The sequence below is a fragment of the Magnolia sinica genome, chromosome 12, assembly GCF_029962835.1.
Source record: "Magnolia sinica isolate HGM2019 chromosome 12, MsV1, whole genome shotgun sequence".
NCBI classification, from domain to species: Eukaryota; Viridiplantae; Streptophyta; class Magnoliopsida; order Magnoliales; family Magnoliaceae; genus Magnolia; species Magnolia sinica.
This window is the reverse complement of record NC_080584.1, coordinates 39,363,738-39,435,826: the sequence shown is the minus strand read 5'-3', so window position 1 is coordinate 39,435,826 and position 72,089 is coordinate 39,363,738. Positions and strand designations below refer to the sequence as shown.

The window sequence follows — 72,089 nt, the reverse complement described above, 5'->3', positions numbered from 1 at the left end:
TGGTTGTCATATTATGTGTCACCCCCAAACCCAGAAATCGAGTTCACAAAATTCCCGATGGCCGAATCCAGTGCTGACAGCCTCCGTAGTACCCCATTATCGCATGCACATTTAACTCGTAATAAGCATAACCACAAGTTTATCCAAATCACAAAGGCAACGTCATCATCACGTATCCACTAATATAAACATTTGAATACAATGCTGAAAGGGAAGTACATATGTCAAAATCAAAGCTCCAGGAGGCGCTGCGTGCTCTAAGCTCCACTCTGCTGCAACTTAACGCCACCTACGCACATCTATCGTGCATAAGATTATAAAAAGCTCAGAAGGTGGTGAAAGTGTGTACACAAGATAAGTGCCAAGCACACAAATACAACGCCATAATCATACATTATTGGGAATACTGACAAGATCATGAATCATAACATATCAGAGAAGTATGCAATACCATGTCATAAATCATACAATATCAAAAAAAGTAGAAATACTAACAAGATCATGAATTATTGAGTAAGCAGAAATACTGATAAGATCATGAATCATACAATATCAGAGTAAGCAGAAATATACTGATAAGATCATGAGTGTCATCAGCCGTACTAAGGCTATGCAATGCAAGGGATGAATCCTAACAGCCATATCAATGCAGAAACATGACAACCCAAAATGCTAAATGCTACGGATGCAATGCAATATGCAGTGCGAATAAAATGACCAAGCTAGAGTGAAGTCAGGATGATAAAACGTACTATCACAGGCTATGAGGTCCATCACAAGAGACTTTTATCCAAACCAGTCCCATACCTAAATTTGGATAGCCAGACTCATGTAGTAGACTCCTGATCTCAGGTTAGTCGCACGCCCCAACTGAAATCCTAGTCATTACAAATTAAAACTTAACAGCGGAATTTAAACAATTAAATAAAGATAGCACTTAAAACAATCTCACAATGCTGAATTTAAATACAACCTCAAATGTACGAGTATGTACAGATGTTGTTCTAAGGACAACCTTACACCAAAAACCAAAGGTTTATGGTAGGACAACCTGATTCTTAGAAAGGTCTGTGTATTAAAAACTCAAACTGATACAGAGGAATAAATGGCAAGGAAAGAAATCTAAGTTATTACAACATTCCCACACTTGCATAAAAGAAATTACAACATTCTCCATAAATACAAAAAGGAAAATTACAAACAACCACAAAAAGAAATAAACAATCAATCCACAAGACCAGAAATTATAGTGGTTCACTTGCGTGTACACCAACTGTTTAGAAAAACAGCCACACAACTACTCCACTCCTAATATTCTCACACAGTGGATATTAGCATTCACTATGAAATTAGGTTTTTCAAGGTTCACCTAAAACCCTCACAATTGTATCTTTCAAGTGGGCTTACACAATTCAAAAAACCTCACACTCTGAGTTTTCTGGATCACCTCAGACAAACCAAAACAGAGAGATTTTTCTGGCACAATCTTAATGAAACCAAAAGATAGAAATTTACAATAATATAAAATACCTGGATATTCTTCTTTAAATGTAGCCCGGAAGAACCAAATCGGAGTAGAAGTTCACCGTAGAAGTTTAATGTCCACACTCACTTATGAAATAGTTCTAAGGTCTAGATAGATTTTAGATTTAAAGCACCATGGGCTAGCTTGATTTGATTTTGATTCCAAGAAATGAGAATACTTCAATCCCTCTTTCAAGTATAATTGGAATGTAGAATGCAAAATTAAATACAAAGAAAGCTAATTAAAGAGAATAGAAATGAGCACTAAATAGCTTAAGAATATCACTAACTTATCTTTCAGAGTGGCGTATTGATTTAGCTTGAATTGAATATAAAACTCTGAAATTTGTGCTCTATTTATAATTGTAGAAATCGCATTCTTGACTGGTCCTAAGGTCGGCACGACTAGTCCTAGGACCAACAGATTTTTAAAATTTTGAGCGCGATAGGATAAAGCCGTTCCACGACTAGTTGTAGGCTCGACCGATCGTGTGGCCTCCACGACTGGTCGAGACCTGTCCACAACTAGTCATGTGGAACCATATTTAGTTGCTGGACTTTGAGTCGAGGCTACAGGACTAGTCGAGTATTGTTCACACGACCGGTCGAGCAGTCTCCATGATTGGTCGAGGCTATAACAAAAAATTTTAAAAATCAGTAACAAACTTAGGACTGGTCGAGCCAGTGCTAGGACTAGTCGAACATAGTCCAAGACTAGTCGAGAAACAACCAATGCACTTATAAAGTGACTCAATTTAAATTATGTATTCAAAATGTGAAATGGCCAAGCTTATATGTCCGAGAGGGGGGAGGGGGGTGAATAGGACTATGCTAAATTTAAAATAAATACAGCGGAAATAAAGAAAGTGAGATAGCCAAATAAATCAATACACAATGCTAAATGCAATCTCAAAATATTGATTGTTCTAAGGACAACCATGCACCATAAAAATGGCAGGGCAACCTTACTAGAACAATTAGAGAAATTGAAGCTCAAACTAATAAAGAGATAGTAAGAAATAAATTGCAGAAATATAAATCTAAACTATTACAACATTCCCCACTGAGCTTTGAAATAAAATGATTACAATCATTCACATTCACATATACATCCCACAAATGAATAATTAAAGATATGAAATATAAATCACACAACAACAAAACACAAGGGACTAAAGTGGTTCGCCTGTATGTACACCAATTGTTAATAAACAACCACACAGCACTACTCCACTCCTAATATCCTCACACAGGGGATATCAGCATTCACTATCAAAGATAGGTTTTCTAGGTTCACCCAAAACTTTCACAATTGTGTCTTTCTCTGTGGGCTTACATAATTAAAAAACCCCTCTTCTGAGTTTTCCTAGCTCTCCTCAGATAACTAATACAATGAGATTTTTCTGGCAAATCCCAAAAGAAAATCAAATGACAGTAAATTGCATAAACGTAAAATACCTGAATTTCTCCTTCGATGTAGCAGCCCAGAAAACCAAGTCGGAGTAAAGATTTGAATGTCAAAGTTCAATGTCCAATCTCACTTTATAATGGTTCTAGGTTCTAATAGATTTTAAATTAAACCAAATGGGGCATAGCTCTATTTGATTTTGATTCCAAGAAGACGGAATACAGCAATTCCTCTTTTCAAATAAGATTGGAATATAGGAACAAAATCAAATAAGAAAAGCTAAAGAAAGAGAATATTAAATATGCACACTTAGCTTAAAATGGAGCACAGATTTATCTCTCAGAAGGCCGAATTAAAGTAGCTTGAATTTCCTTATTTAATTTTGAGATTCGTGCTCTATTTATAGGTGAGCAAATCATGTCTTTGACTGGTCTAAAGAACTCTACAATTGGTCATAGAACCAACAGATATTTGAAAATTCGAGGGCGATAAGATCTAGCGGTTTCACGACTGGTCGTAGGTAGTCTACGACTGGTCGTAGGTCTCCTTCGACTGGTCGTAGGTTGCTCACGGCTAGTCGAAGATAGCCGAATTTCAATACTATACTTTGAGTCGTAGGTCTATGACTGGTCGAAGCAACAGTCGACACTGTTCATACGACTAGTCGAACAGACCCTAAGACTAGTCGAAGACTAACAGAAAATTTTTAAATTTTGCAACAAACTTACGATTAATCTAGGAAATTCTTAGACAGGTCAAAGCAGTGCTAGGACTAGTCGAACAAAGTCCAGGACTAGTCTTAGAACAACCTAAACTCACTTATATAAAACATATGAATTATGTATTCAGAATGGCCTACTCTAAAGGTCAACCTAAGGTCATTCATACCTCAATAGTGAAGTAAGGACATTGAAAATAAGAGACAAGAGACCTTTGAAAGTAGTGAAGCTTGAAGTCTTGATGTAGTTCAAACTTGAAAGATTCTTGAGATTTTGACTTATGAACAATGCTTGTTAATCAAAGCTGATCTTGAGTAGAGCTTTGTTCTTCACATGTGCAAGCTTCATAAAAGTGTCTTTAGTACTTAAAATTTGACAACAAAAAGGGGTTATCAACTATAGAACTTATAATCTCCCCCTTTGTCAAATTAGTGACAAAACACACTTCCAAGATATGTTACATAACACAGAATATCTTATTAAAGAATCATGCACCAGTTGTTATCAACTAGCATACTAACATGATCCTTCAAACCTGTAACATGATCTTGCAAACCTGTAAATCAATATTCAACATAACATACAGTCCACCTCTCTGCACATAATCTCCCTGAGTAACATACATCAAACTCCCCTAAACGCAATGCAATGCTACTCCCTCCTCATAACATAATCATTAGACACATACATCCATATCATTCTCTCCATTTTTGTCACAAGATGACAAAGGAAGCACAGAACAGATGATTGAGGAGATAGAAGTAAAGAGATATATGAGAGGTAACAAGATAAGATATGAGTAACCAACATAAACAACCCACATAATTCATAAATGAGCTAAGTCAAAGATAGCTACAATCTCAAAACCAGTTAAGCTAGTGCAAGAGTAATAAAGTTATAACATACTAGCAAACTTAAAAGAACTAATCTGAACCAGATGAAGGAGCAGGGATGGAAGGATCAAGTTGATGCATGCCCTTGTTCAAGTGCCTAAGATATTTGTGCATATACTTGAATTGTAAATCATAGGCAACAGACATGTTTTCCATCTAACATTCATATTCTCAACCTTATCTTCCAATGCACGCAGACGTGCATCAAACTCAGAAGGCTCATAATCTAGATCAGTTGCAGAGTCAGATTCAAGTTCGTCAAAAATATCATCCATGTTGATATCATCAGGAGGAAGATCACTAGCTTCTTTCTCATGTTCAGCTTCAACATTGCCAACACCAGCACCTTGACCAGGAAGGAAATCAAGCTTCATCTTATTGATATTGGAATTGTTAAATATCAGATGATGGATAGGGGCCTCTCCAACCGGCATATCGACTAACATACGCATAGCCAACACAATCATCAAATAACGAAAAGAAATGTCACTGTGACCTGGATAGAGTCGAAACTGAATAATGGAGTGACAAATCAAGGATGGTAGACAAACATGAGCACCGCTAGCAATAGCATAAAGAACACGGACCATGAACGAAGTCAATTCAGATTTATTACCCGATCGAGGATACAAGTTAGACACAAAGATTTTGTAAAGAACTCTGTATTTGGGTAACAGATACTTTGAGGGAAGCGCATTCCCTTTATGTGTCCATTGAACATCCAAATTGCATAAATCTTTAGTGAGCATACGTTTTGCAGATACTGAGAGTTTTTCAGATAAGGAATGGATAGGAATGCCCTCATCATTCACAGGAATTTCCATAAGAGCTGAAATTAAATGATGATCAATGTCAAATGGTCCTTCTCTTGTGGCTATCTTTTAAAAAAATTCAATGAAAAATCACATATGCATGCGAACATGGACTGGGCAATGGACCGGTATGCTGGCCCACCCCAATGTAATAAGTTATCCCAACCTACAGCTTGGAGCATAGGAAGGATATCAAAAGGAGCAACATGATTAGTATCAATAGGATGTTCAACAATAACGTTACGCAATCTGATGTCCCAAACATAAGATGGATCGTCCTCGGGAGTTCGAAGATGACGCTTAGTGATAGGGGCTATTCTGGAGGAAGAAGATGGACCACGGGATGTTGTCTTTCTCCCTCTAGATGCCATTTGCAACAAGGATTTCAAGGAAATAAAAAGTTACAAAGGATTAAGAAGAGGGTTTTCTCAAATCAGATTTTACAAAAGAAAAACCCCAAATCTCAACAAAATTTGAAATAGATAACTTCAAGAGAAAAATAGAAGAAATCTAGACTCAAATCTACAAGAAAAATGTAAATGGAGCACTACCTTGAAGATTTTGAAGGAAGGGTTCAACTAGTTGTGTGTCGGCCCGTTGGAGAGTGAAGAGGAAATGAAGAAGATGAAGTATTTACCCCAATTTGAAGTGATTCACGCGATTCACGACTGGTCGTGGATGTACATGACCGGTCGTAGCACGACTGGTCATGTATACTCACGACTGGTCGAGTATCGGCCAAAAAAATCTGATTTCCAGCAATATATACAAAATTTGAAATCTAATTAAGCAAATATATACAATATGATACAAATAGGCAAAATACTCATTTTAAAATGCACATGCCAAGATCAAATTTCATTTTGTTAAACCTGCTTTTGTTGAGCGGTTTAGTGAAAATGTTAGCACATTGATTCTCGGTAGGGATATATTCCAAAGATATAACCTTTTCTTCTACTAATTCTCGAATATAATGAAATCCAATGTTAATGTGCTTAGTATGAGAATGCTGAATTGGATTTTTTGAAATATTTATGGCACTGGAATTATCACAATATAATAACATAGAATCCGGTTTAATTCCATAATCACTTAGCATACGTTTCATCCAAACAAGTTGTGTACACGCATTACCAGCTGCGATATATTCAGCTTCAACTATTGAAAGTGATATAGAACTTTGTTTCTTGCTAAACCAATAAACTAAATAATTTCTAATATAAAAGCAACCACCACTGGTTGATTTTCTATCATCAAGATTACCAGCCCAGTCAGCATCCGAGTACTTAGCTAATTGAACATTAGTCTCATGTGGATACCAGAGACCGAGATTAACAGTACTTGCGACATATCGTATGATCCGCTTGACAGCAGTCAAGTGCGACTCTTTAGGATCAGACTGATATCTAGCACAAATACCAACACTTAGAGCGATATCAGGTCTACTAGCAGTTAAATATAGTAAACTACCAATCATACTCCGATATAATTTCGGATCCACATTTTTTACTTTTAGAATCTTTTGAGAATTTTAAAGTTGTACTCATAGGAGTATCAAAGTTCTTACCATTCTCAAATCCAAATCTCTTAATCAAATTCAAAGCATATTAAGATTGAGAAATGAACATTCCATCAGGTTTTTGCTTAACTTGCAACCCAAGAAAATAATTCAATTCCCCAACCTTGCTCATTTCAAACTGAGATTTCATTAAATCTGTAAACTCAATAATCATGTTAGTACAGGTAGATCCATAAATGATATCATCAACATAAATCTGTACTATTAGAATGTGATCATTATGTTTTTTAATAAACAGAGTCTTATCAACACATCCCATTTGAAAATTACGGCTTAATAGAAACTTTGTTAGTTTCTCGTACCATGTCCTAGGAGCTTGTTTTAAACCGTAAAGTGCCTTTTTAAGGCGATACACATGATCAATATTTTTGGGGTCTTCAAAACCTATTGGTTGTTCAACATAAACTTCTTCATGCAGATCGTCATTTAAAAATGCACTTTTCACATCCATTTGGTAAATCTTAAACTTTCTAAAACACGTAATGGACATAAAGAGTCTAATTGATTCAAAACGTGCTAATGGTGTGAAGGTTTCATCAAAATCAATACCTTCAATTTGAGTGTAACCTTGTACCACGAGCCTAGTCTTATTTTGAATTATTTTGCTAAGCTCGTCAGTCTTATTTTTGAAAATCTATTTGGTCCCAATGATGTGTTTATCTTTATGTCTAGGTACGAGATACCAAACATCATTTCTCACAAATTGGTTAAGTTCTTCTTGCATCGCAACAATCCAATTTTCATCAGCAAGAGCTTCTTTTACGTTAGATGGTTCTATCTGGGATGTAAAACATACGTAATTACATATATCCTTAAGTTGTCTACAGGTACGGACACCAGTGAGAGGGTTTCCAAGAATCTGTGTGGTTGGATGATCTTTAACAGTCCTCAGTTCAGAATCAGTCTGATTAGATGAAGTATCAGATTTATCAATTACTAGAACTTTATCATTATCTGAACTTGAGACAGGTGTGTTTAAGTGATCATCAATGACTACATTGATAGACTCTTGAATCACACCGGTCCTTTTGTTCAGAACCCTATAAGCTCGACTGTTTAAAGAGTATCCTAAAAAGATCCCTTTATCACTCTTCGTATCAAACTTTTTCAGATTTTCATGATCTCGTAAAATATAGCACTTGCTGCCAAAAACTCGAAAGTATTTGACAGTAGGCTTTTTATCGAACCACATTTCATAAGCCGTTTTATTATTACCTTTACTAGTGTAAACCCGGTTAATGATATAGCAAGCTGTATTGACTGCTTCAGCCCAAAGATTCTTAGAGAGCTTCATACGATTCAACATGACATTAGCCATTTCTTGAAGCACTCTATTTTTCCTTTCAACTATACCATTTTGTTGTAGAGTTTTGGGCGCTGAGAATTCATGTAATATTCCCTGGTCGCTACAGAACTTCTCAAAACCGCTATTCTCAAATTCAGATCCATGATCACTACGAATCCTACTGACTTGAGAATCTTTTTCAGTTTGAATCCTTTTGAGAACCTTTTTTACTTCTTCAAGGGTTTCTGATTTGTCCCTTAAGAAGACAACCCATGTGTATCTGATAAAATCATCTACTATTACCAAGATATATCTTTTGCCACCTCGACTTTCCGTCCTGGTAGGTCCTACAAGATCCATATGGAGAAGCTCGAGTGGTCTTAATGTGGTATCAGAATTCACCTTTTTATGTGAGTTCCTCGTTTATTTACCAATCTGGCATTCACCACATATTTTATCTAATTTTTGTAGTTTGGGTAGACCTCTTATAAGTTCTCGTTTGCTCAATCTATATAGATTTTAATAGTGTACATGTCCAAGATGTTTGTGCCACAAATCAGTCTCGTCTGTATAGACCATGTAACATGATTGATTAGATGAGCTGGATTCGCTAACAATATAACAGTTTTCAGACGTTCTACGTCCAGTTAGTATTACTGAACCCTTGTTGTTTAGAATCTCACAGCTTTGATTAGAAAACCGTACACTATGGTTATTATCAAAATTTTGAGATATGCTTAGAAGATTATGTTTCAGAACTTCAACATACAAAACATTTTTAAACAAAGGAAGGTTATAGAGTTGAATCGTACCTTGGCCCATAATCTTACAGTTGCTTCCATCACCAAAAGTAACTGACCCATCAGTCATATCTTTAAGATCGGTGAATAAAGCCTTGTCACCTGTCATATGTCTAGAGCATCCACTATCTAGGTACCACTTTGAATGGCTTGTAGCTTTGAAAGCGGTGTGGGCAACTAAGCAGGCAACCTTAGGAACCCATTTCAGAACTGTTTTGGGTTTGGAAATATAGTTGGTCTTCTTCTGTCTATTATTATAAGAATAACCTACTGAGTTAGATTTTAAGAGCTCCTTGAGTAAATCAACTATCTTTTCAGCTAGTGGGTTTCTGTTCTGATTTTTGAAGTTGACATAGTTGCTTTTTGGTTTTTGAAAAGCTTTTATATTTTAAAAAAAACCTTGACTAGTATTTTTCCCTTTTGAGTTAGAGTACTCTCCTTTCACAAACTTAGGAGTATACTTTTGTTTTGGAGGAACATTTTTATCGTAGCCTAACCCAGATCTGTCGCCACATTTTCTAGATCCGGATAAAAGTTTTTCTAACTTTGGATCTCTTTGGGCATACCTCCATGTATCCTTTAAACTCAGAAGAGAAGATACTTCATTTTTAAGTTTCTCATTTTCAGATTTTAGATTTTCAATCAGGGAGGTTTTGAATTCTATATCGCATTTTGATTTTTCAGATCAATCTGAAATTTGTGATTTTCCTAAAATAAGAGATACAAAACATTCTTTGAGTTTAAAAAACTTTTCTTTTTGAAGTTTAAGTTTGACAGCAATTTTACAACTTTCCTTGTATAAGGCATTGTAAGCGTCTTAAAGATCATCTTCATTTTCATAATCACTATTCATATTTTCTTTGCTAGTTGAATCATCATGATCTGAAAAAGTGAATTTGGTTAGAGTCATAAGGGCTTTAACTTCACTGCCCGACTAGGTTTCAGAATCTTCTGATTCAGAAGAAGCTTCAGAATCAGACGATTCATCCCAAGTAGCTAACATACCCTTCTTTTTGGGTTTATCCTTTTTAGAACACTTGTTTGCTAAATGCCCATATTCTTGACAGTTGTAACATTGACTATCTTTTAAAGACTTCCAAGTTTTAGATTTAGGTTTTGATCTTTTCTTATCATTTAATTTTTCAAAATCAACCCTCTTTTTACTCTTAAAAATCTTGTAAAACTTTTTTGTTAAAAGAGCTATATCATTTTCGGAATCAGAGTTGTCTTTAGAAGATTTAAGAGCAATAGATTTACTTTTAGGAGCTTTAAAATTTAACTCATAGGTTTGTAAAGAACCAACTAGTTCTTCTACCCTCATATTATCCGTATCACGAAGTTCTTGGATCACGGTTACCTTAGAGTTGAACCGTTCAGAAAGTGAGCGTAGTATCTTTGCACACACTTTACTTTATGGGATTTTATCGCCAAGACCCCACATTGAGTTTACAATGTCATTTAATCTAGTGTAAAAGTTCATAAACATTTCATTTTCCTCCATATGAATTTCTTCAAATTTGGTTGTGAGGAGTTGGACTTTAGATTTTTTGACAATTGTAGTACCCTCGTGTGTCATTTCTAATTATCTCAGGCTTGCTTTATAGTATCACAGGATTTGATTCTTTTGAACTCATCTGGTGATAGTGCGCAAGTGATTGCATTTAGTGCTTTTGCATTGGCACTACTCTCATTTTTCTGAAGGGTGGTCCAAGAGAAATAAGGAGTTACTCTCATTGATTTTGAACCATCGATACCAGTCACTTCAGTGGTAGGTGGGTTCCATTCAGTCACTGTGGCTTGCCACACACTCTCATCCATTGATTTAAGGAAGATCCTCATCCTGGCTTTCCAATAGGCATAATTGGAGCCATCAAAGGATGGAGGCCTAGTGACTGAAAGGCTATCAAAATTTGACATCTTATATAAAGCTTAGATCGTTAGCTCAGGAATTAAATCCAAATAAAAAGTAATAAGAGAGAGCTATTAAGCTCTGATACCACTTGAAATGGCTAAGCTTATATGTCCTAGAGGGGGGAGGGGGGGGGGTGAATAGGACTATGCCAAATTTAAAATAAATACAGCAGAAATAAAGAAAGTGAGATAGCCAAATAAATTAATACACAATATTAAATGCAATCTCAAAATATTGATTGTTCTAAGGACAACCATGCACCATAAAAATGATAAGGCAACCTTACTAGAACAATTAGAGAAACTGAAGCTCAAACTAATAAAGAGATAGCAAGGAATAAATTACAGAAATATAAATCTAAACTATTACAACATTCCCCACTGAGCTTTGAAATAAAATGATTACAATCATTCACATTCACATATACATCCCACAAATGAATAATTAAAGATATGAAATATAAATCACACAACCACAAAACACAAGGGATTATCGTGGTTCGCCTGTGTGTACACCAACTGTTAATAAACAGTCACATAGCACTACTCCACTCCTAATATCCTCACACAGAGGATATCAGCGTTCACTATCAAAGATAGGTTTTCTAGGTTCACCCAAAAATTTCACAATTGTGTCTTTCTTTATGGGCTTACACAATTAAAAAACCCCTCTTCTGAGTTTTCCTAGCTCTCCTCAGATAACCAATACAAGGAGATTTTTCTGGCAAATCCCAAAAGAAAACCAAATGACAGTAAATTACATAAACGTAAAATACCTAAATTTCTCCTTTGATGTAGCAGCCCAGAAGAACCAAGTCGGAGTAGAGATTTGAATGTCAAAGTTCAATGTCCAATCTCACTTTATAATGGTTTTACGTTCTAATAGATTTTAAATTAAACCAAATGGGTCGTAGCTCTATTTGATTTTGATTCCAAGAAGATGGAATATAGCAATTCCTCTTTTCAAATAAGATTGGAATATAGGAACAAAATCAAATAAGAAAAGCTAAAGAAAGATAATATTAAATATGCACACTTAGCTTAAAATGGAGCACAGACTTATCTCTCAGAAGGTTGAATTAAAGTAGCTTGAATTTCCTTATTTAATTCTTAGATTCGTGCTCTATTTATAGGTGAGCAAATCACGTCTTCGACTGGTCTAAAGAACTCTACGATTGGTCGTAGAACCAACAGATATTTGAAAATTCGGACGCGATAAGATCTGACGGTTTCACAACTGGTCGTAGGTCTCCTTCGACTGGTCGAAGGTCTCCTTCAACTAGTCGTAGGTTGCTTACGACTAGTCAAAGATAGCCGAATTTCAATACTGTACTTTGAGTTGTAGGTCTACGACTGGTCGAAGCAACAGTCGACACTGTTCATACGACTAGTCGAATAGACCCTAAGACTAGTCGAAGCCTAATAGAAAATTTTTGAATTTTGCAACAACTTACGACTGATCTAGAAAATTCTTAGACAGGTCGAAACAGTGCTAGGACTAGTCTTAGAATAACCTAAACTCACTTACATAAAACATATGAATTATGTATCCAGAATGGCCTACTCTAAAGGTCAACCTAAGGTCATTCATACCTCAATAGTGAAGTAAGGACATTGAAAATAGGAGATGAGAGACCTTTGAAAGTAGTGAAGCTTGAAGTCTTGATGTAGTTCAAACTTGAAAGCTTCTGAACAATGCTTATCAATCAAAGCTGATCTTGAGTAAAGCTTTGTTCTTCACATATGCAAGCTTCATAACAGTGTCTTTGGCACCATAAATTTAACAACAAAAAGGGGCTATCAACTATAGCACTTACAAAATGACCTACCCTATGGTCAATCTAGGGTCATTCATACCTTAAACATGATGTATGAACATTGAAACTTCTTTTCCTTCAATTGAAAGATGATCTTTGAAGTTCACGAAGCTCTTGAGATCTTGACATATATAGAAGATTGAACTTGAGACCTTTAGAAGCTTGAATTTGACTAACATTGAAGCTTGAGCTTGAGGTTCAAAGTATAGGAAATTTGTCTTGACTTGAAGCTTGAGTTATGAATCTTGAAACATTGAATTCACACTTGGTGTTGTACTCGAACATGAACATGTAATCTTGCACTGTCTTGAATATATTGATATGCTACACAAGACACAGATTCTAAGATGTTTTGGCACTACAAATTTTGACAATTATAGGATCTAGAAACCATAGCACTTACAATCTCCCCCTTCGTCAAATTTGTGACAAAACACACTTCATAATAACATAAGTATTACACACACAAAGAATCATGCACCAGTTATCAAAAGAAACTAGTGACAATCTGGTTAAAGAATCATGCACCAGTTATAAATAGGTCGCATTACGCATCACACTTCATCAATACCACTACTCCCCCTTACTTACTCCTCCCCCTTACACAAAGAAGGATACATGTCCACAATCCACACAAAATTCTCCCCTTTTTTGTCATAAAATGACAAAGGAAGAAACCAATACATGAAACAGGACATATATAAACAAGGAAGAATAAGGTGAGTAATAAGGAATAATGGATCAAGATAGTTAAGATATGAAATTCATAAACAAGTAATGTTCAAGCATAATCAACCAACATCAACATAGTTCAACCAAATTCAATCCCACAAACCGAAAGAAAGCAAAGTATCATAAGAGTTATTACAATCCAAGATAACCGAAAACTAATCAAAACTTGAAGAAGGAGCAGGTATGGTAGGATCAAGTTTATGAAGTCCCTTGTCCAGGTGCCTAAGATACTAGCGCATATATTTGAACTGCAAATCATGGGACACATTCATATTCTCTACCTTCTCCTCAAGAGAATGCAACCGTGCATCAATGTTAGGATCATCTGCTAGGTCAAACTTGATCTCATCAAAAATATCATCCATGTTAATGTCATCTAGCGGTAAATCATCTTCTTCTTCATTCACTGTAGCACCTCCTCTAACACCCACATTGACTTGGCCTGCGGCCAACCTTAGATTCATTTTATTTATATTGGAGCTGTTGAAGATTAGATGCTGAATGGGAGCCTCTCCAATAGGCATAGCCACTAATAAATGGGTGGCTAACACAGTCATTAGATAAGCAAAAGGGATATCACTATGTCCAGGATGGAGACGGAATTGAATGATGCAATGACAGATTAAAGAAGGAAGACATATATTGGTTCTAAAGACAATGGCATGAAGAATCTGAACCATGAACATAGTGAATTCGGTTTTGTTACCAGAATGAGGATAAACATTAGAAATGAATATTTGTAAAGAACTCTATATCTGGGTAACAAATACTTTGAAGCAAGTGTATTTCCATTAGTACTCCATTACGCATCTATATTGCACAATTCTCTAGTAAGCATACATTTTTCTAATTTAGATGGTTTAGCAATTAAAGTGTTAATAGGAATACCTTCGTCATTAACGGATATGTCCATTAGACCAGAGATCAAATGTCGGTCTATTTCAACTGGACCTTCTCTAGTAGCAATAATAAATGCTAATTTTTCAGTTGAAAAATCAGAAATACATGCGTACATAGCTTGCGCAATGGACCAGTATATTGGCCCACCCCAATGTAAAATGTTATCCCATCCTACAGATTGGAGAAGAGGAATGATTTCAAACGGAACAAGATGGTCAACATGAACAGGTCCTTCAACTATTACATTGTGCAATCGTATATCCCGCGCATAGGAGGGATCATCTTCGGGTGATCGAAGGTGACGCACTGTGATAGGTGCGGATATAGAAGAAAAATGACCACGAGAACTTTTCTTTTTGCCCCTACCTTCCATTTGCGACTAGGAAATCAAGGAACCAAGTAGTTGCAAAAGATGTAAAGTGAGTTTTCTCAAGATCAGATTTTAGAGAAGAAAACTCTAAAAACCTCAATGAAACAAAAAATAAATCACATCGAAGATGGAAAAGGGGTGACGTGAACTTGAATCAACAAGGAAAATGGAAATAAAGCACTAACCTTGAAGAACCAGGAGATGGGTTTGACTGGTCGACATAAGACTCGTTGGAGAAGAAGCATAAAATGAAAAAAAGTGATTTTTCCGCCAAATAAAGGTCAAACCCGTGACCTACAACTGGTCGAGTACATGCTCGACCGGTCGTGCCACGACTGGTCGAGTATGTACTCGACTGGTCATGCACAGCAAAAAATTAACAATTTTCATAAAATTTGAAATTTCAAACATATAAAATAACAAATTTATATACATTATGATACAGAAATGCATGAATAATCAATTCAAATTGTACATACCAAGATTAAATTTTAATTTAGAAAACTTGCTTTTGTCGAGTGGTTTTGTGAATATGTCTACAAGTTGAGTCTCGGTTGGTATGAAATCCAAAGAAATTATCTTTTCTCCCACTAATTCACGAATGTAGTGATATCTAATGTCAATGTGCTTGGTTCGTGAATGCTAGATTGGATTTTTAGATATATTAATTGTACTGGAATTATCACAATATAAAACCATAGAGTCATGTACAATTCCGTAATCGCTTAACATTCTTTTCATCCATACAAGCTGAGTACAGGCATTACCTGCCGCAATGTATTCAACTTCAGCAGTTGAAATCGATATGGAACTTTGTTTCTTACTTTGCCAAGAAACTAAACAGTTCCCAACATAGAAACAACCACCACTGGTTGATTTTCTTTCTTCAATGTTACCAGCCCAATCATCATCAGTGTAACCAGCTAATTGAACACTAGTATCATATGGATACCAAAGACCCAGATTAGCAGAGCTTACGATATATTGCATAATCCGCTTAACAGTAGTTAAATGTGACTCTTTAGGGTCAGATTGATATCTAGCGTAAATTCCTACGCTAAATGCAATATCAGGTCTACTTGCAGTTAAATAAAGGAAACTTCCAATCATACTACGATATAGTTTAGGATCCACATTCTTACCTGTAGAGTCCTTTAAAAGTTTTAAAGTAGTACTCATAAGAGTATCAAAATTTTTCCCTTTTTTAAATCTAAACTTTTTAACTAAGTTTAGAGCATATTTGGTTTGAGAAATAAAGAAACCATTAGGTTGCTATTTAACTTGCAACCCTAGGAAATAACTCAATTCCCCAACCATGCTCATTTCAAACTTAGATTTCATAAGATCTGCAAACTCAACAGTCATGTTAGCACAGGTAGATCCATAAATTATATCATCAACATAAAATTGCACTACTGAAATGTGATCATTATGTTTCTTAACAAATAAAGTCTTATCAACACTTCCCATTAGAAAATTATGACTTAGCAAAAACTTAGTCAACTTTACATACCATGCCTGGGAGCTTGTTTCAAACCATAGAGAGCATTTTTTAGGCGACAGACATGATCAACATTCTTAGGGTCTTCAAAACCCGTTGGTTGTTCAATATATACTTCTTCATGCAAATCGCCATTTAAGAAAGCACTCTTTACATCGATTTGGTATATTTTAAACTTTTTAAAGCATGCAATGGATATAAATAGTCTGATTGATTCAAGATGAGCTACTGGGGCAAAGGTCTCATCATAATCGATGCCTTCAATTTAAGTGTACCCTTGTACAACCAGCCTAGCCTTGTTTCTAATGATATTACCAAGTTCATCAAACTTATTTTTAAAAATCCATTTAGTTCCGATAATGTGTTTATCTTTAGGTCTTGGAACTAAGTACCAAACATCAATTCTAACAAATTGATTAAGCTCTTCTTGCATCGCAACTATCCAGTTTTTGTCAGTAAGAGCTTCTTTTATGTTAGCTGGTTCTATCTAAGATGTGAAGCACACGTACTTACACATATCTTCTAGTTGTCTACGAGTGCACACACCAGTGAGAGGGTTTTCAACAATCTGATTAGTTGGATGATCTTTAAGAGTCCTCAGTTCAGAGTTATTTTGACTTGATGAAGTATCTAGTTTATTAATTAGAAGTACTTCATCATTTTCTGAACTTAAAACAGGTATATTCAAGTGATCGTCAATAACTACATTAATAGACTCTTGAATAACACCGGTTCTCTTATTAAGAACCCTACACGCTCGACTATTCAGAGCATATCATAAAAATATCCATTCATCACTTTTGGTGTCAAACTTACCTAGATTTTTCCGGTTACGTAAAATGTATCACTTGCTACTAAAAACTCGAAAGTATTTAACAGTAGGCTTCTTATCAAACCACATTTCATAAGCCATTTTACTATTTGATTTTCTAGTATAAACGCGGTTAATTATATAACACATAGTATTTATGGCTTCGGCCCATAGATTTTTAGGGAGCTTCATAATATTTAACATTACATTTGTCATTTCTTGAAGCACTCTATTTTTCCTTTCTACTATACCATTTTTTGGGGTGTTTTGGGTGCAGAGAATTCATCTAATATTCCTTGATCATTGCAAAACTTCTCAAAACTGTTATTCTCAAATTCTGATCCATGATCGCTACGGATCTTACAGACTTGAGACTCTTTTTCAGTTTGGATACATCTAAGTATCCTTTTTACTTCATCGAGAGTTTCTGATTTGTCTCTTAGGAAGACTACCCAAGTATATCTGGTAAAGTCATCAACAATTACCAGTATGTACTTTTGTCACCACGACTCTTCGTTCTAGTTGGTCCAATAAGATCCATATGGAGGAGTTCGAGCGGTTTAGATGTGGCATTGGAGTCCACCTTTTTATGAGAACTCCTAGCTTGTTTGCCAATCTGGCATTCGTCACATATTTTATCTATTTTCTGTATTTTGGGTAAGCCTCTTACTAACTCCCTTTTGCTCAATCTATACAAGTTGCGGTAGTGTACATGTCCGAGGCGTTTATGCCACAACTCAGTCTCATCGATATGGACCATGTAACACGATAGATTAGATGAGCTAGAATCAGTTACAATGTAGCAGTTTTCAGAAGTTATGTGACCAGTTAATATTACAGAACCATTTTTATTTAAAATTTTGCACCCTAGGTTGGTAAATTTTACACTATGATTATTATCGCATATTTGAGAAATGCTTAATAAGTTGTGTTTTAACCCCTCTACATATAAAACATTCTCAAATAAAGAAAGGTTAAAGAGTTGAACCGTACCTTGTCCAACAATCCTGAAATTGCTACCATCACCGAATGTGACCGAATCATCAGTCATATCTTTAAGATTGGTAAACAAACCCTTATCACTTGTCATATGTCTAGAGCAATCACTATCTAGGTACCACTTTGAATGACTTGAAGCTTTGAAAGCGGTGTGGGCAACCAAGCAAGTAACTTTAGAAACCCATTTCATTACAGTCTTGGGTTTAGGAGTATAGTTGGTCTTCTTATTTTTGTAGTTGTTATAAGACCGATCCACCAAGTTAGATTTTAACATCTCTTTAAGTAAATCAACAATTTTCTCAGCTAAAGGACTATAATTCTGATTTTTATAGTTGATATGGTTGCTTTTAGGTTTTAAAGATTGAAAAGTTTTAGCATTTTTAGGATATTTTTGATTCAGGCTTTTCCCTTTTGAGTTTGAAGACTCTCCTTTCACAAACTTAGGAAGAGTATTCTTATGTTTGGGAGGAATACTTTTGTCGTAGCCCAATCCAGATATATCGCCACATTTTCTGGATCCAGATAATAGTTTTTCTAACTTAGGATCACCTTGGGCATACTTTCATATGTCCTTTAAACTCAAAAGTGAAGAGATTTCAAGTTTTAACTTTTCGTTTTCAACTTGGGAGTTTTTAAAATCTAAGACGCACTTAGTTTTTTAAAACAGTTTGAAATATGAGATTTTTCTAAAACAAGATTATCAAAATTTTCTTTAAGTTTCAAAAAATTTTCTTTATAAAGTTTTAGTTTTACGGCAATTTTACAACTCTCCTTGTAAAGGGCATTATATGCATCTTGAAGATCTTCTTCATTCTCATGATCACTATTCAGATTTTCTTCACTAGTTGAATCATCATGATCTGAAAAAGTGAACTTGGCTAGAGTCATAAGGTCTTTGACTTCATTACCCAACTCGGTTTCAGAATCTTCTGATTCAGAAGAGGCTTCAGAGCTAGAAGATTCATCCCAAGTAGCCAACATACCTTTCTTTTTAGGTTTGTCCTTCTTTGGACACTTGTTTGCTAAATGCCCATATTCATGGTAGTTGTAACATTGATTGTCTTTTAAAGATTTTCAGGTTTTAGATTTAGATATTTTCTTTTCATTAGGTTTTTGAAAATCAACTCTCTTTTTACTTTTGAAAATCTTATAAAACTTTTAACAAAAAGGGCCACATCATCTTCAGAATTTTCCAAATCAGAATTATTACTGTTTGAGAAATACTTTTAGAAGATTTAAGAGCGATAGATTTACCTTTAGGAACTTTAAAAGTTAACTCATAGGTTTGTAAAGAACTAACTAATTCTTCTACCCTCATATTATCCGTATCACGAAGTTCTTAGATCACGGTCACCTTTGAATTGAACCATTCAGGGAGTGAGCGTAGTATCTTTACACAGACTTTGCTTTCTGGGATTTTATCACCGAGACCCCACATAGAGTCCACAATGTCATTCAATCTTGTCTAGAAGTCCATGAAGGTTTCATTTTCTTTCATATGTATTTCCTCAAATTTGGTTGTGAGGATTTGGACTTTAAATTTCTTGACGATTGTTGTTCCCTCGTGTGTCATTTCTAAAATATCTCAGGCTTGCTTTGTAGTATCACAGGATATAATTCTTTTGAATTCATCCGGTGATAGTGCGTAAGTTATGGCATTTAAAGCCTTTGCATTGACACTACTCTCATTTTTCTGAAGAGTAGTCCAAGAAAAATAAGGTATAACTTTCATAGATTTGGATCCATCGATACCAGTTACTTCAGTGGTAAGAGGGGTCCATTCAGTCACTGTGGCTTGCCACATGCTCTCATCCATGGATAGAAAATCCTCATTCTGACTTTCTAATAGGCATAGTTGGAGCCATCAAATGGTGGTGGCCTAGTGACTGAAAGGCTATCAAATTTTGACATCTCAAATAGCTCAGATCGATTAGCTCAGGAAATAAATCCACAAAGAATAATTAAAAGCGAGCTATTAGGCTCTGATACCACTTAAAAAGGCTGAGCTATAAAGTCCTAGAGGGGGGTGATAGGACTATGCCAAATTAAAAACTAACAGTGGAATTTAAACAATTAAATAAAGTTAGCACTTAAACAATCTCACAATGCTGAATTTAAATACAACCTCAAATATACGAGTATTGAGAGATTGATACAGATGTTGTTCTAAGCACAACCTTACACCAAAAACCAAAGGTTTATGGTAGGACAACCTGATTCCTAGAAAGGTCTGTGTATCAAAAACTCAAACTGATACAGAGGAATAAATAGCAAGGAAAGAAATCTAAGTTATTACAACATTCCCACACTTGCATAAAAGAAATTACAACATTCTCCACAAATGCAAAAAGGGAAATTACAAACATCCACAAAATGAAATAAACAATCAATCCACAAGACCAGAAATTATAGTGGTTCGCTTGTGTGTACACCAACTATTTAGAAAAACAGCCACACAACTACTCCACTCCTAATATCCTCACACAGTGGATATTAGTGTTCACTATGAAAATAGGTTTTTCAAGGTTCACTTAAAACCCTCACAATTGTATCTTTCAAGTGGACTTACACAATTCAAAAAGCCCCACACTCTGAGTTTTCTGGATCACCTTAGACAAACCAAAACAGAGAGATTTTTCTAGCACAATCTCGATGAAACCAAAAGATAAAAAATTATAATAATGTAAAATACCTAGATATTCTTCTTTAGATGTAGCCCAGAAGAACCAAATCAGAGTAGAAGTTCAACGTCAAAGTTCAATGTCCACACTCACTTATGAAATCTTTCTAAGGTCTCGATAGATTTTAGATTTAAAGCACCTTGGGCTAGCTTGATTTGATTTTGATTCCAAGAAATGGGAATACTTCAATCCCTCTTTCAAATATAATTGGAATGCAGAATACAAAATCAAATACAAATAAAGCTAATTAAAGAGAATAGAAATGAGCACTAAATAGCTTAAGAATATCACTAACTTATCTTTCAGAGTGGCATATTAATTTAGCTTGAATTAAATATAAAACTCTGAAATTCGAGCTCTATTTATAGTTGTAGAAATTGCATTCTCAACTGGTCTTGAGGTCGACATGACTGGTCGTAGGACCAACAAATTTTTAAAATTTTGAGCGCGATAAGATAAAGCCATTCGACGACTAGTCTTAGCCTCTGCTTAACCGGTCGTGTGGCCTCCACGACTAGTCGAGACTTGTCCACGATTGGTCATGTGGAACTATATTTAGTTGTTAGACTTTGAGTTGAGGCTACAGGACTGGTCGAGCACTGTTCACACGATCGGTTGAGTAATCTCCAGGAGTGGTCGAGACTATAACAAAAATTCTCGAAAATCAGTAACAAACTTAGGACTGGTCGAGGAATTCTTAGACTGGTTGAGCCAGTGCTAGGACTAGTCGAACATAGTCCAAGACTAGTCGAGAAACAGCCAATGCACTTATAAAGTGACTCAATTTAAATTATGTATTCAAAATGACCTACCCTATGGTCAATTTAGGGTCATTCATACCTTAAACATGATGTATGAATATTGAAACTTCTTTTCCTTTGGTTGAAAGATGATCTTTGAAGTTCACGAAGCTTGAGATCTTGACATATATAGAAGCTTGAACTTGAGACTTTTTTACGCTTGAATTTGACTAACATTAAAGCTTGAGCTTGAGGTTCAAAGTATAGGAACTTTGTCTTGACTTGAAGCTTGAGCTATGAATCTTGAAACATTGAATTCACACTTGATGTTGTACTCGAACATGAACATGTAATCTTGCACTGTCTTGAATATATTGATGCGCTAGATAAGAGACAGATTCCAAGATGTTTTGGCACTACAAAATTTGACAATTATAAGAGCTAGAAACTATAGCACTTACAAAGCAACCTCTGGAACCAAGAGGGTTCTGGGACTTTCACCCAAGGATATCTATAACACCCCATATAGAATAGATTTTCGATGTCCCATCTGGTCATCCATGATATGCTTGTGGAGGTTACGGCCCTGATGTCGCTAGGGCGTATGGTAATCATAATCACACAATGCGAGATGCATGAGTCACACAGTCCAATCATGCAATAATCCTGCTCATTCTGAGTGCTTATGTAGGACAACTCCGCCTATCAGGGAGTCCCATGAACAACCTGCCCTATGGAATATGCAATGGTCAACCACATCTCATAACAAACATGCAGATGATGCGTATGGGCATGTATCATGATGCTATGCTGTTACATACTCATAATCAGTATCGATAACCAGCCTCGACAATCAGAATTGGCTTTGACAATCGGAATCGTGGAGAATGGGCTGAACAAGGCCTAAGGGAAGGTCATAATGTGAACATTCAACCATCATTGGCCATCAATGTAGTCATTTAACCAACATTGTCCCCAAGGAGTGGGCCACATAGAGCCAAACATAAAGTGGGCCCAAGGCCTCATACAAGGGCCTCAAGTACATCACAATGGGCCCCACATGCGAGCCACGTGTTCATCACGATGGGCCCCATACACGGGCCGCATATGCATCGCAAAGGGCCCCAAATGCATCACAATGGGCCTCAACCCATGGGCCCCAAATACATCACAATGGGCCACATCCCATGGGCCTCAAACATATCATAATGGGCCTCTATCCATGGGTCTCAAATATATCACAATGGGCCTCAACCCGTGGGCCCCAAATACATCACAATGGGCCACATCCCATAGGCTTCAAATATATCACAATGGGCCCCACTTATGGGCCTAAAATACATCTCATTTGGGCCTCATTCAAAGGCCATAAATACATCACATGGGCCTGATTTTTGGGCCTTAAATACTTCATAATGGGCCTCATACAACAGGTGGGCCATATTAACGAGCCACACCAAACGTCAAATTAGGCCTTACATATGGGCCATAAACACATTACATTAGACCTTGCCCATGGGCCTCGAATACATCACAATGGGCCACAACCCATGGGATTCAAATACATAATAGGTGGGCCCTACACATGGGCATAATATACATCACAGGTGGGCCCTGCACATGGGCCTCATACACATCAAGTGGGCTACATCAATGGGCCACACTAATGGGCCCCATACACATTAAGTGGGTTGCATCAATGGGTCGCACTAATAGGCCACAAGTATATCAAAGTGAGCCTCTCGAATGGGCTACAAAATACATCAAAGTGGGCCTGACGAATGGGCCACAAAATACATCAAGGTGGGCCTCATAGATGGGAGCTTGGATTACATCTAAAATCATTTCAATAGTAACAGGTGCAACATGTGTTGCACCTGTGTATCACTGTACACTATCCTTCTATGGGGCACATGTCACCCTAATGATGATCAACACCGCCCAAACATTGTCTATGTAAATCAGCATCATCCAAACATTGGACAGCACCATCCAAACATTGTCCAGGTAAATCAATACCATCTAAATATTGTCCAGCACCGTCCAAACATTGTCCAGCACCGTCTAGCACAATCTAGATGGTGTGGATGAAACCCATGGAACTTGGGACCTCAACACAGAAGCTATATAGCTGGTGTGAGACTCACCAGCCAACCCATTTCCAAGAAGGTGGGTCCCACGTGGGACCCACCATATATACATAAAATATATGTATAATATAATATTATTTTATTATTATTATTATATTTTATTATTTCCCCTTTTCTTCTTTTTTGAAAAGAAACAACGTCCAGAAGGTTGGATGCCTGTCCAACGGACGGTCTGGATACAACACCACATCATGGTGGGATCCAGTGATGAACCGCTGGATGAAACATGGATATGATGTGGGTCCCACCATCCCATCTGCTGGACGGTGAGGACACCACATGCACTAGGTGCATCTCAACATCCAAACAGTGGACGATGTAGATTTAACAAATACACCATGGTCAGATCCACTCACTAACTGACGTGAATACAGCAGTGGGTCCCACACGTGTGGATGAAACATAAATATCAGGTAGGTCCCACATGTGTGGCCCAGATGTATATCAAGATGATATTTGTATTTCACTCACCCATCCAGGCGTCTTGGACGTCCAACGGACGAACGGCCTGGATGGGATCACGTCTACAAGGTGGTCCCATGACCATGTGGATGGTGTGGATTTCACACATACCACGTAGTGGGCTTGACAGAGTGGATAAGGCACTACATCATGGTGGCGTTCCACCGTGGATGGACGGTGTGGATGATACACATATGTCACGGTGGGTCTCACCGTCCAAGTTGCTGGATGGTGTGGATACACCACATACATCAAAGTGGGCTCCACCGTGATTGATGGCGTGGATATACCACACGCATCAGGTGGGCCACATGGCATCAAAGGGGGGGGGGAGAGAGAGAGAGAGAGAGAGAGAGAGAGAGAGAGAGAGAGAGATCGGTGAGAAGGGGAGGGACCCCGCCACTTTGGGCCCTCCCTATACATTGCATACATCAAGATGGGTCTCACCATATGTGAGCCCTTAAATCATTAAAAAAAGGTAAAATAAAGATCACCCACCATATATCTCCTCTTGTTTCTTCCACCAACACGATTTAGAGCTCCAAGGGGTGCGATTCAATGATCGAGATGGACTTTGTATGGTGGAGATGGGAGGTAGGAAGTTGGGCCACACCAAGCTCTCTCATGGAGGTTTGGACGTGGGTTGCTTGGAGATTGAGGGAGAGAGAGATGAGAGAGAAAGGTTGTAAGAGAGAGAGAGATGGGTGAGTGATGGGTGTATTTGGTTGTAAGAGAAAGTTGACTTTAGGGGTTGCTTGGGGATGGGGTGTGAGGTGATGTGTACTTGACATGAGATGTGATTGATGGGATTGATTTGAAAGATCTCTCTTGGGTTTTGCATCTGCATGACATTTTTTCTTGAATTGAACACGGGCCCACATCTCCTGACCCAGGTATCGCATCTGTGTGCGAGACGCAGCGATGGCGCGGTCGCAAGGGTACAAGCCTCAGGTCGATCCGACTCTAGAATAAGAGATACGACTCAGGGTCGCGTATAACTGTTATCTAAGCGTCGCAGGTCACCGGAATTCGACCGGGAGGACCACCGAAGCCTACAAAATGGTACGGTCTAGGATACGGGCCTCACAATATGGATTGTAGTTATCATGCTATATGGGTTGAGGTTGTTACGTGATGTGTATAGTTCGTGGTTGTAAGGTAATAAGGGTTGATGTTGTGATGTTATAAGGATCGTGGGTCCTGTTGTGATTTGTAGGGCCCGCCATAATGTTTATTTTCCATCCAATCTATTCATAAGGTCACAAATACCTGTATGAAGAGGAAAATTAAATTTCATGTTGATTCAAAACTTCTATGACCCCCAAAAGAGTTTCAATGGTAGACATTAGATCCCCTACTGCTTTTTGCAATGTGGTCCACTTTATCTTTAGATTTGCCTTATTTTAAGCCTCAAGCCTTAGTACGAGCTCACCAGATGGATGGACAATTTGGATATAACACATCCCTTATAATGGGACCCATAGAACTTGCTGACATTAGTACAACGGCTATATAGCTGTGTGGTACACCAGCCAATCGACTTCCGTGTCCCGGATGGATGTGGAAGTGGTATCGTGCGTCCTGTTGTGTTTGGATATAACACGCTGCTGTAGGTACGTGTCGTGTGAAGATGAGCACTGATGCTCCTCGAGCTCGAATTGTACGAACGGTTCAAAGGAGATCAAAGTTACATGGCCTCACAGTGATGTATTTATTATATCTACACCATTCATCTATTGTTAGAGATCATTTTAGAGCATTATCTAAAAAATGAATCATATCCAAAGACCATATGGAGTACACCACAAATAGCAATGAAGATAATGATTTTCACCATTAAACAATTCATAGGGCCCACCATAATGTTTATTTTCCATCCAATCTGTTCATAAGGTCACAAAGACCTGAATTAAGAGGGAAAACAAATTTCATATTAATCCAAAACTTCTATGACCCCAAAAAGGGTTTTAATGGTAAACGTTTAATTCCCCACTGTTTTTTGCAGTGTGGTCCACTTGATAATTAGATTTGTCTTATTTTTTGTCTCAAGCCTTGAGATGAGCTGGACAAACGGATGAACGGTTTGAATATAACACATACCTCATGATCAGACCCACAGAACTTGTTGACATCAATACAACAGTTATATAGCTGGTGTGAGGTACACTAGCCAATCTGCTTCCGATGGACGTGGATGGACGCAGTTTAGATACAGGTTGAATAGTGAGTCGGCTACTGAAGTGACGTCACCAAGTTCTGTGGACCCCACTATGATGTATGTGTTGTATCTACACCGTCCATCCATTTTGAGATATCATTTTAGGGCATGAGCCAAAGAATGAGGCAGATAAAAAATTATAGTGGACTCCACCACAGAAAACAGTGGGGAGAGTGATTCCTACCGTTGAAACTATCCTAAGGCCCACCATAATGTTTATTTCAAATCCAACCTGTTCAAAATTTAAAAAAACATGAAATAAGGAAAAACACAAACATTAACTTGATCTAAAATTTTCGTGGCCCCAAAAGGTTTTTAATAGTCCACGCTTATTCAACAATGTTTCCTGTAATGTGGTCCAGTTGAGATCAGGATATACCTCATTTTTGGTCTTATACCATAAAATTATTTGGAAAAATAGATAAATAGGCATGGATAAAACACATACATCATGGTGGGGCCCACAGAGCACCAACCACCAGCCATTGGCTGGTGGCAAGGGGAGTAGCCAATCCGTTTCCACAGCTATATAGCTGTTGTATTGATGTCAGCAAGTTCTGTGGGTCCCATCATGAGGGATGTGTTATATCCAAACCGTCCATCCATTTAGCAAGCTCGTCCTAAGGCTTGAGACTAAAAATAAGACAGATCTAAAGACAAAGTGGACCACACTGCAAAAAGTAGCAAGGGATTTAACGTCTACCATTGAAACCCTTTTGTGGGTCATAGAAGTTTTTGATCAACATGAAATTTGTTTTTCCTCTTCATATAGGTATTTGTAACCTTATTAACAGATTGGATGAAAAATAAACATTATGGTAGTGTAAACTCCCGAGACCTCGGAAAAATTATTTTAGTAAGTCACGTTAGCTGGAGGAGTCCAAACTCCCTATACCTCAGGAATGTTATTTTAGTAAGTTAGGTTATTTTTAGTAACTTATGCGGTTGTATATATGTAAATATGAATGGTCTTATTAGGCCCACTGTGATGTATATATTTTATCCATGCCATCCATTCATTTTGAAAGATCATTTTAAGGGATGAGCCTAAAAACGAGGCATATCAAAGGCTCATGTGGACCACACCATAGAAAGCAGTGAAATTGAAAGCCTACCATTGAAAACCTTTTGGGGCATAAATATTTTGGATGTGACTCATTTTTTAGCCCATAACATTAAATAAAATTCTAAATCCAATAGACGGATTGGATTCGACACATAAATCACAACAGGACCCACGACCCTTATAACATGACAACATTGACCCTTATTACGTTACAACCACGAACTGCACACGTCACATAACAACCTCAACCCATGATGACTACGATTTGTATAACATAACCACGACCTATATCAACCACGACCCACATAACATGACAACCAAGACCCATACAACATGATAACCACTATCCGGATGACAACCACGACCCACATAACATGACAACCACAACCCATATAACATGATAACCACGACCCAGATGACAACCACAACCCATGATGACTACGATCTGTATAACATAACCAGGACCTATATCGACCACGACCCACATAACATGACAACCAAGACCCATACAACATGATAACCACTATCCAGATGACAACCATGACCCACATAACATGACAACCACAACCCATATAACATGATAACCACGACCCAGATGACAACCACAACCCATATAACATGACAACCATGACCTATCTCAACCACGACCCACATAACATGACAGCCACGACCCATATAACATGATAACTACGACCCTTGACAACCATGACTTGAATGACAACCACGACCATGACCCATATAACATGACAACTATGACCAAGACCCATATAACATAACAACTACGACCCACGACAACCATGACCCATATAACATAACAACCACGACCCATATAGCTTGACAACCATGACCCATATAACATGACAACCTTGACCCATATAACTTGGGCAGTGTCCATTTCTAACAAACATCACAGTGAGCCCATGGATTATACACATACATCAATGTGGGCCCATATGGGTCGTGGTTTGCATGGGTCGTAGTTGTCATGTTATATGGGTCGTCGCTATCATGTTGCATAGATCATGGTTTGCAATGTGTTCACTTCCTTTTCTACCAAACCATTGGTACCATAGCTTAAGGCCCCGCAATAGGGTGATCCAAACCATCCACCTTGTCGGCCAGCTCGCCGTGGGCCCAAAAAGTCTTGACTTGGGCAGTATCCACTTCTAAAAAGCATCACAGTGAGCCTGGAAAGTTTCTACAGTCACCATTATTTTCTATTTTGTGGCCCACACGAGCACCAGATTAGGCTGATATTTGAGCCCTACCCCTAAAATGACACAACAAAAAGGATGGGCGACATGGATTATACACACGTATATATCAATGTGGGCCCATATGGGTCATTGTTTGCATGGGTCATAGTTGTCATGTTATATGGGTCGTGGTTGTCATGTTGCATAAAGTGTGTACTGATATGGGTGTGTACTAACAAACTAACCCCCCCTCAAAAAAAAAAAAATTGTTACATGGATCGTGGTATCCATGTGTTCACTTCCTCTTATACCAAACCATTAGTACCATAGGTTAAGGCCCACAATGGGGTGATCCGATCCATCCACCTTGTCAGTCAGCTTGCCGTGGGCCCAAAAAGTCCTGATATGGGTAGTGTACGCTTCTAACAAATTTCACAGTGAGCCTGGAAAGTTTCAACAGTCACCATTAATTTTTATTATGTGGGCCACACGAGTACTGGAACGAGCTGATATTTGGGTCCTAGCCCTAAAATGACATGGTAAGAAGGATGGGCGACACGGATGAAACACATACATGATGGTGGGGCCCACAGACCACAGAGCACCAGCCATTGGCTAGTGGCAGGGGAGTAGGCAATCTGTCACTTTCTCGGGTGTTGAAAAAGAAGGTAACTTCTTATTCAGTCCTACCTCCCGAGATAATTTAATCAAATTTTGAGGTGTGTACAGTCAAATTTCCTATTATATATTTGTGAGTTTATCGTGGAAAAAGAGCAAGTCGACCGCGTGTTGACTGCGCAACACCAGTTATTGGCACCGGGTGCAACGCCCAAACTTTGTGTTGCCAACGGTGATCTGTGTGCCTCATCCACTCCATCGATCGTTTGTTACTTCAGGTCTCGAATGGCAAGCATATTCCGATCTTTTCTAACGGAATTCCTCTGAGAAACAGAGGTAATGTTCGTCCCGTTTACACGAGCTTTTCTTTTTGCTTTTTTTTTTTTTTTTTTTCTATTCTATCGATGTCTGGTTTTCGATCTGCGGGAGCAACTGTGGTGGGAGAGAACTGAATCGCGGAGTTTCTACATCGGGGTTCGGAAATCATTTGGAATACTCGCGGAAAAGGCAGTTTGTTTTGTTCAGGGAATTCGCACGTTGAGCAGCTTCATAAACTGCAGGTAATCCGCCCTCGGACGCGGATTTCCTGCGAAAGCTTTCGCATGCATGAAGTTCCTGTGCGAGGAATGTAGGTGGGGCCCATTGCGATGTTTGTAAGAAATCCACTCCATCCATCCGTTTTTAGAGATCATTTTAGGACATACGCACAAAAATAAGGCGTGTAAAAACCTCAAATGGGCCACACGAGAAGAAACTGTGGGATTTAGTGACCACCGTTGAAACATTTATATGGCGACAAAAGTTTTGTATCGGTCTAATTTTTTGTTGTTTTCACTTCATTCCAATGAAAAATTACCTTATAAACGATTTGGATGGAATATAAGCATCAAGGTGGAGCCTAGTAAGGTTTCAACGGTAGGCATTCTTTTCCCCATTGTTTCATCTCGTATGGCCTACTTGACTTTAGGATCGTCCTCATTTTTTGTCCCGCTTTCTAAAATGAGCACGAAAAACGGATGGACGGGTTGGATTTCTCGTAAACATCACGGTGGACCTCACCTTGCATCCTGCCAAAGTTTTTCCCAGGAAATCCGCGTCCTCCGCCGTCCGATGAGAATTCTGTTTCGCGGAAAGCTGTTGGCCGATGTACCACACATCAGAGATATAGCTAGTGTGGGTACGTGTCGTGCCAAGACGAGGGAAACGGATTGGCTACTCCCCCTGCCATCAGCCAATGGCTGGTGGTCGGTGTTCTGTGGGCCCCACCATGATCTATTTGTTTCATCCATGCTGTCAATCTATTTTTCTAGATAATTTTATATATGAGACCAAAAACAAGTTATATCCAAATATCAAGTGGACCACATCATAGGAAACCTTGTTGAATGAACGTTGACCATTAAAAACTTTTTGGGGGCCATAAAAGCTTTAGATCAAGATGATATTTATTTTTTCCTTTCATCTGGGTCTGTTTGACCTAATCAATAGATTGGATGTCAAATAAACAGTACATTGGCCCTTGGGAGGACTTAAATGGTGGATATCCAATCACTATTGTTTTCTTGTGGTGTGGTCCACATGAGATTTATATCCCTCTCATTTTTTAGATAAAACCCTGAAATGATCTGTAAAAATGGATGAACGGAATGGATGAAATACATACATCATGGTGGGGCCCACATAGCACCGACCACCAGCCACCGGACTGTGGCAGGGGGAGTAGCCAATCCGCCTCCTGCCTATGTGGGCCCCACCATGTTGTATGTGTTTCATCCATTCTGTTCATCCATTTTTACAGATCATTTCAGGGCTTTATCTAAAAAATGAGAGGGATATAAATCTCATGTGGACCACACCACAGGAAAACATTAGTGATTGGATATCCACCATTTAAATCCTCCCAAGGCCCACTGTACTGTTTATTTGACATCCAATCCATTGATTAGGTCATACAGACCCAGCTGAAGCGAAAAAATAAATATCATCTTGATCTAAAGCTTTTATGGCCCCCAAAAAGTTTTTAATGGTCGACGTTCATTCAACAATGTTGTTTGTAATGTGGTCCACTTGATATTGGGATATACCTTATTTTTTGTCTCATACCATAAAATTATCTAGAAAAATAGATTGACGGCATGGATGAAACAAATACATCATGGTGGGGCCCACAGTGGCTAGTGGCAGGGGGAGTAGCCAATCCGTTTCCCCATGGGCAATGGTTGGCCGGGGTGACCGTGTTCTCCTCTTTCGCTTGCCATTTTTGTTTTTCATCTGATTGGTGGCTATGGCTGCCTCCACATGATGGCAGCTATGGCTACCGTCGTTGCAATGGGTTTTGATGCCTTGTTCTTATAGTTATAATTTATTGATCATCAGTCCCTTTTTCTGATCAAATGGAAGCATATTATATGGCTAAATGTACTGGTGCAGCCTATCCAATTAGTGGATAGGTGTGATTTTCGTGCTAGGCGTGTATCATGGTGCGGCTGTTTGTGTAATCGTTTCGCTTTGAACTGGGGCAGTGTACAGCAGAGACCAGAGGGTATGATACGTTGAGGAATCATGCATTCCGGCTTTTACGCTCTAGAAATGAGGTAAAAGTCTCAGTAAATGTAAGCTCTACCACATTTAAAAGCAACTTTTCACTCTTCTAGATTTGGGGAGATGTTACAGTAGAGCCGGAATAACTTCCATATGACATCGAACCTGTTCAAAACAGGTGCATCTTACCATGACCTAATGTAAACCAGTAATCACGCCGGTTTAATCAACATGTAGGGCACACATAAATTTGAACGGTTTTGGGTTTGCTTGACACACTTGATAGTTGGAATAACTCATTTTTTGTAGTTCCTATGCACCAGTTGCATGTCAAACACAAACACCACATGCACCCACAGTGGCAAGACTACAGCATTTCTTTGAAAGAAGTACAAGAAGAGGGATTTTAGTCATTTTACTGGCAAGACTCAGCTTGCAAGATGAGTTCATCTCATTTTAGTAAGGAGTAATTATGTGTTAGAGATCAACGTAATGATTTAACATGTAGATATGAGATCAAGATCTTTAATACATAATTATTGTTAACTAAAATGAGATTTAACTCTTTTTTTTTTTTTTTTTTAGGTATCTACAAAACTCCGCCTCAGTATTTCTTTTTTCTACTTGTCCTAATTCTTCAATTGTTGGGAAGGTTTTCTGATTTAGTAGTTGACATCTACACTTACCATTTTAGATGAATACACCGTTTCCTAGTACTGTCGTAGAACAGTGCAAGTTTGTAATGTGGTATTAGTAGAGGGAGAAAATAAATGGTGGATGTGTAAACTGTGACGTCTTTTGCATTTTTATGTTTTTACTAATTTTACAGTTTTTTGCCATTTTTTAGGCAAGCTCTTTTGAAGCAAAGCCGTGGAAAAATATTGGTTACCAAGTTGAGGTTGGAGGTTTCTGACTTTGGGAAGTATAGGAGCTGAGGGAAGACGATACGGAGGAGCCATGTTGCCCCGTTTGGATAAAGGTTAAAATTTGAACATTTATATTTACAATCAATCACACACTGTCAAAGGTACCAATAATTAATTTAGTTCTAAATAAATTAAGGAATGTTTGGATATACTATTTAAGATTTGAGTTCAAATCAATTTTAAGTTGTTTACTTCTTTGGTTACTTGTATGGGTAAAATCGAGCTAACCTAATGAGTCATGAGGCCACTAGAGTATCCAAGTAAACTCTCTAAAAAAACATAAGGGTTAAGGAAGATGAGCCAAGCAGAGAGAGTCAGTGTCCGAGCCAAAACACTTGGGATAAGGCTTGTCAGCAGAACTACAGATCTCGGCAGCAGACCTGCCGATCTCGACCTTATAGGCCTACCTCAAGGTCGGAGGCTAACCTCGACCCCGGATACCGACCTAAACCTCAAATATTGACCTCGACCACGGATAACAACCTCAACCTTTGAAATAGGAATATCTGAGAGAATTTTGCGACATACAAGGATAAGATCAGTCAAACGAGGTCATGGCCGAGGATCATGGCGATCGAGCCTAAATAAGAGATATTCTCAAAATTAGATTCCAACTCCAATTCGGGCCCCTCCAATGTATCTAACAAATCCACTGGGATATGCAGACTACTTATGAACACCTATAAATACACCCCCTGCCATAAGAAGAAGGTATGCACAACTATCTCGATTCTACTACGCCTGATGTTAGTTCATACACCTGACTTAGGCATCATAGGGTCCTTGGCCACAACCAACACCCCCAGTGTCTCCTTGTTTTTCATTGAATTGTAAGTACCTAGCGGCAAACAGGAGGTGAGGCAAGATCAACCAGATTTGAGCAACAATAGTTTAGCGGCATCTATGGGAATGGCAGTAAAGCCATCCACAAGTTTCCTCTACATCAAAGCTACTTGCCCGCTTCCCCCTTTATCTTATGATAGCTAAAGGAAAACAAAAGGCCTTGGCTGCCATGACTGAGCTGATCCTGTGCCGAAAAAATAGCCTGAGAATTCTCAGGCACCGCAATCACAACACTAGGCCGACCTCCCTCCCACTGTAGTCGTACAAAGATCTGGGAATAGGGGAGATCAGCGCGTCTCTCTAGAAAACCAAGTCGAAGCCTTAGGCAGTAATGTGGATCAGATAATGTGGATATTGGAAAGACGTCAACCATTCCCTAACCAAGCCATGGAAGTGGGGGCAACAACTAAGCAATCTCGACCTTTGCAAGTACATCACAACTTGTATGCAGTAAAGGATCAACCAACGCAATGTAAGTAGGTCACTATGCAAACAATGGGAATAATCAAGCTCGTCGAGTCTAACCTGTGGCACACTAAGAAAAAAGAAGGCATGTAAAGGCTCCTAAGGTTGTCATAGAAAACGAGGTCCCATGGGAGAGAGAGCTGAAGGAAATCTGATACTAACACGACGACATCTAGCAAGCGTGCCAAGCAAAAGCCCCAACTTTCATCGACGCCATGCTTGAGGAAGTCAAGCCCTCGTTCACGGATGACATCATGAGATCCCAGTTGTTGTATAGGTTCCGGATGCCTCAGATCACCCCCTACTCAGGATTCGGGGACCCGGTTGAGTACCTGGAATCTTTTACAGCTTGGATGGAACTTCACGGTGCCTCTAGGCCTGTGATGTGCAGAGCATTTTTCCTATCCTTGCTAGGAGCCACATGAAAATGGTACAGACACTAGAACCCAAAGTCTGTTGGCTCCTTCACTCAACTTAGCAAGGTCTTCATCACACAGTTCATCGGTGTGAAAGATAGAAGAAAGCCATCAACTCATCTTCTCACAATTACTCAGAGGGAGGATGAGTTATTGAGAGACTGCATCATGCGCTTCTACATAGAAGCAGTCCAAGTTAATGGTTACTCCGACCAGATAGCTCTTGCCGCTATGATAGCTGGCCTTAAGCAGGGAAAGTTTCTCTTCTCAATTGGTAAGAACCACCACGACTACTCCAGTCAACCTACTTAACCGAGCCTAAAAATACTCAAATGCGGAAGAGCTCTTCAGCTCCCAGAGAGCTACTCGAAGCAGAAATGGCTCGTCTAGGGACATGAAACGAAAAGTGGAAGGGGCCATCTACCGCTAATAGTAAGAAGAAGGAGGACGATCAGAGCAGAAGCTAACACATAAACTGATGACCAGAGAGCCGATTCCACTCATATACTCCCCTGAACACTACTCCTGAACAAGTACGGATGGAAGTATATGATAAAAGGATTTTGAAATGGCCCAACAAGATGAAGGCCGACATTAAGAAAAGAGACAAGCATAAATATTGTCATTTTCATCGAGATCATGGTCACAATATGACGAAATGTTTTGACCTTTAAGAAGAAATTGAGTCCCTCATCCGGAAGGGGCACCTGTGAGAGTTCATTGATTAAGGAAGGGACAACCGACCAGCCAGGTAAGAAGTGAAATGTGATGAGTAGAACAACAATGAAGCCACAAGTGAGATATACACCATATTCGGGGGACCAGCCGGTGGTAGAAACTCGAACAGGGCATGCCAAGCACACACTCGAAGTGCGAGCAATAGAGACAATGAGCATCACGTCTACCTTATTGGCAGGATTACAAAAGAACAAAGGTTGAGCTCATGTAACTTAACTATTACAGAGGAGGATGCTTAATGACTCCACCACCCATACGACATCCCCTTGGTAGTGATAATGACTATGGCTAACCATAAGGTGCATCGGATACTAGTCGACATCGACAACTCGGCCAATATTCTGTTCACCATCATTTTCAACATGATGGGAGTTGGGAGGTCCAGATTATGACCTGTCCAGACTCCCATACTCGAATTTGCATGAGAGAAGATTACCTCTAAAGGAAGTATACTTGAAAGTTATGCTATTGATGTCCTTGAGGGGGGTGAATAAGACTATACCAATTTCTCCAATAAAAATGCGGAAATAATAATCTCAATCGTACAAAGTATTGAAACCTTGATTTTGATTAATTCGTAGGACAACCTTCACCTATTATTTTAGGCAGGACAATCTTATTTCACAACATCCTTGAAATCAAACTTTAAAAAAAGAAAAAGACATAATCAAATAAAATAATCACTACAAATGCACAAGGAATTATAGTGGCTTGGTTCTTAAACCCACGCCTACTCCACTCCTAAAATTATCACCCTTTTACAATTCTTGTGATTTTCACGAGCTTACCACAATAAAACCCCCTTTGTGATTTTCATGGGCGTACTACAATAAAACTCAATGAGATTTCCAAGCTATCTCAAAAAAACTCACATAAAGCAATAACAACAACAACAATACTTATCTTCAAATATTGATTTGAAGATATAGTCGAGGCTTCGAGCAACGATCTTCTTCTTTTTTAGTGTCGATGAAGCAGTATATGCTCAACCAGAAAGAAGATAGGGATCTAATGTATTTTAAAGAATAAACCCTAAATGTTGCAAATTCAATTCTCTATTTCTCAAGTGGAGTATAAATTATTTTGTTATTGCTTTTAACACTAACTTGAGAAAGGGAATTGAATAAGCTAAATAAAAATAATAATTACCACACAGATAACTTTGGGAGGACCTGAGTTTCTCTCTAACTTGCAGAACATTTATCATTGAATTTCATTATAGAAAAAATGAGAGAAGTTCCCTATTTATAGCCAAAAGATTTGGAAATTCGGTTAGCCTAGAAATAAGTTCGGCTGGTTGGATTCCAACAATTCTGTTCCAATAGCTATTAGATTACGTAGGATAAGATAAATAAAAAATTAGGCTGGCTTGAGCAAAAATTCGGCTGGCCGAATGTAGGGTTCGGCTAAACGAATTCCTTTCAAAATTCTAGAATTCATTGTTGGAAAGTTGACATGAGACACCTATGGGCTGGTCGAACTTGCAACAAATTTTTTGAATTTTAAATATGAAAATTTAGCCGAATCTGTAGTTGGGTTAACTGAAGTATGTTGGGCTGGCCGAACTTCAGTGAACTTACACAGTAATTTAAACATTTTAACTATTTTTCAAAAGGACCTAACCTAAAGTCTTTCTAGGGTCATTTAACCTGATGGTTGACATATACAAAGATGTTTATCTTGAAACCATGCAAAGTCTTTAAGTCTTGAGATGTTAAGTCAATTTTGAGCCGATTTTCAAGAGATGCCGTAGAGGACTGAAGTGTACTTGAGATCTAACCAGTATTTTTTTTTATGAAATTTGATAACTCCAAGTGTGCTTTAAATACAAGCACTTATAATCTCCCCCTTTGTCAAGTTCATGAAAAAATACATATACATACATACACATCACATCATACCATACACATACATTAAACATACACATCTCATGAACTCAACCATCAATTTGAAGCTTCAGTTAAAAAATCATCTGATCACCACCAGCCACCTATTGCTCCCCCTAAGAAATATACTCAAGATGTTTTCCAAATATACACACAAGATATATCCATGCATATATACACAAGATATATCCATGCAAAATATAAAAATAAAAAATAAAAATAAAAATTCAATTTTCAACAATTAGATATTATCGTATTTAAGCACATGTATGCACACTTCTCTCCATTTTTGTCACAAGTTGATAAAGGAAGATTTAAACAAAGGAAGTAGTTACAAATGGGTAGTTTTAATTAAGCATATCAAAGAGAATTAAATATCTAAGCAATATCAAGTAAACATGGTGAAACGTCTAAAAATATCAAGAAAATATTTCAAGCTAGAAACTTAAATTATTACAAATTATTCAAACTTAAATGATAATGGAGTGGGCATCTTAGGATCAATGGTTTTCAGGCTCTCGCTTAGTCAAAATCCAACTTTCATCAGCTAGTGCTTCATTTATGTTGACCAATTCTATTTGGAAAGTAAAGCAGGCATTTTCCAATTATCTTTTGGTTTGAACACCAGAAAGAGGGTTACCAAGTATTTGATTAGCTGGATAGTCTTTTACCCACCTTAATTCAATAGAATCTAATTTGGACGATGGTTTACTTTGATTAATCATAATAGTATCGTCGTCGTCATCATCATATTGGTGACGACTAGGATTGATTGGTTGATCATCAATTACAACATTCATTGATTCTTGAATCATCCTAGTTCTTTTATTTAGAACATGATATGTTTGACTGTTTAAAGCATATCCCTTGAAAATTCCCTCATCATTTTTTGCTTCGAAAATTTTCAAATTTACTCGATTAAGTAAAATAAAGCATTTTCTTTCAAAAGTACATAAATATTTAATAGTGAGCTTTTTGTCAAATCATAATTCATAATCTATTTTATTTTTAGCTGCTCTTATGTAAACATGATTAATTATATAGCAAGCAGTATTTATAGTTTTAGCCCATAAGTATTTAGGCAATTTCATGCTATTTAGCATTACACTAGCCATTTCTTGTAGAACTCGAATTTTCTTTTAGCAACTCCATTTTGCTAAGGTATTTTTGGAGTAGAAAATTCATGTAATATTCCATGGTTATTACAATATTTTTTAAAATTGTTATTCTTGAATTCAGTTCCATAATCACTTCTTATTCTAATCACAGACAAATCCTTTTCAGTTTGGATGCATTTTATAAGCTTTTTGACTTTGCCAAGGGCATTCGACTTTTCTCTTAAAAAGGCTACCCAATAATATCTACTGTAATCATCAACCACGACTATAAAATATTTCTTTCTGCCTCTACTCTCTATTTTAGTTGGTCCAACTAAATCCATGTGGAGTAATTCAAGAGGTCTTGTAGTGGCTAAGGAGTTTACTTTTTTGTGACTACTTTTAATTTTCTTGCCTATTTGATAGGCACCGCATACTTTGTTGTCTATCCTTTTTAATTTGGGTAAGTCACGCAAGTGATATCTTTTACTCAATTTATATGCCATAATTTAGTCTTGTCTGTTTGGACCATGTAACAGGAATGATTTATTGAGCAAGAGTCCTTAATGATATAGCAATTTTTAGACGTCCTGCGACCATTTAATATCATATGTCATTTATTATTTATTATCTCACATCTGTGATCCAAAATTTTTACACTATGATTGTTATCATAGACTTGAGATATGCTCAAAAGATTATATTTTAAACCTTTAACATATAAAACATTTTTAAAGATAGGTAAGTCGGAAAGTTGTACATTACCTTCATAGATGATCTTGCAGCTACCATCTCTGAATGAAGCTGAGCCACCATCGATTTGGTTAATGTTAAATAGAATGACTTTATCACTAGTCATATGTCTGGAACATCCACTATCTAGGTACCATCTTAAATGGCTACTTGCTTTGAAAGCCATGTAAATAACAAGACACTGAACCTTTGGAACCCATTTTATTATAGTTTTAGGCTTAGGAGGGTGTCTTATCTTTCGCTATGCTTAGGAGTTAGGATTTCTCCTATTTCAGTTTACTCCGTTCTTACCGGAGTTGGATTTCAACAGCTCTTTGAGAAAGTCCACAATTTTATCAGCAAGAGGGGGATTTCTATTATTTCTCCTTTGGTATTTATGGTTGTTGGCACAAGTTTTTACATTAGAGACTTCTTAAGAGGGTTTTGTATTTTTGAAATTATTCCTTTTATATTTTAAATCTTTTAAAGTTTCTTCTTTAGAGTTCGAGGATTCTCCTTTTACAAATGTAGGAGAAGAATCCTTGGATTTTAGAATGTTATCTTTAATATAACCAAGTCAAGATTTGCCACCACATCAGCGAGATGAGGTTAACAAATTTTCAAGTTTCTAGTCTCCTTGGGTATATTTCCAAGTATCCTCTGAACTCTGAAGTGAGGAAACTTTAATTTTTAATTTCTCATTTTTAGATTTAAGATTTTGCAATTTAGAAATTTTCAGACTTAAATCCAATTTTTCTTTTTCAAAACAATCAGAAAATTGAGATTTTTCCAAAACTGTATTTTCAAGTTCTAATTGTAATTTAGCACATTTTTCTTTTAGAATTTTCAATTTAGCTGCAATCTTACAGCTTTCTTTGTACAGAGCATCATATGCTACTTGAAGATCGTTTTCATTTTCAGATTCACTTCTAAGAGTTTCATAATAAGATGTTTCACAAACATCTGAAGAAGTGATTTTGGCTATAGTCATAAAGGCATTAAGATCTTTTACAATTTTTTGGTCTGATTCGTCAGTTTCTGAATTAATTTTAGATTCTGATGATTCATCCCAAGTAGCAATCATGCCTTTTCTTCTCAATTTATCCTTTTTAGGACATTTTGAAGCGAGATGTCCAAGTTCAGAACAATTAAAGCATTGGGTGTCTTTAGATTTAGATTTCCAATAGCCTGAGTTTCCTTTCATTTTGTCAAACAGTTTTTGAAAATCAATTCTTTTCTTACTTTTGAAAATTCTATAAAATTTCTTTTCCAGCATAGCCATATCATCCTCATTTTCCTCGATATCTAAATTTACAATCAAATCATTTAATTTAGATTTAGAGGATTGGAGGGCAATGGACTTGTTCTTAGGAGATTTGAAATTCAACTTGTAAGTTCGAAGAGATCCAACTAACTCCTCAACCTTCATTGTATCATTATCCCTCAATTCCTGTATAGAAGTAACTTTAAAATTTAAATATATGAAGAAGTGATCTCAATATTTTTGCACAAACATTACTTTCAAGGATTCTATCTCTAGGACCCCACATAGAATTGACTATATCATTTAATTTCGCATAGAAGTCCATAAATGACTCATTTTCTTCCATATGAATTTCCTCAAATTTAGTTGTGAGGGTTTGGATTTTAGACTTTTTCACAATGTTGGTTCCTTCATGTGTCATTTCAAGTATATCCCATGCTTGTTTAGTTGTATCACATGAAATGATTCGTTTGAATTCTTCTGGTGATAGAGCATACGTTATAGCATTTAAGGCTTTAGCATTAGCACTACGTTCACTCTTCTGAGTAGTCGTCTAAAAACTATAGCGGTTTCTTTAATGGACTTGGTTCCATTCTCAGCTAATACTTCCATCATAAGAGGGATCCATTGAGTCACAATGGCTTGCCACACACTTTCATCAATGGATTTGAGAAAGATTCTCATCTTGGCTTTCCAATATGAATAATTTGAGCCATCAAAGGGAAATGGCCTGATAATGTATAAACTTTCAAATTTTGACATCTTATAACTCTAAATCTAGCTCTAGGAGGTAAATCTCAAAAATAAAAACCTCATAGTAATACCACTTGAAAGATGAACAATCGATGTCCTAGAGTGGGTGAATAGGACTATACCAATTTCTCTAATAGAATGCGGAAATAATAATCTTAATCGCACAAAGTATTAAAACCTTTATTTAATTAATTCGTAGAAAAACCTTCACCTATTGTTTTAGGCAGGACAACCTTATTTCACGATATCCTTGAAATCAAACTTTCAAAACAAAAAGAGACAGAATCAATTAAAATAATCACCACAAATGCATAAGGAGTTATAGTGGTTCGGTGCTTAAACCCATACCTACTCCACTCCCAAAATTACTAGCTACATAATTTTAGATTTCACTATTTCAAGGTTTTCACAGGTTCACCTTAACAACCTTTTACAGTTCTTGTAATTTTCACGGGCTTACCACAATAAAACCCCCTTTGTGATTTTCACGAGCGTAACACAAAAAACCCAATGAGATTTCTGAGCTATCTCAAAGAAATCCAAATAAAGCAATAACAACAACAATACTTATCTTCAAATGTCGATTTGAAGATGTAGTGAGGATTTAATGTATTTCAAAGAATGAATCCTAACTACTGCAGATTCAATTCTATATTTCTCAAGTAGAGTATAGATTATGCCCTAATTGCATTTAACACTAAATTGAGAAAATTGAATTGAATAAGCTAAATAGAAATAATAATTACCACACATATAGCTTTGGGAGGACATGAGTTTCTCTCTAACTTTCAGAAGATTTATCAATGAATTTCGTTATAGAGGTCTTTATTTATAACTAAAAGATTTGAAAAATCGGTTAGCCTAAAAATAAGTACGGTAAGCCGGATTCCAACAATTCTATTCCAACGGCTATCGGATTACGTGGCATAAGATAAATAAAAAATTCAACTAGCTCGATCTAAAGCTTGGCTTACTGAATACAAGGTTTGGCTGGCCGAATTCCTTTGAAAATCTGAGAATTCATTACTAGAAACTTGACCCGAGACACCTTTGGGCTAGCATAATCCCAAGTTGGGCTGGTTGAACCTAAAGTTGGCCAAACTTGTAATAGATTTTTCAAATTTTGAATCTGAAAACTTAGCCGAATCTGTAGTTGGGTTAGCCGAAGTAAGTTAGGCTGCCCGAACTTGAAGTTAGGTTGGCTAAACTTTAGTGAACTTACACTGTAATTTAAACAATTTTCAAAAGGACCTAACCTATAGTCTTTCTAGGGTCATTTAACTTGATGGTTGGCATATACAAAGATCTTTATCTTGAAACCATGCCAAGCCTTTAAGTCTTGAGATGTTGAGCCGATCTTCATGAGATGTTGTAGCAGACTAAAGTGTACTTGAGATCTAACCAATATTTTGTCTACGAAATTTGACAACTCTAAGTGTGCTTCAAATACAAGTACTTAAAATATTGTTACCTGTAACCACTGGCGAAGATATTAACCAGATGACCCCTACAATTGACTTCCTCGTGGTACTGCCCATCAATTTATGATGTAATCTTGGGAGGACCATCCCTTACTACCATGAGAGTTGTAGTGTCTACATACTATCTTGCAATGAAATTCCCAACTAAGCACGATGTTTGGTAAGTCATGGGAGCTCAACATGAGGGTCAACAATGCTATTCGACAACACTCCGAGAAAAAACATAGTGACAACAGACAATGCACATCACCTCCTTGAATCCACACGAAGAATCTACTAAAAGAGGATAGCTAGTGAAAGACCTCGTATCAATATCACTATGTGAGGGCGACTCGACCCACACAATGTAGCTCGTCTCATTGATAGAGCTAGAGCAATGGACCAGGATCGTCTACCTATTGAGACAATACCCTGTTGTCTTCACTTGGTTTCACTAAGACATGTCGAGCATAGATCCAAAGGTGATGGTCCACAGATTGAACATCGACATCGACCACAAGCCAATAAGGCTAAAGTGAAGTGCATTTGATCTGGAAAGGTATACAGCCATTAGTGAGGAGGTCGATAAACTCCTCGAGGCTATGTTTATTGAGCAAATCTACTATCTTGACTGGTTGGCAAATGTCGTATTAGTAAAGAAGGTTAACGGGAAATGGCGAGTATGCGTTGACTATACCGACCTTAATAAGGCATGCCCGAGATCGACCAACTGGTTGATGACACTACCAGGCACGAACTCCTTAGCTTCATGGACGCATATTCAGGGTACAATCAAATTGTCTTGCATTAACATGACAAGCAGAAGAAGGCCTTCATCATCGATGAAGGACTCTACTGCGACAAATTCATGCCCTTTCGGGTTGAAGAATGCTGGGGCGACTTACCAATGCCTCATCAACAAAATGTTCACCAAATAGATTGGTAACACGATAAAAGTCTGTGTTAATGATATGCTGGTCAAAAGTACCAAGGCAATAGATCACGCGACTGACCTCGAATAGATATTCACGATCTTCAGGTGGTACCAAATGAAATTGAACCCAACCAAGTGTGCTTTTGGCGTCAGCTCGGGAAAGTTGCTCGGCTTCCTGGTCAATTAGAGAGGAATAAAAGTGAACCTCGACAAGATTTGAGCACTTTTGTAGATGAACTCCTTGAGAACTATGAAAGAAATTCAATGCCTCACATATAGGATAATAGCTTTGAACAAGTTTATCTCCAGAGCTACAGACAGGTGCCCACCATTTTTTAAGTAACTAAAAGGAAACATAAAGCTAACTTGGATAAGCGACTGCGAGCGTGCTTTTCAATAGTTCAAGGAGTATTTGGGGACACCCCTGCTACTCTCCAAACCTGAACTAGGGGAAATACTATTGCTATATTTAGGTGTCTTGATCACATCATTCTGCTTGGCCTTAATACGAGAAATTGGGAACAAACAACTCTTCATATACTATGTTAGTAAAGCTTTGGTCCAGGCCGAAACATGATACCCTGACATAGAAAAGTTGGCTTTGGCCTTGATCATATCATCACAACAACTACGACCATATTTGCAGTCTCACACCATCATTGTTCCAACTGATTGACCACTCCGTCAGGTGCTCCAAAAGTCTGAAGGATTAGGGCGGCTGACAAAGAGGGCAATCGAGCTCGGGGAGTTCCACGTCATATACCGACCTCAAGCCGCAATCAAAGGACAAGTCATCGCTGACTTCATCGTCGAGTTCACCTACCCCCATACCTTTATCAAAGGCAGAGAACAAACTAAAAGCTAAGTTGCAAGAATGAACCCTCTACATCGCTGGATCATCAAACTCAAAAGGCAGTAGGGCAAGTCTGATCCTTGTCGCACTCGACCAGACCACCATATAGCACGCCCTGGGATTCAAGTTCACAGCCTCTAACAATGAAGTGGAATACGAGGTGCTCCTCGTCGGGCTCAAGCTAGCCAAAGCAATAGGGGTCCGAGCCCTCAAAGTATACAACGATTCTCAGATCATCATCAATCAAGCCACTACGGAGTACCAAGCCAGAGGGGAAAGGATGATCGCCTACTTACAAAAAGAAAAAAAATTAATTAGTGAGTTTGATAAGTGCGAAGTCATCTTAGTCCCTAGGGTGAAAATTTCTAAGGTAGATGCTCTAACAAAAATAGCCATGGCAGTTGACAACGACCTTGTCAAGATAGTACTGATCGCGTTCCTACATGAGCCCAATATCAGTTAACTCAACCAAAAGGAGGCTCTCCTGATAAACCAATCACTGAGCTGGATATATCTGATCACATGCTACTTACGACTGGGCAAATTACTAGCCAATAAGCTCGAAGCTCAGAAATTAAAAAACAGATCAGCTCGGTATACCATATTTTTGGACGTACTCTACAAGAGCTGCTTTTCATTACCATATCTAAGGTGCCTCCAATCTAACGAGGCTGAATATGTTTTAAAGGAAATCTATGAAGGGGTTTGTGGCAATCGATCAGGCGAAAGAGCTCTGGTTCATAACGTAATCCATCAAGGGTACTATTGGCCAATTATCCATAAGGACACGAAGTAGTACACAAGGAGATGTGACAAGTGCGAGCGTTTCACTACGATATTGTGGTATTCTCCTGAGCAGTAGACTTTGATGAATGACACGTGGCCATTCGCGCAATGGGGGTTTGATATCATAGGACCCCTACCTGTGGGTAAGGGACAAACCAAATTTGTCATCATTATTGTAGGCTACTTTACGAAATGGGTTGAAGCTGAGCCCCTAGCCAAAATCACTGAGCTAAAAACCACCTACTTCATTTGAAAGAACATCATATGCAGATATATCATCCCTCACACCATCGTCATGGACAACAGCATGCAGTTCGACAATACTTGCTTTCGAGGACTATTTGAAAGGATCGGCATCCGCAATGCCTTCTCAACACTTCATCACCCCTATGTTAATGGACAGGTTAAAGTCATCAATAAAAATCATAAAAAATTACCTCAAAACCAAGCTCAAAAAATCCAAAGGGCTTGGGCCGACGAGCTTCCACATGTCTTCTACGCATACCAAACGATAGTCCGAACAAAAATCGGGGAAAGCCTACTCTCTATAGCGTTCGACGCAGAAGCAGTCATCCCAGTCGAGTTCGAAGTACCTTTGTCATGCACCAAGTTGCTTAACTCAGGTGATAATGATGAACAGATAGCTCTAAGCCTCGATCTTTTTGAAGAACTAAGAGAGAAAGCATAGGTGAAGGTCGCTGCTTATCAACACAGGGCTGCTCCGCATTATAATTGGAGAGTCAAGATATGCAAGTTCCAGAAAAGAGACCTGGTCCTTCGAGAAATTTTCCAAAATACTAAAGAACTCGTCTCGGGAGACCTAGGGCCAAACTAGGAAGGACCCTACTAGGTGGCTAGTATGGTCTGTCCAAGGACCTATCAACTGAAAGATATGGAAGGACAACTCTTACCTCATCCATGGAACGCCAAGCATCTAAAGATTTACTACCCTTGAAAGATTCCCACAAGCGTTATGGCTGTGCCTGACCGACAGCATCGGCAAAAGTTACTCAGGCTCGACTATGAGAAACCTCGCTTAGTCAAAGGGAAAAAGCTTCTCCCTTTCATTTATACTATTTTGTCTACTATTATCATGACCTATGAGCTCGACTATGAGAAACCTCCCTCAGTGAAAGGGAAAAAGGTTCTCCCTTTCACTTCTACTATTTTATCTACTACTGTCGTGACCTACTATGAGGAACCTCCCTTAGCTAAAGGGGAAGAAGGTTCTCTTTCTTGACTTTCCAATTCTACATGCTCGACATCGAGTAAAAAGGCTAGTATGCATAACTATCAAACAGACCAATTACATAGTACTATAAGATCGGGCAAATAAAGTATTTTCATTAACGCAAGAAAAGTGGGGTGTACATAAAAAGAATAGGACATGTACAAAAAAGTGGAGCCTATTCCTCGGGGGGTTCCCAACTTCGACAGGGGTTGTAGAAGGGTCTTCTAGGGCGTCATCATCCAGGTAGTGCAACTCTAAATTGGGATAACTCTGTTAAAGATTTCCTCTAGCTCAGCCGCATGCACTTGGGAAGCCTTGAATACCTCTGCAACCGCTGCCTCCCTCGCAGGGATCGTGGCCTCGACCCCTGTCAGTCAACCTTCTGCATCGACTGCTCCACCCTCCACCTCAGAAAGGCGGGACTCTACTTCCACCACTCGGGCCTCCAGCTTTGCCTTTCCCCACTGCTCTGCGATCAACAAAGCAGCACTGGTGCCCCTGTCCTCTTTGGCGATCCTCAAGGTGTCCCCAAGGCCTCAACCTCGTCACAAGTCGCTATAGCCGCTTCCAGATCCACAACCTGGACCTGGATCTCGGCCCTAGCTGTCTCGAGCTTCTGAGCTGCCTCTTTAAGGCGACCCCTCAGCTCGAGGAAAGCATGGCGAGAGGCGAGAACCCCGGTGGTGCCCTGTAAAGAGGGAGCAACAAAAAGTTAGTCAATCAGAAAGATAAATGTACATGAGAAAAAAAGGAGACGAATGTTTTTACCTTGATCAACATCAATACCACCCTGCCCATCAAGGGTTCAGGTTGCAGGGTGAGCATGGAGTTTATCTCCTCTTCGCTTACATGGTGGTTATTCCAATGAGACAACACGGCCATATGCCAAGGAAATGGTGTGGGAGTTGCCCACTTTACAGCCTCCTCGGGAGCTTGGTGACCCGAGCTACTCCTAGTAACAATCTCCAGCCTAGCAGTTGCAGCGGCCGTTGCCCTCTCCTCTTTCATATGGGTCGGGGACAACTCAAGTTCGACAACCTCCCTCAGGGTTGAATTGGAAGGAGGAGTGCCCCAAACTGAACCATCTAGGGCAGCCTCCTGGGGCACCCAGACTCCACCTTCGTAGACCCCGGTTGCTAGGTTGGGGGAAGGTCTTTAGGAGTAGATCCTGACCCACCAATGCCGATATCCGCAGCCTCGACCAAGCGGACTGAGGATGAAGCGGTATCCTTCTTAATGGCTCTTCTTAGCCACTCTAGCTCAGCTATGGAAGGGAGCTTCAGCCTCTTCGTCTGAGGGCGATCTGTCATCTCTAAAAAAAGAGAGAAAGAAGGAACAATTATCACTATGAAATAGAAGGAAATAAGCAACTTCTGAAACCATAAAACCAATGTACCTACCGACCTACTCTAAGAGAGTTAAAGTGATCAGCCTCCTCCAATTCCTCTGGTCCAAGCTACTCTCTCGGGTGAGCCTGACTTGGCAGAGTTGCCCCTGAGTAAGCTCAGGCTGACACCGAGATAAAGCTATAAGAACATATGACCAGAGTCAGAAAGAAAAGATAATAGAATGAAGGAAACTAACAAAAAGAAGCTACAATTCAGAGAGCGCCGACTTGGGAAGGTGAACTAGGTGAGGACCCTAGAACGCAATTTACCCAGCTCGGCCGACAAGGCCTCCTACTCTCCTGAAGTGAACAACCACTTGTCCTTCCAACCCTTATTCGAAGAGGGGTTTTGGGAGATAAGGGCCTGACCTTTACTTAACCATGAAGAAAAATAATACCATCCCCGAGAACCTGGACTGCTCTTAGCCCTGTACAAGTATAAGAGCTCATCTGTGGTAAGCTCAGTGTGCCTGAGCTGGTTCCACAAAATGTAACTCCTAAAATTGGCTTGCCACATATTAGGGTTGAGCTGACCAGGGGAAAGCCTAAGGAAGTGTACTACCTCTCTCACAACATGGTGGAAAGGTAACAGCAAGCCATAAGAAAAGAAAGCATAATAGATGGCCACCTCCCTCTCGGGAGGGTCACCTGGGAGTTCCCCTACCTTGGGAAGCCACAACCCCACCGAGTCAAGAATGTGAAACTCCGATCAGATGAAAATCAAATCCCTTCCTGGATCCTCGATCCGAAGGGATCCACCTTCGAAGATGGTCCATGAGAAGACACGGAGGATACCTCCATTTAGGGCGGTGCAACCCCCTCCTCCCTAGGTGCCATCACCGGAAATGGCTTGCTTAATGATGCATTTAGCTGGGAGTCCATGCTATCATGGATGGACTCCCTGTGGAAGGCCCCTAACACAAAAATGCCCCTGAAGCCCTCCAATGACATCACAACAAAAAAAAAAAGATAATAAATGGGAAGAAAATGGAGGAAGGAGGGAGAACACTGTAAGAAAATGTACCAGAAAAAGTCTAAGTGATAGGACAAGTCACCCAACAGAAGAAGAAAAAGAAGGAAAAGGGAGAGGTCGGCACAGCTCGGACTTCACAAGAACCAGTGAGCGAAAGAATGGGGGAAAACCCATATTTGTAAGGATTCCAGAGGGAGAGCATAAAATGCCCGCATAAATGCCGAGACGTGAAAAGACACCTCGATGCATGATCTCCTCCACGTGGTAGCTTGGGGTCACTCTTAGCCCGCATTATTGCAACAGTGACAGGTGTACGCTTATAAGTCGCCCAAAGGTGAAATGATGCTCACCACTCCATGCACGCCCCCTTTTACGGAGCCACTGTCATAATATCCTCCTCGATCACAGCAACATGTGGCATCTCTTTCCAATTCCCGCATTAACCACTAGGCGATAAAATTGAGAGATATCCATAAGGCGAGCCGACCTCCTTTAGTTAGCAAAATAAAAGAACTTCCCGCTCATACATTAGTTCAAAATTACTTCCCGAGCTCATGAACATTAGGTTTAGAAGTAGGGGTGCTACTGTTATAGGCAAAATCGAGCTAACTTAATGAGGCATGAGGCCACTAGAGTATCCAAGTAAACTCTCCGAAAAACCTAAGGGTTAAGGAAGATGAGCTGAGTAGAGAGAGTCAGTGTCCGAGCTAAAACACTTGGGATAAGTCCTGTCAGAAGACCTATAAATCTTGAAAAAACCTGCCAGCCTCAACCTTATACACTGACCTCAAGGTCGGAGGCCAACCTCGACCTCAGATACTAAGCAAGACCTCAGATATCGACCTCAGCATCGGATTCTGACCCCAACTCGGAATAGGAATATCTGAGAGAATCTTGTGACGTACAAAGATAAGATCGATTTGACAAGGTTCTGGCCAAGGATCACGCCGATTGAGGCTAAATCGGAGATATTCTCAAAATTAGATTCCGACTCTGATTTGAGCCCCTCCAATGTATCAAGGGAATCCAGTCGGATATGTAGACCGCCTATGAATGCTTATAAATACACCTCCTGCCATGAGAAAACAGGTATGCATAATTATCTCAATTCTACTACGCTTGTTGTGAGTCCATACACCTAACTTAGGCTTCGGAGGGTCCTCAGCCACAATCGGCGCCCCCATTATCTCCTTGTTTTCCATTAAAATGCAGGTACCCAATAGCTCATAGAAGGTGAGGCAGGATCAACCGGATTTGAGCAACAATAGTTACTAATTATTCAAAAGAGTCATTGTAGTGAGATTATCCATGCTTATTGTAAGGCATATATGTAGCCGAGATCTTCTAATCCCGAAGGCCATGGCGGAATGTCCATATTTCCAAGTCTTCTCAATATAATCAAAGATGTGGCCTGTTAGGGCAAGCTGGGCAGATTTTCGAGTCTTGTCCATCCTTGATGCAACCGACAAAACCAATGGTATGGATACCCAATACTGGGTCTTGGTTATAGGACAATTCATATAGTTGAGAGTTAAGAGAACTTAATTTGTCTCAATGGTAGAAAATAATCTGTCCATCATTTGTCCGACTTCTAATTGAATTAATGTAAAAAGACCGCTTTGATTGTATGATACTAACATGAAAGGCCACTGAAAAAGTGGACAGCCATATAGAATGTAACAGAGAAGGTCCGGTCATTTGTCTGGACCACCCATCATTTGGGGCCCATCTTTGATCGCCCATCCTTCTTACAAGTAATTCTGATCAGTTCATCAATGTCTATGAAAGTGGATGGTCCATATTTATCAGACTACAGAAGCCCACTCATTAGTTTGGATGATCTTGATATGTTGTCCAGCCTTGATTATCCATCTCTTAAAAATCATTATGATCTAATGATTCTAACCATCCAATACATTGATAGGAGATTAATGGCCCATATTTATTCTACTTGAAAAGTTCAAATCAATGATATGAACTGTCCATCCTGTTGGGTTCACCTGTGACCGTTGTGCACCTTAGGTTCCTCCACCCTCAAAAGTCACTTCGATCGCCCATTAGGTTCCTTGGGAGGAAGCCTTCTCTATAATGATTTTAGATTATAAATCCATATAGATTTTAGAAAGGAAAAAAATAATTATGAAAAGAATGGATTATAAATCCAAATAGATTTTAGAAGCTTAAAATGTTTTCTAATTATAATTAGAACGAAAGTCCCAAATGGTTATTTTTGCCATAATACATTAATTTACAATAATTTGCTTCTTAATCTGTCGCTGGGTTCATGACTAACTACCCAAATGGGTCTAAAAGGTGAAATACAGACATTCCATCTTGTTGCCTCTTTTTTTTTTTTTCTTTTTCTTTTTCTTTTTAAAATTTTTTCCTCTTTAATAAATATTCAATTCTACAGTTGGACAAATCGCGAAGACGGGCGCAATTGCTCAGACACTATTTACTCCTTCGCCTCTGTTTCTTTTAATTACCATCACTGCCATAATTTTTCAGATATGGCTGAAGCGTGAAATCGTGGTAAAGATAGTAGCAGCATAGTAATTAATTTTCACTCTGTAACTTTCTTCTTAACAAAAGAAATATTTAAGTTTGCTTTTATATGTAGGACGAAGATATAAGCAAGTATGGTACGTTACTTTTTACGGATGACAATTCTCAATGTATTAGTCCAACTACGGAGCCAATAAATGATGGGGATGATCCCTCGGGAAGTGCAACGGATAATCAAACAACAGAGGTGGTTCTTCTTCGAATATTTGTTCATTGTTCAATCTCATTGTTAACATTGTGCACTTCTACTTATCCAATATGAGCAATATCGATAAAAAGGTCCCATTAGAATTCCTAAATATTGAAATTTATGCTAAAAGATTGCAACATTTCATGCATAAACAACTTGTTCTCGAGTCCATGATTAAAGCTGGTAAACAAATCGAATCTCATGATGAAAATGAGAATTTATTTTGACTTACTTGACAATCAATTGAAAATTTATGTCATAATGAGTGTTGTATAAAAAGAGACCTTTAAAATTCTCACTCTTATACAAATAACAAATGGGATAAGGGGAAGAGAGACTTGAATCACGGAAGAGTCTCACTTTTATTGAATATTTTTTTACTTAGACGCATTACAATGAAGCCCTTAGAGTACATGTAGGCACTCAAGGACTTTTCTATATACTTTAAAATAATAATAATAATAATAATAATCATTTAATGACTTTCTACCTGATCCAACTACTCATGTATATTTTTATATGAATTTCACTTTATGAACCTTTTAGTGTGCTCTCTTCAAACTTTTATCTATGCCTTATTTTTACAAATAATTAATTCTATGAGAATAGTAGTCTTACACACTTACACATTTATAAAATTATGTTTATTTCTCAACACCTACATTAAACATAATTTTCTTGCATCAATTATTATGAGAGTATGAATTTAACTTTATGAACCTTCTAGTTTATTCTTGAAACTTTTCTTGTGTTATTTTCACAATAATTAATTCTTACAATAATAGTCTTGTAGACTAATACATTTGCAAAATTATGTTTATTTTTCAACACTCACTCTTAAACATAATTTTCATGCATCAATTATTTTGAGCATATTTATTAACTTATTGAAGATGTCAACTTTGAAGTGTTTCGTGAAAATGTCGGTAATTTGATCTTGTGACTTAAGGAAAATGTGCTCGATCTCCTTTTTCTTCACGTGCTCGTTGATAAAGTGGTAGCGAGTGTCAATATGCTTGCTCATCTTATGAAATACGAGATTCTTTGCTAAGGGATTTGATGGATTATTATCGACGTAGATTTTTATAGGCTCTTCTTAATGCAATTGAATTTCTTTGAGAATATCATTTTTCATATTACATGGCTCACTCCCAATGATGTGGCTACATATTCAGCTTCATGCGAGAAAATAGTGACAATCGATTGTTTCTTTGATTACGATGTAAAGGCAATGTCTATGTGTAAAATGTAAAATCAGAGGTGCTTTTTCTATCATTTAAGTTTCCTCCCCAATTGCTGTCCAAATAGCCTACAAGTTGAAAGATTTTAACTAATGGATAAAGTAAACTATAACTCATTGTACCTTTTATATATCGAAAAATACCATTAACCAACTTAATGTGGGAAGACTTTGGGACTTGTATATAGTGGCTAATTAGCCAAACTCCATAAAGAATGTCCGATCTTGTGCACGTTAGGTATTGAAGGCTTCTAACTAGGCTTGTGAAGAGTGCAGAACTCAACTTTTTTAGAGATAGAACCCAAATTTTCTTTATCATTATATTTTGACAACTTGAGACCATACTCCATGGGCATACTTACTAGCTTGGAATTATCCATATTAAATTTCTTAGGAACTTCCATCACATAGCCTTCTTGAGAGATAAAGATTCCTTCATCCATTTGCTTTACTCCTATACCAAGAAAGTATGCCATGAGGCTGATATCCATCATTTTAAATTCTCGAAACATCGATTCCTTGAAATCCTTGAATATATTTTGATTATTTTCTCATCGTAGTCAATTTCTGCTTGTCGTTTGTACCCTTTTGCCAACAATCTTACTTTATATTTTTCAAGTTCTCCATTTGCATTCTTCTTTGCCTCATATACTCCATTTAAATCTTACTTACCTTCCTCATCAAAGTCAATATCTTTACTTGTAATAATTTTTCTATTACTTGGGTCATACAATTTGTAGCCTTTGGAACGAGCATCACAGCCAAGGAAGATGTACTTTGTACTCTTGTCATCTAGCTTTGAGCTCTTTTAGTTTGACACATGTATAAGCGATGTTTTAAAAAACTAGGAAATGTGAAATTCTTGACTTTCTTCCACTCCATGCTTCTTGTGGTGTTTTGTTCCATACATTCTTTGTGGGGAACACTTTATTAAATAAACCACATGATTTAATGCTTCCACCACAAATTATTTAAGCATTTTTTTCTCTTTAACATGCTTCGAGCTAGGTTAAGAATGGTATCATTCTTTCTTTTGACCACCTCATTTTGTTGAGATGTGTATGGAACCGTTGAAGGATTTCGAATCCCATGCTCTTCACAATATGCTATAATTTCTTTTAATGTGAACTCACTTCCTCTATTGAATCTCATGGTCTTAATATATGATCAACTTTTCTTTTTCAACAAATGCCTTAAACTTCTTAAAAGTACAAAACACCTTAGGCTTTTCTTTTAAGGAATAAACATAATTTTTTTTACTAAAATCACCAACAAAAATGAGAAATTATTTATTCTTCTAAGTGAGGAAAAAGTGATCAACAAATATATGTCTATATGGATGAGTTAGAGCAACTTCATAACTCTTCTTAATCCCTCTATTGGAAAGCTTCTTCTAAAATATTTGCCATGAAGGCAACCTTCACATAATTGATTTGAACGATCAACCAATGGTAATCTCATCACTAGCTTTTGCTTGGATAATAGCTTAGTCCTCTAAAATTAAGGGGACTTAATCTTAAGTGCCAAAGCGATGATGGTTTTTTAAACAATCATATAAACATCTTATAACATCACTTTGGATATTCAATAAGAAGATCCTATTCTTTTACATGGCCACATTACCAATCCAATTACTTCTTTGATCTCTTAGCAAAAGACTACGATTTTTCATATAAATATTATAGCCTTTCTCTAAGGGTTGCCCCAAGCTCAACATATTATTTTTCATATCCTACATATAATAAATATTAGAGATAAAGGTATGATTTTCATTTCTAAATGAATTAGTTGTTTACCTATCCCTTTTACCAGAATTTTAAATGAGTCTCCAAATGTGGCAATGGCCTTTTATTGATTCATCTAGCTCAACAAACATGCTTCTTCTCATGCACATGTGGTTGCTTGCACCGGTATCAAGATACCACATGTTTTGCTCTCCACTTTATCACCTTTATAAGCCAATAATACGGTTGATTCTTCATTTTCATTCCTTTCAACATAATGAGTTTTCTCTTCAACATGGTTAGTACGACTCCTATATTCTCAAGTATAGTGGTTATGTATTTTACAACCCAAACATTGAACTTGAGATTTGTCTTGAGATTTTTCATACATTGGCCTTGAATAATTTTTTTTCTTCCCCATCTTGTAGGATAAGAGTTTTGACTTCTTTCTTCAAAGTGGTATATGCGTCTTCCTCTCCCTCTTACTTGATTATGGCTTCATGCTAGACCTCTTTGACTTTTAGAATCTTCTTAGCCATCTTTCAATTAAGCTTTGTTTGAAGTAATTTCTCCAATAGCTTTTGCTTTTTCTTATTAGTGGTTTCTTCATGAGCTTGTAAATATCCCATGAATTGATCAATAATCATGGAATCCAAATCTTTTGATTCTTCAATGGTAACAATAACATAGTTAAACTTTGATCTAAAGCCCATAGGAATTTCTCCACCACCCGAATTTCATCTATAGTTTCGCCATTTCTTCATAATTGATTTACAATAGCAAATATGATTGAAAAATAATTTGAAACTAATTCTGACTCTTTCATATATAGAGCCTCTTACTCACCTTTAAGAATTTAGGGACATACCTTTTTTACTTTATTAAATCCTTTATATAAGTTTTGTATGATACTCCATGCTTGATTTGAGGTGGTGATGAACATGATCTTCTCAAAAAGAGCCCTGTCCATTCCTTGATAGATGAGGAAGAGTGTCTTCTTGTCTCTCTTTTTGGTATCTTATAAAGTCTCCTTTTAATTATGGGGCAATGTGGCTTCATCTTCTAGCTCGACGTTCCCTTTCTCAATGATCTCTCACACATATTAATGTTGTTGATGTCTCAAATCTATCAATAACAGAGACTGTCGATGCCATCGACAAACCATTCGATGCCATCAAGCAGATGTCGATGGCATCGGTAGATACTTGATCCCATCGAGAAAATTCAGAAAATCCATGTTGGTTGATGGACTTATTTAGGGGTGCTACTCGATGTCATCGAAGAATTTCGATGCCATCGCAGATCCTCGAGAGGTGTTGATGCCATCAAAGGTCCCATTGAAGATGTGCACAAATTTCCATAAGTGTACAAGTTGTTTCCTATTCCGGGTGCAACACTATATATATATATATATTGTTATGGGTAAAAATTGACTGACCGGATGTACATATTGAAGACTATGAATTGCTTGAGGGCCGAAAAATCACCCCGACCTCAGCCTCAGTTACTAACCTTGAAGGTTCACCTCGAATGTTGACCTCAGACTCGGGTCCCAAAATCAGCGTATTAACCTCGACTAAAGACCTTGACCTTGGAGGTCAGCCTCAGATATCAACCACTAGCTCAGAATACAAATATACGTAGAATATATTGAGATAAGATTTCCTGATATCTTTGCCATAGATCATGGGGAGCTAACACGACACATCCAGAAGAAGATCTCTTCCATAATATGCAATCACCATCTAAGAGGCATTGCCATATACGCACAACTCTACGCTTAAAAACCCTATGTTCTATTAGACCTAGCTTGCCTGTCTGACTTTAGCATTGAGGGTCCCCTTCAGCAGCCAGGGTCGCCATCTTTGTCTTCTCTTGCAGGTATCAAGTGGTCTAAGTAGGACGTCCACATTTCTGCATCAATAGTTTGGTGCCGTCTGTTAGAATGCCATCAAAGTTATTCTTATCTCATTGAGGCTCTACAATGGCGGAAGGAAGAAAGAGAGCTCTGGCCGCCATTGTTGCAACTACTCCTACGGTAGCGGAACAGTCTGCAGACCAAGGAGATCTGTAACCACGGAGGTTGTCTCATCTCTTTAAAACATCAAGTCAAAGCCTTAACTGGTAATATTAAGTGGATAATGCAGATCTTGGAGAGACAAAACCCACCTCCTGACCAAAGGATAGACGCACAAGCAACCACCGAGGTCTTTGCACCACCTCAAGCACTGGCTAACTCACAGAGAACCAAGCAACATCCTAGGCAGCCGAGCCATTGCCCTCCCACACCTCGGGAACTGCCACGCCCATCAACTCCTACTTGCGCCACACGTTGGAGAACAAGATGAGTGGAAAGGCTCCCAAGGTGGTAGCCAAGAAAGAGGACCCTTGGAAGGCAGAACTCAAGGAACTATGAGGTCAGGTTGGCGATATCCGCCAAGTCTACTGTGCCCAAATACTAACCTTTGTCGAGGCTATGCTGGAGGAGATCGAGCTATCATTTACTGACGACATTATGTGAGCCCAACTCCCACCTAAATTTTAAATGCCGCAAATCACCCCAAACTCCGAGTCTAGCGGCCTGAATGAACATTTAGAATCGTTTAGGGCATGGATAAAGATCCACGGCATGTCAAGCTCGGTTATGTGTCGAGCCTTCTCCTTAACTTTATTGGGGAATGCATGGAAGTGGTATAGGCAACTAAAGTCGAGATCCATCAACTCCTTCACACAGCTTGGCAAAGCTTTCATCACTCAGTTCATCAGTGGGAAAGATAGGAGAAAGCCACCGACCCACCTCATTATGATCACTTAGAGGGAGGACAAGCTGTTAAAAGACTACGTCATCTGTTTCAACACTAAAGCCGTCCAGGTCGATGGTTATTTTGACCAGATAGCTTTAGCCACCATAGTGCCCGGCCTTAAACGAGGAATGTTCCTCTTCTCTATTGGTAAGAATCCCCTAACTACCCTCACCGACCTACTTAACCGAGCTCAAAAATATTTCAATGCTAAGGAGTTCTTTAGTTCACAAAGAGTTGCTTTAAAAGGAAACAACTCAGCTAAGTATAGGAAGTGAAGGGAAGCCCTCTGCCGTTAACGTCAAAAGAGAGAAAGAAGACGACCAAGATCGAGACCATCGTACTAACTGACATCTGAAAAATCACTTCCATCGGTACACTCCTTTGAACACCAAGTTGGAGCAAGTACTTGAGGAAGCTGGACCGAGTAAGGAAACTTGATGACCGAGCTGAACTAATCAACCGAGCTCAGTAATAAGTATTGTCGGCCAACCAAGACCTTCTCGACTAAGAGTGACCTCCCTTTTTAAAAGGGAAAAATGTGCTCATGATTCTACTGTTGTGCTTTCTACTATTTAACGATTTCTACAGTAAAAGAACTTTTCCCAGTAAGGAGAAGGGAATGTCTTTTAAATGTACCGACGATTCGAGATACTGGGACTTCCCTCAATTGAATGGAAGAAAGTCCCCCTTACTAGAACTACACGACCAACTACGAGGACTTCCCTTAGAGTAAGGGAAAAACAATCCTCAACCAGTTATCTGACCCTTAGAGAAGAGGTCGGACTACTAATTAGTAACACTACTACGAGATCTACAATAAGGGCTCCCCTTAGTGCAAGGGAAGAATGTCCTCCATTGTGAATTCTACTATGAAAGAACCTCTCTAGGTAGAGGGAGGAGAATTTCTTTCAATTTTTGACTGTCTGACCTTACGATCAACTATAAGGACTTCCCTTAGTATAAGGGAAGAAAGTCCTTCTACCAAGTGCTCAGCCCACTACTATGTGAACAACTAGGACTTCCCTCAGTTGAAGGTAACAAAAGTCCCTCTTATTAATTCTATCATGTGCGATCTACCACTGAACAATCGACTTATCGATCTTACAATTGCTCGACCTCTCTCTACTTTGTCCGACCTCTCAGCCTTCGACCTCTTCGGCGCAAGGCATCACACGGTGTCAGTCCTCATAAATTTACTTCCCAAGCTCTTGAAGAATGCTCAGAAGTAGGGGGTTTACTGTTATGGGTAAAAATGGACTGACCAGATGTACAGACTCAAAAACTATGGATTAGTTGAGGGCCAAAAAACCACCCCGACCTCGACCTCGACCTCTATTACCAACCTTGAAGGTCGACCTCGAATGTTGTCCTCGGACTCAGGTGTCAAATTCAGCCTATCAACCTCGACCTCAGAGTTCGTCCTTGACTAAAGACCTTGATCTCGGAGGTCGGCCTCGGATATAAACCACAAATTTACTTAGAATATATTAAGATAAGATTTCCCGATATCTTCATCATTGATCTTGGAGAGATAACACGACACGTCTAGAAGAAGATCTCTTCCATAATACGCAATCACCATCGAAGAAACATTGCCATATACGCACAACTTTATGCCCAAAAACCCTACATTTTATTAGACCTAGCTTGCTTGTCTGACTTTGGCATCAGAGGGTCCCCTGCAACAGCCAGGGTCACCATCTTTGCCTTCTCTTACAGGCATCAAGTGGTTTAAGGAGGATATCCGTATTTCTACATCAATATATATCATGTGTAATTGCGTAATTGTGCAAGTTGTTTCCTATTCCTGGTTTTTTCCTACAAGGGTTTTTCTACATAAAATTCAGATTGTTCTTGTTTTGGCTTGGTTATGCGATTGTGTGTACTTTTCTTGATTTGTCTCTGAGTGTTTTTGTAGTTTTCAAAAGTGGTCAGAGCTAATGCTGGGAAACATATCGAATCTAAAAGCAGTGTATCAATGGCATCTAACACAAAGTTTGATGTAGAAAAATATTTCAGTAAAAATAATTTTGAACTTTTGAAAGTTAAGATGAATGGTATCCTAGTTCAGCACAGATTAGATGAAGCTCTCCTTGAAAAATGGCTGAAATCTATGACAGAAGAAGAATGGAACAAGATAAATAAGAAAGCTAATATATCTATCCAGTTGTGTTTAACAGATGATATCCTTTATAATGTTATGAGAGAGAAAACTGTAACAAGTACATGGGTGGAATTGGAGAACATATATGTGAAGAAATATCTTGAGAATTGCTTCTAATCGAAGCTACAATTTTTTAATCTAAAGATGGAGGATGGGGCTGACGTTGAGGCCCACATTAGTAACTTCAATAGGTTGGTTTGTAAGTTGTTGGATGTGAAGGAGACGATGAAAGATGAAGATCAGGCATGTATACGGTTGAACTCTCTTCCAGCTTCGTATGAGTCATTCAAAGACTCTTTATGCAACGAAAGAACAACCATCATTGTTAAGATTGTTATCTCAGCCCTTCAATCGAAGGCAATGGAAAAGAAAAATGGTGACGTGGGTGCTTTTACAGATGCACTAGTTAAGAGGGGGAGAATTTTTCAGCGGGACAGTGGATCTTCTCAATCAATATCCACATCCAATGGTAAGGGCAAAGGCAAGTTAAAGTGTTGAAATTGTGGAATGATCGGGCACATGATAAAATAATTGTAAGAATCTTAAATCAATAAAGGAGAATTCAGAGAGTTCTTCTTAAGAAGCTAACATTACAGAATTTGTTGACGAGTCGAATGGTAGTGACATGCTGAGCGCATCTAAATTCACGGACTTCAACAAAGAATGGATCTTAGATACAGGGGCTTTATATGACATGACACCTCACATGAGTTGGTTCACCAGTTACAGTGAATGTGATGGTGGTCAAGTGTTTATCGGCAACGATAATTCCTATAAAGTGGTTGGTGTTGGATTGGTATGCATCAAGATGTTTGATGGGATGGATCATGTCTTCACCAAAGTGAGACACATTCCTCAGTTAAGGAAGAGGCTGATATCTCCAGTGCACTTGAGGAACTTAGGTACAAATTTACTAGTTTCGATCGTGCCATTAAAGTTTTAATGGGGGCACTCATAGTCATGAAGGCGCTGAGGAATGGAAACCTTTACAGGTTGATTGGGAGTACTTCATTGGGTCGACCTGCAATGTCTATGGCAGATTCCACATCTACATGCATGTGGCATGCACGCTTAGGACACATGAGTGAGTGGGGCATGAATGTACTTTCTGAGAGTTGTTTAATTTCAGCTTTTAAAAGTATTAATTTTATTATATGCAAGTATTGTATATATGGTAAACAATTGAGGTTGTCTTTTAAATCTATGAAACATGTTTGTAAAGGGGTTTTAGATTATGTGCATTCTGATATATGGGGGATGTCGCCCGTAGTTTTTGGTAGAGGGTCTTCATGGTTTGTTACGTTCATTGATAATTTTTCAAGAAAAATGTGGATTCACTTTATGAAAAATAAATCTGATGGTTTCACCCACTTCAAGCAATGGAAGGCGATGGTTAAAAAATAGTCAGGACGAAAGGTGAAAGTGTTGAGGACAAATAACGATGAAAAATTCACTCTGGAAAATTCAATTAGCATTGTAGGACGAAGGGATGATAAGGTACAACACAATGCAATACACACCAGAGCAAAATGGTGTGGCTGACCAAATAAATCACACTCTCTTTGAGAGGGCCCGATGCATGATTAATAATGCTGTATTGGGCAAGGAATTATGGACTGAGGCTGTTAACATGACTTGTTACTTGGTGAATCGGCCCCCTTCTACAACCATTGAATGTAAAATTACAGAAGAAGTATGGAGTGGTCAATAGGTAGACCACTCAGGGCTGCGAGTATTTGTTCTGATGCTTACTCTCACGTACCATCAGTTGAGAGAGATAAGCTAGATGAAAGGACAAAAAATTAAGTCTTTCTTAGCTATCGTAATGGTGTGAAGGGGTATAGGCCATACGACCAGGCTACATGAAATTTACCCTTAGTCATAACATCAAATTCGACGAAGGATCCTTGTTCTGTAAGGATAAGCAAAAGAAAGTCAAAAAGTTGGTTGTTGACGTTCAGATAGATAGAGAAGAGACTTAGGCCAATACAAAAATGCAGACATACATACAAGAGAAGGTGGAGCAACCACCTATAAGAAGGAATCTGACATGGAGTCGTAGGTTACTAGTGAGATACAAAGATGACTCAAATGTCTCATTTGACCTCGTTACGAATGAGGGGTATTCGTTTACTTTTCAGGAGGATCTTGATGAGCCAAATGCCGAAAAGTAGAAAGCAATTACATATGATGAGATGGACTCTTTGTACAAAAACAAGATGTGGGAGTTGGTAGAACTCCCTATTGGCTGAAAAGTGATCGGGTGCAAGTGGATCTTTAAGAAGAAACATGATAGGTACAAAACAAAGTTGGTAGTGAAGGGATATGCTTAGAGAGAAAGTGTTGACTTCATTGAGATATTTGTACCAGTAGTGAAGCAAGTATCTATCAGATTCGTATTGGCACTGGTTGCCTAATATAATCTCGAGTTAGAACATATAGATATGAAGACTGTCTTCTTAGGGAATTAGAAGAGCAAATTTACTTGAAGCAACTAGATGGTTTCGAAACAAAAGGGGAGGAGAACAAGGTTGTAGGTTAAAGAGGTCGTTGTACGGCCCAGAATAGTCGCCTAGGAAGTCGTATAAAAAATTTAATTTGTTCATGCTGAGTTAAAAGTTTATCAGGAGTGAATATAATCATTGTGTCTATTACAAGACACTGAGTGATGGGAAGTTCATTATCCTAGTTTTGAACGTCCATGACATGCTTATCTCTAGTCATTGTTGTCTGAGATTGACATACTGAAGACTCGGCTATCAGGGACATTCAAGATGAAAGATCCGTGGGCTGCAAAGAGGGTTCTCGGTATTGATATACACGGAGGCAAGATGAGGAGTAGGCCATGGTTATCTCATGCTGAATACTTTGACAATGTATTGATGAAATATGGGATCGACAAGGTAAAGCCAGTCAGCATTCCCCATGTAACTCATTTTAGGCTTTCTTTTGAACAGTGTCTTAAAATAGATGAAGAAAAGCAGGATATGTCTCCTGTGCTTTATTTGAGTGCAGTTTACAGCTTGATGTATGCCATGGTTTTTACAAGACCGGACATTTCACATGCATTGGGTGCTATTAGTAGATACATGTTTAACCCCAATAAACAACATTGGGAGGTTGTGAAGTGGCTTCTTTGATACATTCGAAGTATGTAGAGCTACATCCTAACAATTTAAAAATCAGGGGCTAAGTTAATAGGCCACGTGGATTCAGATTATAGTGGTAGTGTGGATAATAGAAGGTCGACCTCTGGTTACTCATTTATGCTAACGGGCAGAGCGATCAGTTGGATGTCAAAGCTTCATTCTGTGGTGGCTCTTTCCACAACTAAAGTTGAGTATGTGACGGTGATAAAAGCATTTAAGGAAGGAGTTTGTTTGAGAGGGATGATAAATTAGTTGGGGCTTCAGTAGGAGGCCGTGTTAGTCAATTATGACAACAAATGTGTGATTAATTTGGCTAAATACTCTATTTATCACTCACGCACTAAACATATTAATGTGCGCCATCATTTTATCCAACATGTGCTTGAAGAAGGAGGCGTGTCTTTAGAGAAGATCCACAAAGGCGTATATTCGGCTAACATACTTACTAAGGTGCTTCCCACAGAGAAGTTCAAGTTTTATGCAACTTCTTTGGAAGACGTAAATGGAAGATAGAGTGTGCACGAGAAGTGACGATGAAGCTATAATGAAAGTCAAATTAGAGATGGTGATGGATAAGAAGCTATAAAGAATGAAGATTGAATACATGATGAAGATTGTTGTTGATTTTTCAAATCTGTCAGTAACAAGGTCTATTGATGCCATCGATAAACCACTCAATGCCATCGAGTAGATGTCAATGCCATCGACAGATGCTCGATCCCATCGAGAAAATCTGAAAAATCCATGCTGGTTGCTGGACTAATTTAGAGGTGTTACTCGATGGCATTGAAGAAGTTCGATGCCATCGTAGATCCTCAAGTGCCGTTGATGCCATCGAAGGTCCCATTGAAAATGTGTCCAAAATTGTGTAAGTGCACAAGTTGTTTCCTATTCTAGGTATAACACTATATATATCAAGTGTAATTGGGGATTAAGGCATCATTAAGGTGTATTAGGGCTTTCTAAATTGTTCATAAGGGTTCAAGGACATAACTATGGCTTGAGGAAGGAGATTCAAGGATTGTTTGAATCAGTAAGCAATTGTCTCTTCTAATTTATGCTTTCATAGTACATTACTCGCACTTGTGCCATGGTTTTTTTCCACAAGAGTTTTTACATGTAACATTCGGATTGTTCTTCTTTGGGCTTGGTTATGTGATTGGATGTACTTTGCTTAATTCGTCTCTAAGTGTTTCTACGGTTTCCAACACTTGAGAGCCAAGCAATGCCTTCATTTATATACATCAATTCTCATAGTTGTCAATGGTGAGCCAAGGAACTTGAAACGGTAATCATGTCATTCACCATCTACGGATCATTAGCTCTGATGCACTATGTGTTTGTACCCATTTCGGCTGAGCCCTGTTTCGACCAATCAGGGTCATTTATGTGTGATCTATATGGATATGCATGATACAATCAACAGATTTTTGCACATATATATGGTTATATCTTGAGGGACGGATTATAATGTATCAATTATATTGAGGAGGCCGATGCGTATTCGGCTGAATTCGAGTGACTAAGCAGTAGGTAGTTAACGGTCAAAATATGTACAACTATCGGCTAATTGGTTGAAGAAAGATTCAAAGGAATACATAACGTGGGAAACATCTGGAAGTAAAGTAATGGGATAACAGTTATGATAATCGTTAGAACGTGGTTGATTAAAGCTTATAAATAGAAAAACAAAGCAAGTAGGAAACTTGTCTCATACTAAACTAAATAAACCAAATCTGTCTTCAATTATCTTTCAATGATCCTGTGAAATTTACATTCCTTAATGTTACTTTTTCTTGTTCAAGTGAATTACATTCCTTAACATAATCGTTTACTTTCTGTGCTTGTCTATTGCATTCAATAGTGTAATATGTAGTATAATCAGTAGTGTTAACCCTGTACTCAATAACTTTAGCTATAACTGGAGTTGTTGCAGGCACATTGAATTATGTTCAACTACTGAGTATCCTTCAACAGTTGATAGCGGCAAATTGTAAGGATTTCTTTCACTTCTCACTTTATCTGCACTGAAAAGTCCTTTCGTACGGAAGGCAAAGAAGTAACCCATCATCAGAGGACGAACCCCCCCCCCCCCTCTCTGACCATCGCTTGATCATTAAACACGTTGAACGAGTGGTTGAATAGGCGACCGATCTCTTCAGAATCCATTCATACACCTTGTGTCTGTCTATCCTGGCGCTTGGGGTCATTGTTATTTGGTTTAAATTGGAACCATAATCCCACTTTTGGCATGCCTACAAGAAATAGACACCCGTGCTAGGGTAGAGATCAAAAAACAAGGTGAACAATTTTTTGGCGCGCCTAGTGGGACCCTGTTTATCAAATACCAGTGTGACTATTGTCAAAAATGCAGAGAAGGAGCATACGAGATGCCGGGTTGAACCTGCAACGCCAGTCGCACTCTCTCCAAGTGAGGACGTGCAGGTTTAGGTACCCCGAAAGGGCATTAATTTGAATATTAACCCGACCGTGAATCAAGTTGGACCATCTACGTCTCGTGTCATGCTTCCGAATGAGGTATCTGTCATACTTCGGGATGTTCATATGAGCATCCAGATGGTAAAGGAAAATGGGAGGCTTAGGCGGAGCAATTCCATCAACAAGCCAAAAGTACTTATCCTTATATGGACAGCTAAATCGAGGCCATGCAATGATTACTGGCTATAATAATGGAATAAATGCAACTAGTGCCGTAACATAACGGAAGCTTGGTTGGTAATGTTGTACCATTCTCACCAATACCTCTACCACAACGCAATTCCCCTCCAGTCCCTATCCCAGAGGTTAGGAATATGCCACCTCCTGCTAAGGTCAAGAGACCTGAAAGGGAGTTTAGAGATTTTAAAAATAAAAATCCTGGACCGCCAGTTCATTTTCAACCACTGTAGGGCCCCAAATTTCAGGAAAATTTTAATCAATTTGTTCCAGATCAACCACCAGCCATAGAGCCTCAGCTGGTTGATCGTGACCAAATATTACAACTTGTGCCGGAAGTTGCTAGCCAAGTGTTAGGCAGCAATGCCATTCCCGCATATTAGTTGACGAGGATCTATCGACCAAAATTTTCCTCGTTTTCTAGTGAACATGGTCAGTCGACTATCGAGCATGTCGGTCGGTTCACTATGCAGTGTGGAGAACTAGTCAACAATGATTATTATAAATTATAGTTATTCGGTCATTCATTGACTGATACGGCCTTTCCGTGGTATTCGAACTTACTGCTAGATTCAATACACAGCTGATAGGAATTGGAGAAAAAATTTGAAAGTGTTTTAGCCTTTGCATGATACACCATCCCAAAGGGCAAACGTTCAGTTAGATGGGCAGATATCTTTAATGGTGATGCTCATTAGACTACAACCAAACATGAAAGTGTTGGTGGAAGTGCTCCAAAATGTTGATAAAGCAAGAAGGAGAGATGTATTGGGTGAGTATTCAGAAAGCGGTAGTTGATGCATTCAAATATACCAAGGTCTTTCCATAGATCTTTGTGTTGGGCTGATACTTTGTCAAACCAATCTTCCCACCCTGGAAGTGGTTTCACCCACAATTTTGGCGATCTTAGTGCGTTGGCTGCATTAGGAATAGTACAGGACTTCATGAGAATGTTATCTCCTTGAGAGATTGGAAAGAACATATCTAAGATTTGTAGTGTTTCGGCTGAGATTTCTAGAGAGAATGAGGGGCCTAGGTAGAAAGCTTCTTCATCCAGAGGAGATTTGAAGATTATCTCCTTGGTACACTTACTAGGGAATAGATCCATTATTGCCATTACTTCATTTGATCAAAGGTAAGTTGGATGATGAAGAAGTCATTGTTAACAGATGAAAGTAGTAGAAATTTTGGAAGAAGATAAGATGCAAAGAAAGAAGGATTATGGAAGTATAGTAGATTTAAATGCAAGATTGCATATATATAGACAAACTGAAAGCAACATTTATTGTGAAATTATGCCTATTTTGATAGAATGACTCTTTGAGAACACACGTTGGCTGAAGACTCATTCGATGCTTCAAATCGATGCGACCGAGAATGACAATAACGATTCAAGGCGGTTTGTATTTGGGTAACACGTGTGGGCATTTATGATAGCATTATTAAAACTTCAAACGTTGCCGTTATTTTCTTTGAAAAGACAACGGCGAGGTGGGGAAATGTTTGTACCTATTCTAACCGAGCCCTCTTTCGACCAATCAGGGTCATTTACATATGATCTGTTCAGATACATGTGATACAGTGAGAAGATTTCCTACAAATATTTACGGTTGTATCACAAGGGAAGGATTATAATGTATCAATTATATTAAGGAGGCTGATGTGTATGCGAGCGAATTCGAGTGACTAAGCAGCGGGTAGTTAACGGTAAAAAAATGTACAACTGTCAGCTAATTGGCTAAAGAAAGATTCAAAGGAATACAAAATGTGGGAAACATCTGGAAGCAGAATAATGGGAAAATAATTATAATAACCCTCAGAACGTGGGAAGAATCTAAAGCTGTTAATCAAAGCTTATAAATAGGAAAACAAAACAAGCAAAAAACTCGTCTCATACCAAACCAAACAAACGAAATCTATCTTCAATTATCTTTCAATTATCCTGTCAAATTTATATTCCTTAGTGTAACTTTTTCTCGCTCAAGTGAATTACATTCCTTAACATAATCGTTTACTTTCTGTGCTTGTCAATTACATTAGATAGTGTAATCCGTAGTATAATCAGTATCATTAACCCTGTAGTCAATAGCTTTAGCTATAACTAGAGTTGTTGCTAGCACATTGAATCGTGTTTGACTACTGATGAGTGTCCTTCAACAGCTAATTGTAAGGATTCTTTCTCTTCTTACTTTATCTGCACTGAAAAGTCCTTTCATACGGAAGGCAAATGAGTAACCCATCATCAGAGCACGAACCCGACCCTTTGACCATCGCTTGATCATTAAACACGTTGAGCGAGTGGCTGAATAGGCGACCTATCTCTTCAGAATCTGGTCCTACACCTTGTGTTTGCCCATCTTGGCTCTCGGGGTTATTGTTGTTCGTTTTGAATTGGAACCGTAATCCCAATTTTGACATGCCCACAAGAAATATCAAAAAACGATGCGAATACTATGTTGTATTCAAAGAGGTCTTTGATACTCACACTACTACACCAACAAGAAATGGGACAATGGGAAGCGGGACTGGAAGAATGGAAGAATCTCACTTCCGTTGAATATTGTTTACTGATGCATTACAATGAAGCTCGTTTATAGGCACTTGGAGACTTCTATAGAAAGTTCTCTTCTTATTTATTAACTTTTTGTCTATCCCAACCCTCCCTAAATATTTTCATACCATTATAACTCTATAAACCTTTTAATATAAATTTTGTTGAAACTTCTAGTTTTCTCCTACTTTCACAATAATTATTTCTTTTATGACAATAGTCTTGCACACTAATGCATCTACAAAATTATGTTTATTTTTCAATAATAAGGATCTCAGAGTCATACGGTAGAGGTAGCTGATAAACCGTACATACATATGCTCTAGTATTTGTTTGCTTAATCTCTAACTAAAAATCTCTACTTGATGAATTGGAATGTGATTCCTAGTTCTTAATGGGCAGGGTGGTCCTGGACCAGGTATTTATGTAGAACATGTGATTGACCTCCAAACAAGGACATCAACTAGTACTGTGGGCCCAAGACCAATGCCAGAGATGGCATCTTCATCACAGACAGTGAATGAGGTTCAAGTTCCAAGAACGGACAAAGAGTTTCAGATCACCTGTGGTGTAATTGGACTCTCTACTGCAATTTTCGGTGTATATGCAGGGATTCTTGGAAGTAATAAGCAAATTTCTGACCGCATGGTTCTCTTCGAGGTCTCTGTATGGTTACTTCAAACCTCACTACTCTCGGGCATGCTTATGCTGACGATTATCATTTTGCGCCCAGGAAGACTTGTTTCGGGTACCATTTTCTATGGTATCATGTCAATTGCAGTGGTATCACTAACTTATGCTATATGTTTCGGAATTTACTTTCTGCTTCCGAAGAGCACCGTCAGGCTGGTTATCGTTTCTGTTCTTCCGGCTGCACTATTCTTCGTAGCAATGATTCTCCATTTTGTGGATAGAATCAATGAGACGGAGAAGTTACCACCTTGTTTTGACGATCATTAGCTGGGGAAGCCTTGTAGCCATAGTTAGATTAGTGACTGACATTCACTCTGTGCGACAAATTTGAATCGATTTTAATCCGATGGACATGCACTTGCAGCATTTGCATACACATGGAGTCTTTCACATTTTATAATGAGAAAACGCTCACTTCTCCCAAATAATAATCTTATTTTTATATGTTTTCTTTGTCTATTGGATGGGTATGAAGGGTTTGGACCCACAGCCTCTTATTTGCACCTAGCGGCTCAAAAATCCTGAAAGCCTTTAAACGGGATCCTGTCTTCTTATTCTTTTTTTTTTTTTTTTGGGAGATCAGTGCCACCAAGTTTCTTTTAGATGATGAAAGATTACATTTGATATAGGGAGGGATCTCCCTCCCACCAAAGGAAGCGGATTGCGTCGGACCTGTCCGGACAATAATCCGGACATATATAGGGGCTTACATGGGGCCATCACGATATATCTGTTTATTCACGCCTGTCTATTCATTTTCTCAGATCATTTTAAGATATGAGCCCAAGCATAAGGCAGATCCAGCGCTCAAGTGGACCACACCAAATAGTGAGCTTGGGTTGTATTAAATGTACAAACATTAAATGAAAGAGTCATCTCTGGTGCAGTCCACTTGAGCATTGGATCTGCCTCATTTTATTTTTTTTTTGCTCAGGCCTTAAAATGATACGAGAAAATGGATGTACAGCGCCCAGAAATAGATACATCACGGTGGGCCTCACAATAGCCCCTATATGGATGGATTATTGTGCGGTGAGGTCAAATACGAGAAAAATCCCTCTTTGCACAAAAGAAAAATCCCCTGAAAAATGATTCAGAACTTGAAAGCACGTTGTTTGCACCAAAATTTGACAAGTCATATCGACAGCATAAATTAAGCAACGTGGCAGGTGTAACTTGTCCAACTCGTGTGCCAAAGCTGTTATGGTTCTTGGTGCCACGTGGAAGGATAACCGCTTCGTTTAGCAAGCTGTTCTTAGAGACGCCACTTGGATTACCAGTTATTCTCATCTTTCAGTAGGAGAAGTGATGTAAGATGTGGCGGTTGAACCAAAAGAAGGTGAACTGTAAATTTGGCCATAATTTTTGATCGAGGTATTTTTGCAGGCCCACAACCTATCAATCTTGACTGCAACAGGTCATCCAGTGTCAACGAGATGCATTGTAAACCAAAAGGTATGTATGGTGATCATCGATGTCAGGAGCAGTGAGAATCTTGTGTCGAAAACAATGGTGGAAAAGTTGCAACTGAAATTAGAGAGAGGCTTATCTCCATACACGATTGCATGGATCGATGAGGTCAATAAAAAAAGGTAACTGAACAATGCACTGTCTCGTTTTCAATTAGTAAAAATTCTAAGGATCAAGTACTTTGTGACGTAGTCGACATGGAAGCTTATGACATCTTAGTTGGTCGACTATGGCAATATAATGTTAATACTACACATAAAGGCCTAGATAACATATTTATATTTATTAAAAATGGTAGATTGACTATCCTCATCCCTATGGGAACGGAGAACCATTCAAAGAATTCTAAAGTCGAGGAACGGTTTCTCATAACTGAACATGATTTTGTTAAACAATCTGAGGAGATGGGATATGTAAATGCATTAGCTGAAAATGAAAAATATACGAAACCTATGAAGATCACAGAGGATTTGAAACCAATGTTGCAGGCGTTCAAGGCGATTGTGCTCGATGAACTCCCTAATAAATTGCATCTCATATGAAATATACAAAACCACATTGATCTTGTCTCAGGGGCAAGTCTACTTAATTGCACATTATAAAAAAGAATGTGAGATATTGCAGGTACAAGTGAATGCACAAGTCAAGGAACTGATCCATACTAGTTAAGTCAAGGAGAGCATAAGTATATGTATTGTGTCAACTCAAGAGCCTAATGCAAAGTACGAGGAAAAGGCGGATAAATATCGGCGACATAAATAGTTTGAGAATCATGAGTGAAGTCATTTGGATAATTTGAGGATGAGTTTTTTCGAGTGGAGGGGTCTGGGTTCTAGTCCTTGCCCGAGTGGTAGACTCTAAGGAGTTTCAACACGAGGTCTTGAGTTCGAAACCCATGGGTGGTGAAGTTCCACTAAGGTGTGTGTGGGTGTGTGGTGGGTGCGTGTGTAAAAAAGGAAAAAGAAAAAGTGAAGGGGTCTGATATAAGACGTGGCACCAATACATTCCTAGCATGGTTAGACCAAAAGAAGGTGATCCATAAATTGACCATAACTCTTGATCTAGGTATCATTATAGGGTGCACAACCTATCAATCTTTACTACAACAGGCCATCCAAGGTGAACCATCTCACCATGGCATTATAATATTAATGTTGGGCATAGAGGCAGAGACAACATATTTATATTTATTAAAAACGATAGAAAGACTATCCTCACTATGGGAACGGAGAACCAATCCAAGACTTCTAAAGTTGAGGAAAGATTTCTCATAATCGAATAGGATTTTGTTAACACAATATGAGGAGATGATAGATGTAGATGCATTAGCTGAAAATGAAAAATATACGAAGCCTGTGAACATCCCAGAAGATTTGAAACCAATGTTGCAGAAGTTCAAGGCAATTCTGCTTGATAAACTCCCTAATAAATTGCCTCCCATACGAAATATATAAAACCACATTGATCTTGTCTCAGGAGCAGGTCTACCTAATTGCACACATTATTAGAAAGAATGTGAGATCTTACAGGTACAAGTGAATGCATATGTGAAGGAACTGATCCATACATTTAAGTTAAGGAGACCATGAGTACATGTATTGTGTCAGCTCAAGAGCCTAATGCAAAGTACAAGGAAAAAGTTGATAAACATCGATGCTATAAATTGTTTGAGTATCATGAGCGAAGTCATTGGATAACTTGTGAACGAGTTTTTTTTTTCTTCAAATGGAGGGGTTTGATGTAGGACGTGGCACCGATACATTCCTAGCATGGTTGGACTAAAAGAAGTTGATCTGTAAATTGACCATAACTTTTGATCCCGGTATCATTACGGGGTGGACAACCTGTCAATCTGTATTGCAACGGGCCATCCAGGGCAAACTGATTCACAAAGTGGGTCGCGTCTGTCCATTTCACCAGAAAACACACGCTCTCAACTCAAGAATGAAATTTTAAGGAAAAATTACTATTTTTAATAATTCTATTTTTTCTTAATATTTTCTTATTTTTAGATTTTTCTTCTTTTTTAAAAACAACTTGTAATCATGTTAAGACTTTTCTAACAAAAGTTTATTTAGAATTTTTATTTTTAAGAATTAGGCTTTAGAAGAGCTTTATTAGAATTACGATTTTTATCAGAGTTAGAATTTTATTATTTTTGGTAATTACAAATTTTGGTTTAGTTTTTTTATTTCTTTATTAATAGTCTAATATGGAAATATACATATCAGACAATAATCAATCAATTTATTTCTATTTTCTATCACTCGTCGTGGATTCGAAGCATCTCTGTGAGGAGTCCAAAGAAGCTCCATGGATTCAGAGTAATTATCCCTTGAAGAAGACGATGCTCAACCTCATCATGTGCATCACTATATCAGTTTGG

At 38.4% G+C, this 72,089-nt stretch overlaps 1 protein-coding gene across 1 annotated transcript; it reads left to right on the top strand.

Annotated features, from left to right (window-relative positions):
- The first annotated feature begins 29,375 nt into the window (after nucleotides 1-29,375).
- On the top strand, nucleotides 29,376-68,592 carry LOC131220450 (uncharacterized). Its single transcript, XM_058215358.1, has 5 exons — nucleotides 29,376-29,528; nucleotides 32,581-32,712; nucleotides 50,891-51,009; nucleotides 51,098-51,232; nucleotides 67,943-68,592. The coding sequence occupies exons 2-5, from the start codon at nucleotides 32,691-32,693 to the stop codon at nucleotides 68,498-68,500; spliced, it is 834 nt and encodes a 277-aa protein (XP_058071341.1). The 5' UTR covers nucleotides 29,376-29,528; nucleotides 32,581-32,690; the 3' UTR covers nucleotides 68,501-68,592.
- Nucleotides 68,593-72,089: the final 3,497 nt, after the last annotated feature.

What these genes read in the sequence shown, in the direction of transcription:
- LOC131220450 (XM_058215358.1), top strand. Translation starts at nt 32,691, where the DNA reads ATGTTGCCCCGTTTGGATAAAG. An exon ending in GGCTGAAGCGTGAAATCGTG is followed by an intron (nt 51,010 to 51,097) that starts GTAAAGATAGTA and finishes TTTTATATGTAG; the next exon opens with GACGAAGATATAAGCAAGTA. An exon ending in ATAATCAAACAACAGAGGTG is followed by an intron (nt 51,233 to 67,942) that starts GTTCTTCTTCGA and finishes CTTAATGGGCAG; the next exon opens with GGTGGTCCTGGACCAGGTAT.